This window comes from Hakea prostrata, chromosome 10, assembly GCF_041222555.1.
Source record: "Hakea prostrata isolate BN-2017 chromosome 10, UWA_Hpros_2, whole genome shotgun sequence".
In the NCBI taxonomy this organism is placed as follows: Eukaryota; Viridiplantae; Streptophyta; class Magnoliopsida; order Proteales; family Proteaceae; genus Hakea; species Hakea prostrata.
The window spans coordinates 13,682,325-13,754,413 of record NC_142609.1 but is presented as its reverse complement, the minus strand read 5'-3'; the positions used below and the strand labels follow the sequence as shown (position 1 = coordinate 13,754,413).

Genomic DNA, 72,089 nt, shown 5'->3' with positions numbered 1-72,089 from the left:
AGATCCAATAGCAGGAACAGTTGCCAACCATATTTTGCCCTCTTGATCAGTTAAGAAGACACGGTTAGATCCATCAGGATGACCAACCATGTTAAGGTAAGTTGAACTACTAACTTTCTCAAGGCATACACCACTGGGAGGATTTACATTTGAAGAAGGTTTTTCAAGTGAAACAGGCTCACCAGGAAAACATACTGAATCATAACCAGAAGTTCCACCATAGACCTTGCAGAATTCAGTTTTTGAACTCCGGAGATTATTTTGTTTAGTGGGTAGTGCTCCAAAAAGGCCTTGCAGTGAAGACTTGATAAGAGGATGATTAATGTATCCATCATAGCTTTTAATTCCTTCTTTGGGCACATTAAAGCATGTATCCCAGACCTTTCCACAATAGTCATTTGCTGCAATGGCCGACTGAGTTGAACATGTTGCAATAGTAGAATTGCATAGAACAGGAACTTGCCTTCCTGGCTGCCCAGAACCAGTTTTAAATAGCTGGGCTGAGAATGGATCACAAGTCTGCAAATAAAAAACATATGACTAATTAGGGATAATCCAGTACTTATTATTTATTTTTTTGGTAAGAAGTTAAAGACTTCATTCATAAAATTGAAAGGAAATACATACACATATAGAAAAAAGAAAGAAATACAAAAGATAGATGCATGAAAACTCAAGGTTCAGTCCGAACCAAGGAACGAAAATTGACCAAGCTGTCATACATGCAATAGACATGGATAATCCAATGCTTATCCACCCATAATCGAGTAAATCATAAAACAAAGAATAGTTTTAGTTGACAATTAGTGCATATTGCAAATCATAACTTATGTCTGGTTAAGAATAATCTTACCAATCCACTTGTAACGGAAAAATCACACTGTGGTCAGGAATGCCTTGGTCTCTGTCAAGCTTACCCAATATGACCGGGTTTTTACCAAGGATGGCTTGGCAAATTGGCAATGTGGCATGCCCGGAACCAAAACAAGGTTGGGAAAATTATGATCCATTATGGGAGTAACAGATTGAGAGCAGTATTCGCCTATGGCAAGATATTCGACATAAAATACGGTAATAAGAGGGGAACATCCCGATCAATAAGGGATACAAAGTTCCATAACAAAATTTCCTGTTTGAACCGGCACAAATCGACAGCCCCAAAGGAAAGCCCTAGGTCCGATGATCATAAAAAAAAAATGAGATGTATGCAAGATCGGACATCCTACGTATGGCCTACAAAACACATGTCACGCTATATAAACCACACACTCGCCAAGTTACAGGTATCTGGAACTCAATATTCTTAACCTTTGTGATGACTAAGTCCGAATCCTTAATTAGTATTGTGTTATTGATTGACTTGATCATCGGAGGTGGCTGCCCGACCTTGCCATGCAAGGTCGGACCCACTCACATCTTTGTATATGCAAGTAATTGGCGGAGCTTCAAGGGCGGTCAACCGTTTTCGATGCAAACACCACCCATGATCGAGTAAATCATAAAACAAAGAAGGGTTTGATCAGACTTGACGATTAGTAAAATTTGCCAAGTATGGCAGGCTTACCGCACAGAGAATTGATTTCACAATAGCAGCACAGGCAGGATCTGAGATTTTTAATGACTGAAACTGCTGCTTCAACTGCATATCTTTGGAAGAATCACAACAGGAGCTTCCATTATAAGGGCAAAAGGTAAGGGGCTTCTTTAGAGTAAGAGGTGCAGCTGTTACAATTTGAGAAAGTCAGGAATTCAGATTGAGAACTGGAAACAACACTTAAAGAAGATGTTTACATAAGGAAATACAGAAACATCGTTAAACAAGACAAATGAGAGAATGAGAGACTCACTCGAGTCAGTGCATAAGGGAAGTGACGAAGAAAAACCCAGAAGCAGCAGCCATAGCCCAAAGAGACAGTAGAGAATGTTAAGTTCACTAAACAATCTCATCTCTCTGATTCTACTGAGGGAAGTGTCCCTCTTGTGCCTTCTTCAAGAGGGATCAAAGAAACTCAGATAAGCATCACTGTCTGTCTTCAGATATATATATGCACCATTTGACTGACAAATGGAGAATAAGAGTAGTGGGAGGCCAAATGCTTCCTGGGTTCTGAAAGTCTTCTCTCTTTTGCCAAAAATAGCTTCCATTTCTGTAATGCGCAGGCATTTAGGGGACCACTGCAATTAAGTTCAGTGCTTGGAAACAAAATTAAACCTCCTAATTACTCATCACTTATAACCTACATGGTTGTCACTAATTCCAAATCTTTCTAAATTCGGTTATCATATACTATTCTACTTAACAACCAAATCTCCTTGATTTGGAGATTAAATAATAGAAGTATATTCTCTATGAAACTTATGTAAGTGATGACATAATCATCTAGGGAGCTAAGATCAAGTTGTCATATGAGAATCGTTCTTAGTGAATTAGTATCAGAATAATATTACCTTCATATTTTTCAACACAAGGTGGACATCTTCTTGAATGTGTGGTTGGAGACGTGAAGTAAAATTATCTCTTACGCTTCTTCCCTTAGGATTCCATATGGTTGGCGGGCATTCCAAAATGATTCTCATGCAGCAACCTGATCCTAGCTCAGGAGTGAGTGATTGAAGTTTCTTTTTTCCAGTTCAATTCTAGTTATTTCATCCTCCCTGGAGGTGCAAACAAGCAGATTTCCAAAGACAAAACTGAGTTATCTTTTCTATGATATAGTTGTAACCTTGGAGGGAAGAGAATTCAAATTAAGCTTAGTTATCTTTTTATCCATAACATATGTCAGTATAACAATCAAAATGAAATTTGAATGCAAAATGAATTTAACATCCTTGATAGGTAACCATTACAAAAGTTTTTAGTCTCCTCTTGTATAATCTTTGCAGCCAAAGTGGAACAAAATTAGGAATGACTAAAAACAAAACAAGTTGAATCTGAATTTTCTATGATTTCCCTCCCTTAGATTAGCTAGGGGTCAATGCATTTTACTGTTTCTGCATGCCCAATCATGTAGAGTTTACATAGGAAAAAAAAAAAAAAAACGTTTATGTTAAAAGAAAAAAAATAAAAAATAAAACAATGGAAAATTTTTGAGTTTTTAGGGTTTCAAGATAGGAAGTAATGTTTTGATGTCAAAAAAAACAAGAATGTCCGTATTGGAAGATGGTGTTTTTTTGTCTTTTCAAATCCTTTCCATTAGTGAGAAGAAAGTGGGTTCGAAAAGGTCCCTAGGTGCCAGTTTGTTTTAAAAGTGAAAAACAAAATTCAAGAAACAAACTAGATTGCAGATACATGTTTTTCAAAATACAAAAAACACAAAAAACAAAAAATAAGATCATCACCATAGATTCTCAATCAGGAACAAGAATCCTAAAGAAGATTTCTATAATATCAAAAAAGGAAAAAAAAAAAAAAAGATGTGGATATTCATTTCAAGTACTCAATGAACAAATCATGTTGAGTGGTGCAAGTATTATAACGGAGAAAAATAAAAATAAAAAGGAGAGGTGATAGTAGATAAAAACAGTTGCTTAGGACCACATATGTATTAGCTGCATTTGTTTTTCAAAATATTTTTTCTAGTCTAGTATATTGAAATATTCCTTCAGACGTGCCACATATTTGTTTGCAAATGGTTAATGCTTTTGTTTGTCTTGATTCAAGAGATGGTAGAATTGATAAAATAATATATTAAGGCTTTCAAAATTCAAGAAAAAAGGATTTTTATTTTTTATTTTTCAAAGAAAGGATAGTTACAAGTATTAAAAATTCACCCATACATGAGATTATCTATGGATAAATTCACACTTGATAGTTGACTAATAAAGTTAATCTCAAAAGTATATTCTTTAAATGTGATATGAAATTTATATAAGCGACAACAAAATCATTTGGGTGAGCTTGGATCAAGTTGTCATACGAGAACTGTTCTTGGTGAATTGGGATCCAAATAATACTATCCATACATTCTACAACACAAAGTAGGCTTGATCCTAAATGTATGATGGAAGGGAGCAAAGTAATGCTATCATCTATTCTTTTTTTTTTTTTGTTCTCCTCTCTTCTTTCCTTTAAAACATCTTATTCTCTACTAAGGCAAACAAGCCATATCCACATGCAGTTCACTTTTCTTTAGAATTCTAGATGATGGTTGGCAGTCATTCCAAAATAATTCTCATGCAACAACCTGATTCTAGTTCATAAGTGATTAAACTGTTTTTGCCAGTTTTATAGTCTAATTGTTCCATCTCTCCCCCAAATAGATAATACTTGCAAATTGAAAGGAAATTATAAATTGGACCAACAACGATGCAAGTTGAAGGTGGTGATTCACATTCTCATCGGCCCTTAATAAGATAGAAGATAATGCTTATCTCATAGGACACAAGTTGTCGATCAATATTGGGATTCATATTGACATTATTGATCTTGAGATGACAATCTATCCTTCCATATCAAGAACATATCTAACTGTGTAGGGTATAAGTTCAAGATAATCTCAATCCCTTACAGATCTAGATATGCCTTTATCAAAGGATATGTTAGTTCCAGGAGGGAAATATGTAATGAATAACTCAATAGAAAATTTTGTATTTCTTCTTTGTGCATTCCTAACATATCTTCATTTAAGAGTTTTATATTCTAACTTGATCTTTGGAGGTCCCTTTACTGCTGACCAATCCAGAAAAACAAACAAGAATGCTTGTAGGTACAGTTGTATCGACTTGGATGAAAGGGAAGCAGAAATTAAGTTTATGCTATAAATCATGAAAAACAAACAAGAATAGTTGGTAAAGTTATACCCTTGGATGAAGAGGAAGTGGGTTTGACTCTTAGTTGAGGTACATTAATATCCATACTATATGCTAAAAACAAAACAAACAAACTTTAGTAACTCCTACTAAGTATGATAATTACACAGTTAACAAAATAAATAATTATTTTTGGACTCCCCAAAATTTGAATGTAAAATGAATTTTAATTTAGTAACAACCTTGATAGATAACTGTTAGAAATCCATTTTAAGTCTCCCTACTTTTTAGAATCCTTGCAGCCAAGATAGTGGAGCCCAATAGGAATGACTAAAACAAGACAAGTTGAATTATGTTTTCCCATCCTTAATTATGAGGTTGTATCCCTTTTATGACGATGTTTCTATTATGTTTCCTTGTTTTTAGGTACCCAGAAACAAAAAATTAGAGGTTTTATAGGTTTTATGGCATTTTATTGTTTCCTGGTGTAGCTAAATGCATTGTTTCCCTATCTGTATAGATACATAGAATAAAAACATGTAAACAAAGAAAAAACTTTGAGTTTTTTAGAGTTCCAAAATAAGAAGTTATGTTTTGATGTCAAAATGACAAGAATGATTCTGTTGGAAGATGGTGTTTCTCTGCATTTTCAAGAGAAACAGTTTTTTCTTTGTTGTTGTTGTTCTTCTTCTTCTATTTTTTTTTTTGGGTCACAACAAACTGGGTTCAAAACTATGCCAAAGCGCATAAACTCGATCGCATATACATGATTTCAGAACTAGAATTACAAAAAAATAGGAACATTACCATACAATCTCATAGATTCTCGATTAGGAACAAGAATCTTTAAGAAGACTCTTATGATGCCCCCATTAAAAAACATAAACCAAAAAAACCCATATGGATATTCATTAAAAATACTCAGGAACAAATTATGATGTTCATTTAAAAGACTCAATGAGCAAATCATGTTCACTGGTGAAGGTTTTAAGTACAACATATTTTCACAGAGGGGGAAGGGAAGGTGAGAGAGTGGATTAAAACAATTATTGATTAAGGACCACATATGTATTGGCTGCAATCTTTTTTCAAAATATTTTTCTAGTCTAGTATGTATAGAAATATTCTTTAGACGTGCTACATATTCATCGCAAAATATTAATGTTTTTGCATGCCTTGATTACAGATTGTAGCATTGACTAAATGATAAATTTAAGGCTTTAATAAACAATAATAAATTAAAGTTTTCATAACTCAAGGAAAAAAATGAAATTCTTTTAAACAAAGGATAGTTTAAAAAAAAAAACAAATTCACCAATATAAGATGGTACATGGATAAATTCAAATTTGATATTTGACATGCAGCAAATTATTTTATCCTTCTCGTAAGCTAACAAAACCTTCTCCAATACAGAAGGGTGTACACTAAAATGAAAACAAACGACAAGTTCTCGATATATCATTGTTGTTTAATTTAACAACTCAAGTTGCATTACTTATTGTAGCTGAAGTTGCTAGGTGATTTGCTGCCTTGTTTGTCTCTCTGTAAGAGGTTTTTCATCCAATAAAATTCAGAAACGATTTTAGAGGATCTCAATTCAGTATTGCAATTTGCAAACCATTGATACTCTCTTTGTTGAAGAGACCACCGTTGCAACTGAGTCACTTTCCTCACCCATGCCTGATCGAGACTCAACTCTCAGACCGATTCCAAACAAGCCACAAGAGCACATATATCTACCTCATAATTTGTACAATTCCCTAGGATACATGTAATAGAGTTGAAATTCTCAGGGTTTATTTAAGAAGCCTTTTGATTTTGTTAACCTTTGATTGATTGTTTCATGGTGCACTTGTCAAGTATGTTCATCATGTATACTCAAACACTCTTTTTCTTTTGTGCAACAATAATGTTTTAATGCCTAATCTTCTTAAAATGAATATATTGTATTCCTCTAAGAAGATACAGACTGTACTCATAATTCATTGTATGTAACATATTATTTTCTAGATCTCACATTGTCTCATACATTCTTCATACTATTTCTCAAATGAGCAAAAGATTGCTATGTGTTGTTGCCAAATCCTGTCTTTTGAGCTTGAACATACAAACATGCAAAAACGTGCTCGACCGGTGTGGTTGAGTATTGTCTCCGACAATCAAGTTAGTTCACTCTAGTTAACGGGACGAATTTCCTCTCCCTCAATCTCCAAATTATGAGAATAACTTATGAATGCATACCTTCTATTGATCATGATATTCTTTTATATAGCTGATGGAAGTTGGTTATCTGTGTTATTCTTGTTTAGATTTGTACTAGGAACCTGTCTCCCTTAGGTTAGTTGAACTTTGCTCAAACAGTGTTGTTAGAGTTTGATATGGGCTCTTCCTCTTATCTTCATGATTTCTAATCCTTATCACAAGAGTTGGTTTGTCATGATGTGAGATCGGCTTGATCTAATTCCTTGGTTTGCCCATGTTTGGGTTGGGTCGTGGTGGTTTGGTCGGACCAGGTGTTCGATCATTGCATATCTTGGTTCGACCACAACACTATGGAATTTGGAAATGTACAATGTCCGGATTCGTTTTGCAAAATACAAGTAGTTTTGGGCTCCTAGGATAAAGGATACTGCTATCCAAATTCTCCGCCATCATATATTCAGTGGGTAGGAAATATTATATTTACTATTGGAGGAAAAGTCAAATCAGTGATTTCTTTATTAAAGAGTATTGATTATTATTAATTGAGCAACACTTTGATGTATAATACTTTAAATTATATTTACTATTATTTTTTCTCCTTATCAAATGCCTTAAAAGGAGTAGTTTCCATGTTAAAATTAAAAAATCTAAATAAGAAGAAAGTCAAATTAGGCATCCATGCAGTTAATCCTATTGGCCTCAAATAGAGCAGATTTCCTTATATATTTCATGGTCAATTTCCTTAATTACATTTTATTTTGACTTTTAATTATTTTCTTGTAGTCTTTCTTGTCAAACTCAGGTATATTAATTTTATGAATCGCCTGAGGTTGGTGATACCTAATTTTGTATAAGTCCGCTGTTTTTGCCAAAAGAAAGCATGATAATTGTTGCATTCTCACCCACCCTCCTAGCTTGGTTACTGGCCACAAGGTTGATCTACATAAAAACATGCCTAAAAAACACAAAGACTCAACATTTTCCTTAAACTGGATAATAATGTCCACACAGGGCTGGATCATAATGTGAGCAGGTGGTATGGAAACCAACACCTCTAGGCAGCCTAACTAATCATATATCCACTCAAAACCATGCTGCATTGCCTCTAGAGTGTCCCTGCAAGTATCGATGGCCTTGCCTTCCCAAAGATTGGTGAAGGTAGTCCTCTCTCAAAATTGCAAAGCATAGTGATCCAGAAGAGTCCTCATGATGAAGCCCAAACAGTCAAGAGCAGTTAATGTTCTAAACAGTTTAAAACCCACCCCTCTTCTCTCCCTCTCAAACGTCTACTTCTAGTCTTCATTCTATACATCCTTAATTCCATCATGGAAAGAGGTCATTATTTGGAATATATTTTTTGTTGGAATACTGTTCTTTGAGCATGTATGAATGAAAATGATTTATTAAAGATATTTTTGTGGAAATAAGTGCATGGAATAATTATGGACAATTGGGTGTTTCAAATCCCAAGTTTAGTTCATGCATAATAAGTTAATGAAAATTTGAGATTTTGATTTTCCAAGCATTGTTCATGAATGGAGGGTTATGTGACTTTCATTTCCTAAGGGACTTCTCATTCCCCTAGCTTGGTTATGAATGACTGAAGCTCTTCATTTCCCAAACTTGATTCATTAAGAACCGAAACTCTTCGTTTCCAACTTTGCTTGTAAATGACAAGGATTTTCCATTTGCCCAAGTTGGTTAATAAGACATCGATGATTATTTGATATGTTCATTGTACCAACCAGAAACCTCAACTCTCTTGATGATGATTATTAGTCTGTGAATCTGGCTAGTGGTCCCAGTTTGAACCAACTGACTTCCAATAAGAAATGGAAGGGAAAAGGAAAGCTGCATAGTGTCAAACCTTCCATGAAGAAGGACAATCTTAAATGTTTTTTCTGTAAGAAGAAGGGGCACATGATGAAGGATTGTCCTAAGAGGCAAGCATGGTAATCATCTTTCTCTTTTGTGTTTTAATTTGAATCTAATGTTTGTGTTTCACATAATGACTAGTGGATTGATTCTGGTTCCAAAATCCATGTGTTTAATACCTTCCACGGTTTTCTCAATCGAAGGAAATCGGTGAAAAGTGATTGCTGAATCTATTCTGGAAATCTAATGCCCTCAAAGAGTTGAATTTATTGGAACAATTAGATTAATATTAAATTCATGACATATATTTTTTTTTAGACCAAACCTTTTATATTCCTGATTTTTTCATGTATTTAATTTATGTATCTAAACTAGTACCTTTGGGTTCATTCTAGTTATTTAAGAATTATGAAGTTGTTGGTTGTAGTACTATGGTTGATGGTCTATTTAAAATTTGTTGAATGATGTTCCATGTAGTTTAACTGCTTCCCAGGATATAATAGGTATTAAACGTAGTATTGTGAGTGAAACATCTTCACTATTATGGCATAGGAGATTAGGTCATGTCTCCATTAATAGAATTAAAAGATTAGTAAACTTTGGAGTTCTTGAAACTCTTGATTTTACTAATTTTGAGACTTGCTTAGACTGCATCAAGGGAAAACATATTAACAAGTCTAAGAAGGGTGCCAATAGGAGTTCAGAAACATTAGAACTTATACACACTGATATTTGTTGCTCTAACATGAGCTCAAGTAGTCAGAAATATTTTACTACCTTTATTGATGATCAAACTAGATTTATGTATCTCTATCTGCTTCATAATAAGAACGAAGCATTGAACGCTTTTATGATAAATAAAGCAGAGGTAGAGAAACAATGTGGTAAACAAATCAAAATAGTGAGATCAGATAAGGGTGGTGAATCAGATAGGGGTGGTGAATATTATGGTAGATACACAGGTGATGGACAAGCACTTGGTCCTTTTGCTGAATTTCTCAAAAAGCAAGGTATAGTTGCATTAACACTTTGCCTGGCACACCATCCCAGAACAGTGTTGCAGAAAAGAGAAATAGGATATTGTTGGATATGGTGAGGAGTATGACGTGTAACTCCAAACTGCCTCCTTCTCTGTGGACGGAAGCTCTTAAAATAGCCGCGTATATTTTAAACAGAGTTCCAACCAAGGCGGTTCTTCAAACACCATTTGAGTTATGGAAGGGTTGGAAACTGAGTTTAAGACATTTACGAGTTTGGCGTTGTCTAGCTGAAGTAAGAGTATATAATCCACATGAGAAGAAGTTAGATCCAAGAACAATAAGTGCAATTTTTGTTGGATATGCTAAAAAGTCCAAAGGTTATAAGTTTTACTCTGAATCATTCAAGTAGGTTTGTTGATTCAACAAATGTGAAATTTCTTGAGAATGATGTGATTAGTGGAAGTGATCACCTCAGAAACTTGGGCTCTGATAAAAGAGACAATGCGGTTGGTGCTCCTTCATCAAGTGAAATGCTGGTTGTTCGCCCTAGTTGGATGGACATAGAGAGACCAGTGACTTGAGACCCACGTCCTATTGAAATTGCTATGGAGAATCAACCGATTTTGCAACAACCTCCTCTAGAGGTTGGGTGATATGGCAATTGAAGCGATTTTAGAAGATCATAGTGAAAATTCTCCACATCAGGAGCATCCTGTTGAAGAGCAACTTGTTGTTCCACAACCCCAAAAAGTGGCAGCTGAAACAACATAAAGGAGATCTACTAGGGTCAGAAAATCAGCAATACCTACTGATTATGTTATGTATCTGCAAGAGTCTGACTATGATATCACTATGAAATAGATCTTGAAACGTTTTCACAAGCAATGAATAGTGATAAATCTAGTTTGTGATATGAAACTATGAAGGATGAGATGTACTATATGGCACATAATGATGTTTGTGACCTTGTTGAGTTGCCTGAAGGAAATAAACTAATAGATTGTAAATAGGTCTTTAAAAGTAAGAAAGATTCATTAGGCAACATTGAGCGATAGAAGGCCTGACTAGTTGCCAAGGGATTCACATAAAGGGAATGCATTGACTATAAGGAGACATTGTCTCCCTTGTCAAAGAAGGATTCCTTCCGCATCATCATGGTGTTAGTTGCCCATTTTGATACAGATTTACATTAGATAGATGTGAAAATGACATTTCTCAATAGAGATTCGTATGATGAGGTATATATGAAACAATCTGATGGGTTTATTTTGAGTAGTGGTGAACAGTTGGTTTGTAAACTTAAGAGATCCAATTCTGCTACCACACACATGTTGTACAAAATATTCGATCTTAAGGAGTGTATCACCATTCCAAATTTCTTACCAAATCTCCTATTGGGTGCACTTTCACCTGCTAATACTTGATGAGGAGGGGCGTTGCTCTTTATCTTGATTATGCTTCTCTTTAAGAAGAAGATATGTCGATTTTGCTCCATTTTAGGCTGCCCCCAGCATAAAGAATCTTGTGAGGAAAGATTAGGAAGGTGAATGCTTAAGATTTCTTTAGCATCCTCAGGTGAGAAATGTCTTTGATGACCCTTCTATTCCACTAGTTAGTTCTTAGCTAGCTCTATTAAATCTGAGACCCATTGCAATTAGCAGCCCTACAGTTCCTCTTGTTGTATCTTAAAATCCTTAATTTATAGCCGCTACCTATTTATCCATCCAAGTTTTTTTGTTGTCTACTTGCACAGTAGGAGTCAAAAGCAGATTTGAGATTGTAAATTGGGTTAAGTCCAACCTCTAAGAAGAGAACGATGTCATCTGCAAACAGCAAATAGGAGATGCACCATAGTGTACTTGTAGTTTTTAGACCCTTGATTCCAAACTGATCTTCCTCTCTATATATGAGATAAATCAGTGCTTGGGAGCAAATAATGAAGATTGTAGGGGGATAAAAGGATCCCCCACCTGATTTCTCTAGTGGTGTAGGTGGGGGTGGGGGGGGGAAGTGGGGCTGGGTGCAGGGCTGAGATGGGAGTTGGATGTAGGGGTATGGGTGAGGGTGAAGGTGGTGGGACTGGTTGCAAGGCAGGGGTTATGAGGGTGGGGGGTGGTGAGTGTGTGGGGGGCTAGTTATGCAGAGAAACAGGGTGAGTGGCCAAGGTTGGGCAGTGGTAGGGTTGGGGGCTAGGCAAGGCCATAGGGAGGTGGGGGACTGGGCAAGGACAAGTTGGTGTGCTTGACAGGGGCAAGGATGGTGGGTGGGTGTGTCTATCAGTGTAGGGACAAGGGGGTGGATGTGTGGGTGCTCTGACAAGCATTGCGTGATGGTTGCAGTGCATGGATGACCACTGATGGCCCAAGGTGCGGGGTGACCCATGGGAGTGTGCAATAGTGTTTGGGGATGGGTTGACCTTCTATAGGCGTTAGGTTGGAGGAAAATGTCCAACAACGGCAGCTGTAGGCAGTTGACTATCGGTGATGGAGGTGTTAGGGGTTTTGATCGAATGAAAGAAGAATGGTTTTGGTTGGATTAATGTAAAAGTATGGGGGTATAATAGTAATTTAGTCATTTCATTTTTAATTAAAGTGTATAATGGTCATTCCCGCACAACCATTAATAGCTAAGAAATGGTATATTAACTTTTGCGGACTTATTAGTAATTTTTGCATTTTTTTTTTAGTCTAGATCCTCCACCCACATAGAGAGGAATTAATTTCAATCCAAATGGATGGATGTTTGACAAGTTTTTTTTTTTTTTTTTTTTTTTAAATCATGATCTCGTTTTTTAAAAAATTAACAAAAAAAAAAAAAAAAAAGAAAAATTATTACCTCATTAATAAAAATGAATGCTTTACTATGAAGTTACAATTCATTTTTATTAATTTTCTATAAAACATTATCATGTTTTACACTTGTCAAGCATTAATTCAAAAAATTACAAGCTATTTGATAAAAATGTCTTACAGATGTCATTTCTCCTAGTCTACATCCCTTTTGATTTCTTCTATTTTAAATGTGCTTACATCCCAAGAGGTTCTTATCTCTACAACAAAGAAGAAAGCTACGATAACATGTAAAGGGGTGACCTAAAACTCATAGTAAAATCAGTTGAGCAATGAGATTCGGGCGAATACATTTAGCAGATTCTTTTTTCTTTTTGGTAGATTACATTAGCAGATTCAATCCATAACTTCTCTTGGCTTTGAACGTACTAATTTGAGTCGTTACCAAATGGAAAGCAAAAAGAATATCAAGTAAGAGCCCGGAAAACAAGCCCCAGTAGAAGAATCAACAAATAGAGAGAATAAAATTAACCACCAAACAACAATGCTTTCCCAGATTAACGGCAACTTGAGGGACCAGAGCCTGCAGCAGAAGTAACATTCGAGCACGCATAGTTGCAGCGACTGGGTTGAACAATTCTATACATACCACTTGTAGTAGCATAGTAAACATCTTTATTATTATCCTCTCCAGATGAGTCGACGCAACCCAAATCAGGGCGAGTACTTCCTGCTATGAAGCTACATTGGATTGGAGAGTCACTGGCACAAGTGAAAGGAATCTGGTTGCTAGTAAAATTCCCACTGTTCTCTGGGTTTTCAGTCCCTGCCCACATAACTTCCCCAAAGAAATCGGTATATATGTACCTGAAACACAACTAATAGTTAAAATGAATGCACAAATATGGAAGTAGCCCCAAAGATGTTGTCCACCCCTTCTTCTCCTACCCTTTCTCCCCATCCTTGTGGGTTAAAGCCATTATCTCCATTTGACCCTGGTCCAAAAACTCTTTTGGATTGTCTGGGGACTGGATCTGATTATCGAGACACTTTGTTGACACTTCTATTTGTGATGTGGAAGTAAATTGGTATTCAATGCCTTGATCTCTCACTTATGGTCAGAGTGGAATCTTAGAAGATGGATTGTCAAATCTAGATCTTTTGATTTGATTTGGAAGAACTATTTGTTTGATGTTTCTACTAGACTTCAGACTCTCCCCACCCCCAATTTTGAGTACCCTAAAGGAATAGGGCTATTGGTGTCTCTTGGGACCTTGACTCTTCTCTTTTGCCGACTAATTGGTTGTAATTCATTCTTTTCACCCCCTCTTGTACATTCTCTTTTACCCTTTGGGTTTTTGTCTAATGATTACTTTCGTTCACCTAAAAAAGAAAAAGAGAGAGAGAAGAAGAAGAATACCCAACTCACCTTCCATACATGCATGGGTCAGTCATGGATCGATAGTAATAGCCACCGATTATTGCTGCCCCTTTGAATGTTAGATCCTGATTAATAGAAGCGTGGGTATATCCCATTACAGGGAAGATGGGATTTATTGAGCTTGCAGATGTACTACCACCAGGAGACTGAGAAGGATTGTAAAGGAAAGAACCTTCATAAACACGCCATCCATAGTTACCACCCTTTGTGATAAGATCCACTTCTTCATATGTATCCTGTAAGTTTATGAGTTAGACACAAAACAACGAAGAAATTAAAATGCTGATGAACTACTATGAGACTCTATTATGTGATACAAGAAAAGAACAGAAACAAAATTTAAGTTGTGTAGAAGAAATCGTATCTACATACAGCGCCGTCATCTGCACAGAGAAAATAGGAAGGCCTCTTTTGATCAAAAGCGCAACGCCAAGGATTTTTTAATCCCAAAGCCCAGATTTCCGGTCGCAGTTGGTAATCTTCATAGACTGGATTGTCTATGGGGATAGAATAATTTCCATATAGACCAAATTGTTTTGATTGTGTTGCAACTGAAAATCAAGAGTGACCTAAAAATTAATACAAGTGAATGATCCAAGTAGGTACTCCTTACTGTTCCTAGTTTCTGTAAATGGTAGGGGAAAAATCAATTAAACCTGTTGAATTGGGAATGAATGTAGAGATACTCACATGGAATGTTATCCACATCCAACCTTAGAATCTTTCCAAACAAAGATTTCTTGTTCTGGGCAAAATTATAAGGATCACCTTCACCTCCACCATCTCCCATCATAACATACAAGTATCCATCTGAAGGTCCAAAGAGAATCTGACCCCCTAGATCATTTTCAAATGGAAGACCAATGGAAAATATCCTTCTAACTTCTGTACCCATAATAGCCTGGAAAACAAAATTTTAATTGGAATCCACTAGATACTCATTAGCTAGCAGGAACTATAAGCATAACAAATACCCTCAAAGAAAAATGCAAGAAAGCATACCGATGAAGCTGATGTGCTGCCGTTCGCTGTGAATTCTGAGACAACAAGATAATAAGTGCATGGAGGAAACCCATAAGTAGCAGTGAAGATTGAAGGATCACAGTTCGCATCTGAATTGCAAGAACACTTCCCATAACATCCACTCCATTGAGTCTTATCACAGTTGAATGAAACAAAGAAGCGGCCATTTTGCAGAAAGTTGGGATGAAATGCAATACCCATTAACCCTAATAAGTAATCGGAGTAAACTTTGTCTGATAAATCAAGAAACAGACTAGGCACTAAAGTATTCCCAGATCCAATGGCAGGAACAGTTGATAACCAGATTCTACCCACTTGATCAGTTAAGAAGACCCGGTTAGATCCATCAGGATGACCAACCATGTTTAGGTAAGTTGAATTACTAACTTTCTCAAGACATATCCCACTGGGTGGATTCACAGTTGAAGTATTATTTAGTGAAACTGGCTCACCAGGGAAACATACTGAATCATAGCCAGAAGGTCCACCAAATGCTTTGCAGAAATCACTCTTTGAACTCCATTGATCAGTTAGTTTAGAGGATGAGTAAGTGGAATTACAACCTGGGGGAGTGAAAGGGGAGAAATTCATGGATACATTATAACATGTATCCCATACCTTTCCACAAAAGTTATTTGCTGCAATGTTAGACTGAGTTGAACATGCTGAAATGGTGGAGTTGCATAAAACCGGAACACTCGGAGGCCGGCTAGAACCAATTCCATATAACTGGGCTGAGAATTGATCACAAGTCTGCAATTCATAAATATATAAATCCTCAGGAATATATAAATGTGTACATTTAAAAGTATTGCACAGAAGAAATTATATGATTAATCAGGTATATACCGCGCATAGGATTGATTTCATAAGAGAAGCACAGGCAGGAGATGGGATGTTCATTGACTGAAACTGTTTCTGCAACTGATAATCTTTGGAGCAATCACAACAGACGCTTCCATTATAATGACAAAAGCTAAGAGTCTTGTTTGAAGTAAAAGGTGCAGCTGTAACAATTTGAGAAACTCAAAAGTTAAGATTGAGAACTGTAAAAAATACCTAAACAACAAAAATGTTAAAGAAGAACAAAGCAAAAGGAAAGAGAGACCCACTTGAGTCAGTGCATAAGGGATGTGAAGAAGAAAGTCCAAGAAGCAGCAGCAATGGCGCAAAGAGACAGAGAATGTTAAGTTCAGTAGATAATCCCATCTTTCTCTGATTGATCTTCTGAGGGAACAGGCTGAAACAACAGAAAAGGGTCCCTCTTGTGTCTTCTCCAAGAGTGACCAAGGAAACTCAGATAATCCATCATTGTCTCTCTTCAAATATATATACCCAACTGATAAACAAATGAAGAACGAGAGTAGTGGGAGGCCAAATGTTTTTTGGGTTCTGAAAGTCTTCTCCTTTTAGCAAATGACTTCCCACCCAGACATTCAAGAAACATATTTTTTTGTGATCTTCAGGCACTGGGGGACCACTGAGGCTGCTGCCAGTGCAAAGTACTTCTGTGTTTGGAGACCCAATTAAATTTGTCTAAATGGAAGGGAAGTGATATTAAATCAAATCTACAGAAATGTTTGTCCTTATTAGCTGCATCAGTGTTGAGTAGTTCCAGATTTTTCCAAAATTGGGTTATTATATATTGATTTTTTTTTAGAGAAAAATGATTTCAACAATAAATCATTCAGAAGTTACAGTTTCTGGAATGGTGTACAATCAGGGAGACTTAAAAGAGGAGGGCAAAAAGAAGGATGTTAATACATTGCGAATTGCTTCAGTGCTGTACATTTAGAGATATATTTATTAACATAGAAATAATCAAGTGCAATGGCCAAACGCAAACTGGTTTACGTAACATCTGATCTCAAAACGGGAGAACCACAAACACCGAAAAAGCAGTGTAAAGGGGGGAAAATATAGATACTCTCTAGACGTGCAAATATTCATTGCAAAATTCTCTTTTTGCATGTCATGACTTTAGAAGAGTGGAATTGGCCAAATAAATTATAGTTTTGACAATTCAAAAATATAAAATTCTTTTCAATAATAATTAAATAAAAAAAATCAACATATAAAAAATGTGGCTAATTTGGGCATTTCGTACTATAAATGAATTGTCAACCCTTTAGCCACAGTCAAAACCTCTCCCAATAGCAATCCTTTTGAATTAAAATAGACAATTATTTTAAGTTGTTAACTTAATATTAAGATAAATAAAAGAAAAAAAAATTAATATATAAAAAAGGTAAAAGAAGAAAAAAAAATCCCTCGATATAATTGGTTACATATTGTAGAAGCTTATTCATAGAGGTAAAAAAGAGCAAGAAACTTCTACAATGTGCATCTTTCAACTGTTGGTATTTGTGGAGAGCAAGAAACTTATTGGTGTTGAATGGCAAGGATTGAAAATTTGAGGAAGTCAATTTCATTGATAAGACATTTTTTGAGTTTAGGGAGCTCACAGTCAAGTTCTCAACCTCCAGTGGAGCATGTCTCTCATATAGGACTAAACGAGCTAATGCCCACAACCATTCCGTGATGGCAGCCTCCCCCCACAAAATATGTTAAGTTGAATTGTGATATAGAACTTCCAATGAGACATTCGATATTTAATTTTACTTACATATTGACACCTCATTGAAAAAAGTGATATATTTATAAAGGAAATGACACAAAATTAAGAAATTATACATACAAAATAACTATTTTAATTACAATAACCATTGCTTTTTTCCCTTATTATATACTTGAAAAGAAGTGGCATCCATGTCCATTTTGAAAGATTAATATCATCAAATGTCAAATTTGCTAGCTTTCATTTTGGTTTTTTTTGTTTTTTTCTTCTTGACTGCTGCTATCTTTCTCCATTTGTAAGCTCAAGATTTGACTGGAATTTTTTTGTGGAAGTTGGTGGTTGTATAAATGGGGTGTTGTGCCAAAACAAGCATAACAATTGGTTTTTTTTAGAAAGGAAAGGGAATTGCATTAAAAACAAAAACAGATAAGGATATAAGAATATATAAAAATTTTACATTGCTGTTACAAACATGAACCTGGTGCACCTCCAGTCATGGTCTTATCTTATCGAGACCTTGTTAAAAAGAGTAGCTTTGACGAAAAGCTTCTCAATACTTCTCTTATACAAATCCAAGCGGAATGTCTTAGAAAAAGAAGAATGTATGATGAGTTAGTTTAGTTTAACTTAGATGCCATTGGATCCACTACAATAAGACAATTAATTGTTGCATTATCACCTACAATCCCCAATAATTAATAGTATCACCTCAATCACATCTTTAATAGTACTTCTATTTTTGTATTTTGTTTTTAATGGAAATACAATTTTTTTTAAAGGGGGTGTATGTAGCAATGATAACATCATCATGACATATAGTTTCGAGTCTCCATCATGAAAATTGTGATCATTTCATACTTTTGTATTAGACATGAGAAGAGAGCCTACTAGCCTAAGAGTACTGATAATATAGATCAGAAATGAATCCCTTCCTAAATATGTGGTAAAGAGATATAATGAGAACATAGTCCTCATTTCATCAGAGTAGAAGATCCCAACTCCATGACATAAGCAATGAAACAAATAAGTGGATAAAGGTCAACTTATGAATATGATATATCTCCTACTCCTAGTGCATCCTAACTCTGTCCAACTTCATATAGTTTGGCATTGATTCCATCTTGGGCAGCCTTTTTAGGTAGAGGCCGCAAAGTAGGGTAGTTGCTTCGCCCAACGAGGTTGTAGGAATTGAAAAGACATTGAGTTGGAGAAGATCATCATCTCAAATTGACTATTATGTAAATAACATTATTTAAAGTATATGAAAATTTTCCATCCTTTCACTCAATATTCCTTACAGCCAAATGGAACATTCATAAATATCTTATGGCTTCCTCTCCAAATTAAGCCAACTTAAAAAGGATTCTGATCATCTGCTCCTATTTGGTCCAATGCACCATTGAATACTTAACATGTATCTTATTCTGATCTTAGGTTCAACATTTTTCCAACCTTGATCATTCTCCCTTATGTCTTCCGTCTAACCTGTCATGTCTCCTCTTATGATTTTGCCTCCTCCACCTTCTTCGTCTTCAACTATGACAGACTAAGCACCACCATTTGCATATTTAAGGAAGCAACAATACTTGTGTGGTGGTCTTCCTCCTCTTCTGGCTTTTTCAAAGAATCAAAACAAGACTTTAGGATAAAGGAAAGTGATTGCTTCAAAAAATCATAGAAGAGAAAAGTGAAAAGTAAGAGGGATAAGTCTAGCTTTGGAGTTACTGTAATTTTTTTCTTAGAAAAATGCCCTATTGATGAAGCACCATCTCTACAATTTTTTTTTTCCTTTCCTCTAATCTCTTTGCTTCTCTTGGAGATTAAAAGCAATCATTTGGATTAGTGTATTATTGAAACAGGAAATGACAAAATTATCAATTAATCCATCTTCTAACATTAATTATGTTATTCAGAAAAAACGAAAACAAAACAAAAGATCAGAATTTCTTCTATCTCATTTGGTTTCCTTAATTTTTCCCGCCGACTTTCAATCAATTTGGGTTTTCAGTTCTATTGCTCCATCAAACTCTCAAACCCTAGTTCCAGTAAGCTCTGATACCATGGAAGAAGAAATTTTCAGAAATAAAATAGGACTACAACAAGTCTTAGTAGAGATGGGATCTTGGAAGAAGGGTAACATGAAGAGTTTTTAAAAGTGTGATAAAGCCGGCTCTATCGGAGCCAAAGGTGGAGATGGTGAAGGAGACGAGAAAAAAATCGAGTGAGGAGGGAGAATAGGTTAAAGGGATCAAACCACGGTTAAGGATTGAAAGAATGTTGATTGCTGGATTGGAATGAGCCAGGTGTCAAAAATCTAATGGTAAACTGAATCAAACTGGAGTGTGTTAATACGAAACGGATAAAAATCCCAGAAGGCCTAGCTACCTTCAAGAAAGGTATAGAAAATACAATGTATACACAACAACCTCTTATTGTAAAAATATGAGTGATATAGCTTGAGAAATGAAAGAGTTTGGATCCTCTATCCATTAGACACCTCTCTACCAAGTCCACCTCCAAGTTTCAACAAAATGAATAAAAAAAAGATAATTCAAGTTAAGGGTGTCAATTAGTACGGTTTTAGTAATTTGGTACGGTACTGACTTTCAATATCGAAAACCAGAACTGTACCTTACCGAATTTACACAATATGGTACGGTTTCAGTATTTGCAAAAACGGTATGGTACTGTTTCAATATGAAATCAATGCAAGAAAACGGTTTTAACAAGGTATATAGTGTAGTCTAATTTCAAAATCAAAGAACCCATTCCATTTATATTGTTGGTTTATTAAGATCTTATGTTCTAAAGGAAAGTCCTTATTGTCCAAAGTGGCAATATATGTGCTTATGACCGTAGGAACATGAAAGATAATTCAATGCTTTTTATATGTATCATCAAATATCTGATAATTAAAAAAGACTATAATTCAAAATAAGATTTTTATTGGATCACTGTGAATATGATCTTTAATGTAACAACTTGTAGGTTGAATTGGAAGAGTGGTTTCACGGTAGGATTGGAGAATAGGAGTTTAGACACCAAAGAACCTCTAATAGCATGTACTTCAAAAATCAAGAGGCTATTTAGCTTACTTGACTTGAAACATCAAACAAAGAATACTTAATGTGGACTTTAAACACTAGATGATTTTCTCATATACTAGAATGCACTTTCTAATTGCATAATTATATATAATAGCCTCTATTTGATATGATATACGGTTTAATACGGTACATATTGTTTTATACAAATTCGATATAGTTTCATAACATACCACACGATACATATTATTTTATACAAATTCGATAGAGTTTTATAATATATTGTAGTATGTTCATCAAAACCGATACCATATTGAACCAAATTTTGAACAGTGTAGTTTTAGACGGTGCAGTTTAATACAGTTGACCGGTTTCAATACACAAACAACACCCTTATCCCAAGTAGACCCCATGTGGACCCATCTCTTCATGTGTGATGAAGAGGTGTGAAGAGATTGCAGGCGTATACTTCGATGGTCAGAATCTAGACTAGAAATGAACGGTATAGACAATCATTTCTAAAAGAAAGATTCCTATCGAACAACCTGATCTCTACCTGACGTTCATGAAGATGATTAGAATTCAGAGAGTCACAGTCTAAAACTTACACCCTGGGGTCCACCGTCCACACGGTTTTGTGGCTCACATTTTCTGGGTGTTCTAGAAGTCAAACTGTGACGCGTCACTTGCTAGCCACAAGCACCAAAGCCATGTGCATGAGTGCCACGTGTCATATAAAATATCTATTTACGACATCTATAAAGGGCCATCAGTCAAAAGACTAGGCGGCAAAGAAAACCCCGAAACTGAAAAACCAGTAGAGCTCCAGACCGTGACGTACGTACGACCAACCCTTCCTGTGTAAGACTAGAGAGACTCAACGAGAACCGCAAAATGGAAATGGGTCTGTTGAGATTAGCTGCTTGGGTGTGCGTGCACGGAGAGTAACTGTTGTACGTACACGGTAGTTAATCAACTTGTCTAGATGACAGCTCATGCATCTCTGTGCACGGAGACAAATCAAGTGCCGCAGTCACCTGATGATGCCCACGGGGAATAACTGAAAAACCCCAGGTGCATATTTGTCATTTTACAGGCCCACTCTGTGCCAGCCTTTTTCAGGACATATTTGCCACGTGTATGAATATGAGAAGAGATTCAGATGGAGGGCTCTGAGCCACGAACTCCAATTTCCAATTTGCTGTTGCTTCTCAGCCGCAAGCTTAGACGACACTTTCTACCAAAAATAAAAATAAAAAACTCAGAAGACACCATAAGACATTTCTTTTGCAACTTCCCTTCTCTGCCAAGACTCTGTTTTGTCACTCTTCTCTGTTGCAAAATACATTCAACAGCGAGCAGCGACGCCTCTTAGGATAATAGAAGCAATATAGCTTTATCTTCTCTGTGATTTGGGATTTCTTAGCTTCAATCAACCATATCCTTACTGGGAAAAGAACTGTATTCCCTTCATATGCAATGAATGTATCAGAGGTTTGTTCTTTATCTACTTCCTATCAGATTGGGTTCGCATTTAAGCTTGCGAAATGGGTCACAGAGCATTTTAACTTATGTTTGCTTGTTCTTGAAGAACTCTAGAGGACCTGACTTCCCATCTTTCTTTCATTTAAAGATTAAGGAGCTTTCTTTTGCCTATTTGTTCTTTCCCTTTACAGCTTTAATTTGAAATCTATGTTAGGTTGAAGTGATTCTTGGAGTTTGTTTGGGGCTACTGGCAATAAGTATGATACTGGAAATTCTGTTGCAGTGTTGTAGGAACATGAGGATAGTGTTCTGTGTGTAAATTTGGGTTTTTGGCATTGGAAAGGCACTGAAAGTTTGGTGTGTAGGGGTTCGAGCAGGGGGCTGAGGGATATTTGATCTGAATATAAGTTGTCTGCCATTAGCTTTCCTTGGTTTTATTGCTGAATGAGAGAGTTTATAATGATTTGGAACCATCTCTTTAATGGCTAATTTTGAAGGATGGGTTGTACCCCAAGTCCCTAATTAGTGGCAGTAAAGAAAGTTCTTTAAAGCCAGGGCATGAGAACCCGGTGTTGATGCTTTCGATTATGTTCATGTATTTGTTTCCTGTTTGTATTGTTAAGTTTTACATTGCACATCAGCACTACAAATTTCACATTTTTACATCTCTTGGCAACCGCTGAATGCAAGAACTCTGGCAGGGTATTTGCCCTGGTGAAAATCAAATTAGTATGGTAATGGTATTCCTTTGGTTATTTTCTTTTCAGATAGCTAACATGGATGACTATCTTGGAGTAGAAGCTGATAATTTTGCTGTTTCAAGACATCAAAGTTCATCAGTTAGATTTCCATCGCCAGACTATTTTTGTCAATGGGGAGTAGCTAATTCGGAGCATTTTGGGTCCCCCAATGAATTCTGCATTGGAGCAACAAATTTGATGAGCGATGAACTCAACTTTAATGGGAAAGACTCACCTGATGAAGTTGAGGCTGAAACCTCCATTCCTGGAGAATCATCCACTGCTTCAAGCTGGTGTGAAGGGTTTCCTTTCCTTTATTGCGGCCATATGCATTCAGAAGCTTCTCTAAATAGAACCAGAGATTTAACCAAGCTGCGAGATTACCAGCCTGATGGCACTGAAGAGAAAGATCAGACAGACGACATTTTCTTGTACAAGCGTTATCTCTGGAGTTCTTATGATACTTGATTTAATTCCTGTAGGATATTATGTAACTCACTGTGATGCTCTAACTTCTTATCTATGATAGCTTTACTAGTATATATCATTTTTTTTCCCTTCTTTTTCAATCTCAATAGAATGAATTATCTTGACTGTCAGTCTTCATATTGTTCTCTGGCTGCAGAAGATTTCTTGAAGAAACTTCACCTCATATGGAAGATCCATACAGATCTATCAGCTTGTATCCTGACATTGACTGCAGCACCATGCAATCGGAGTATCTGCTGAAAGACATGATAGTACATCCACAAAGTATGTCACTGGACACATCCACTATAAGCAGCTCAAAGGATCTTGATGGTAATGCAAACTGCCTTGCTTCTTCAGCAGATCAGCAGAGAGTGGAAAACATGCCAAATTTTATGCCTGCCAATTTGGGAAAAATGGAAGATTGCTCAACCACAAAGGTCAGATTTTCAGTTCATTGATAAGTTGGTGCAGCATTGTTATACTGACAAAGCACATAAATGATAAGTGTCTCAGAAGGTGTCATATAAGGGGCCTATTACCTCTCTTCAATCTTTGTTAAGGTGGCTCAGTTTTTCATAACGAGGCTAACATAAAACTAATTACTATTATGAGGATTATTGTGTGTTGGGTCCTTAGAAACTTTGGTGAATGATAGTAAAACATCTAACCTGAAAAAGAATCTGAACTGCCGCAGTACTGTAACGGTGGTCAGGATGCCTTTACTTACCTAGGCTATTTTGGAAGTCTCTACAAATGGTTTAAATTGTCCAGGCTTGGATGGAAATTTGGATCAAACTAATGCGGTTAAGGTTTTTAGTTAAACAGGAATCTAATTTTCTGAAGTTGTGGAATGTGATTTATTTGCATGCTCATCAAGATGATTATTGTTCCTTTCTTATGGAAAGAACAGCGCTATTTCTTCTTTTCTTTTCTTTTCTTTTTTTTTTTTTTTTTGGTGGGGGGGGGGGGGGGGGGAGGTGGATTCTTGACGATTCTAACTCTATTTTCGAATGTTCCATAAAATTTATCTTAGCACCATCTTTTAGACAACAAGGTCTTAATCTCAGTAATGGTTGTACCTATTAGGAACCAGCAGTTCCAAGATTGGTCTCAGCTGAACCAGACAGCCCTAACAATGGAGAGGGACATTTGAATGCCGGGAAATCTTTAGAGGAATCTGTGTTGCAGGAGCTTGAAGGTGCTATGGAACAGGTTAAGGTATGAATCCTGAAAAGCGAAGACTTCAACAATTCTGTTATTATTTGCATCTATACAGTAAATTGAATGATCCTTTGGTTTTTTTTGAGCAGTTGACCAAGGGAACACGCCTTTGCTTTCGAGATGCCCTTTACCGCCTTGCGAAAAGCTCAGAACAATCACAGCTACATGTAGGAAGTCGGCCTCAGAGTGGAGATATTTCTATTGAAAAACACTCTTCGCCACCAGTTCCTTGCAGAACTTCCAGGTACAGTTTATGACTTACTGTAGCCAGAAGATGTCCTTCAGTTTGTGACCAGCATATTTTATCAAGAAAGAGAATGACTTTAGATTTATGATAACAGGGTCTCAATTCGGAAGCTGTACTAGGACCCCCAAAAAAAAAATGCATGAGCAGAAGAAAGCTCTGACTAACCCAGAACTTGTTTATGAAGGATGACAGTCAGGCAGGTTCTGGGAGCATGTCATCAATAACATACTTGGTCCTCTTAGACATTTCTCAACCTTAAACTTAACCCGCACTATGAACATCCATGAGGCTCACCAGTCTTTGATGTTTATAGAGGCTGTTACCTGTTGGGTTAAGTGGGTAACCAGAGATTTCATGTAGAATACCTGACTTATTCTACAGGTTCATGTTATATCCCAACCACATAGTCCAAGGTTAGCATCTTTAACCCACTGCATGATCATCACTACTGATATCTCTGAAAGGAGAACACCTTGTGATAGAATTTTTGGCAAGAGAAAAACCTAGAATCCAGAACATATTCCTCTTTAGAGTGTAAAGGCATCCAAGGACATGTCACTTTATTTTTCCTATGTTCAATCATCTTTGTTCCTTGTACTCATGAGGTGAAAAGTTATTAACCAGTTACATCCTTGGAGCTTTATTCTATATTGAAGTTGATTGGCTTTGCTTGTTAGCATCCATAAAGACAAGTGGCTATTTCCTGATCCAGAGGGATTTGGACAAAATTATATCTACAGTCTACTTCAACAACCAGTCTAACCCTTCTATTATCTCAAGAACAACTTCTCCCTACATATTCTCAAGCAGTCATTAGTTATTTAATTGGGGGACAAGCAATATTTAGTTAAATTACTGTTTTGAGGTATACCTACGTGTCTTTTTCAACTTTTTTAACCTGAAAGATCTTCATATTACGTAGTTTCATTAGTTGAGTTGCCCAGTTGACTGTTCTCACATTGGTGTTTCTAAATGATCCTTGTAGACTATAAGAATCCTTCTAGGGACTTAGTTCCTGTTTCTACCTCTAACTGAGAGAACTATGAGGAAAAAGCATTTTGTTTCCACCTAGCTGAAATAATATGTGGATAGTTCTACTAAACTCTACTCATCATTTACTACCTGTTTAGCTTCAGTGTCTCTCTACAATACCAAAATGCTGACCTGTTAGGGAAATAGTAACCCAACTTGGTTATCATTAACTTCCCAATAAATTAAGTTCTTTCCATTGAAACCTTTGGTCCTTGTCTAAATTAATTTTGTTAGTAGAAATAATGACATTCTTTCTACTTGTCAATAAATAGGAAAAAAGAAAAGGAGAAAAATGCCCATGTTAGTCTTGAGGAACTTCTTAGTGGGACTTTCACCTGGTCTCCCTTTATCTTTTATATTTCTTCCTTGGAGCAAGGGTCAAAGATACTAACTGCAAGGGAAAATCCCCATGTTTGAGTTTCAAGGGCAGCCACTTTGTGCAAGTATGCCAAAGTTCATGACTGACTCCAACCTCATCCATCCCAGCACATACACAAGCTGGCCCAGAATGGGTAATAACCATTATATTTCAGGTCAGTTTGGATGGAACTGGAGGTCGGTGCATAACAACTTGATCCAAAAACATTCTCTGTTAGTTCTACAAGACTTCTTTTCCTATGAATTGATATTTGCTCCATAATTTATTTGAAATTAACTGTATGCAGAAAATCATGCAAATGGGGTTCAATCTCTGGCATTAAAATCCTGATTTTCTTTAAGTTTCTTGTCATTCTGCAGACATAAGCTTCGATTTTTAATGTGTTCGATCTTTTGGACTCATTTTCAGGTTCCCAAGGGAGAATGCTGGAGACTATCAAACCAACACCATTGATAGGACCATTGAGAAGCTCATGTTTGAAAAGCTAGACTGTAACAGAAATGATCTTTCTTTTGATGAATCAGTGACTTTAAGCGAGGAGAATGTCATGATGGAAAACTCCTCCACGACCTATGGTTTGAACTGCACTCCGATACCTCCATATCCTCGTTGCTCACTGCTTCCTCAAGATGCTGGCACTTTTGTGTTTGGTGATGAGAGCAATACAATGGTTGGTTTTTATTGACATTTAAAATAGAATTAGTATCAGGTTTGGAATGTGATTGAAATATGAGTAGCTGTAAACCGAGACCTAGTTTTTTATCAGGTCATCACCCTGATAATAGAGGGTGGATGTTGGACATGAGGAATCTCTCATTTGATAACTTGTAAATACTTTTGATGAACTATAAGTTGAATCTAATTTAGGTTTCTATCTCAACCCTATGTTCTATGTTTTATTAAATTTTCCCCATAAGTTAATCAAATTTCAGCTTCTAGCTATTGGAGCCTTTTGATCATCTCCCCTGCAACTCATTTTCCTGTTATCTCCTATGGTATGCATTGATTTGGAACAATTATCCTTTTTGTAACAGTTTTCTTATAAGATCTCTCCAGTCTCTGGATTCTAGTGAGGACTATTCATTCAACAAATATGAGAGCTTTGGGTTTTTAACATCCAACAGGGGAGCTTGCTGGTAATGAAATAAAATTATAATGGAATTAGAATTTTAATGATATGAATTGAACAAAAGTGATTTTTAGCACAATTTCAAACACTATCTCAGTATCTCTACAATGCACAAACTCAAACTGCTAGAACACGAAGCTTTCCAAAAATCTTTATTTGATATATTATCTCATATTGTTGGGGGGGGGGGGGGGGAGAGGGGCGCAAACGATATACTAATGTATATTAAAGCAACATGAAGAACAATATGGATCAAATATTCAACAATAAAATTAGACCCACAAGAATTTTTTAATGAAGAAGAAACTCACAAGGGAAAAAATCACGGGGTTATTATCGGAGTCCATCCAAACTTTCACTATCATAATGGATACATAAGCAATATCTTATCTCGAGATTACACTAGAGGGACACAAAGTTGCAAACACATAATTAAAATGGAAATCACGAGAGCATGGAGAAAAAATTAACGAAATGGCTTCCTGTGAACTGTAGTAGAATGAAATTCTAACATTGGATGTGAAGAGTTGGGTGTCACGACCATTTTCTTTAAATTTCATTCGATTTCAACGACGTTTCACAGTCGGATTCGTCAGAGAAAAACCAAAAAATCCCTCTTTCTTCTTCCCCTTTTTGCTCTCTCTCCTTTTTTCCCCCCTCTTTTTCTCTTCTGTTGTGTGGCATTCACATGTCAAACTGAAAAGTGAATCACTAGGAAACCCTATTTTCTTTTGTTTCTTTTTTTTTTAATAAAATTTGGGCCCACATGGGCCATAGGCCACGGACCCAACAAATCTCCACCTCCGTGCCCACGAGGGAGGAAACCATAACTTGACTATTTATTCAGAATCCATGCGTGCAAGCTCCTTGCACACCTCAAACTTTTCTCAAATAACAACCTTTTGTTAACACATCAAAGGCATTCTTATCAGTGTGAATTTTCAAAATCCTCAACATCTCACCTTCCACCACATCACGTAACTAATGGTATCTCACATCAATGTACTATATGTAAAGTTCTTGTTCAAGTTTTAGCACTCTGTCACAATAAACTATATACTTGTCTTGCTTCAAACCCAATTCTTATTTGCCAGCTTCCTCATTAGAAAAACTTTATTTTTGATTGTTTTCCTCTCATAGAGGCTCGCTTACTTCTTCAAGAGTTCCATCATTTGTAACACATTAATGTCCAACTACTGTCAATTCGTGCCAATAATTTTTCTATTCAATTTTGTCCACTCAACCTTTGACCTATAAGGTAATTGTTTAATAACACCTTCAATAAGTTCGTACGAGTCTTTACAAAAATAAGAGATCTTCCATTATAGGCTTCTAAATCAATCAATTTCACTCATTAAACTTAGAGCAAATTGCACTGGCACCCCAAAATGGAGGCTTTAAAACACTGACACCCCACTTTATGTTTAAAAAACACAGACACCCCATTCATTAAACACACTAGTTCATTCTGTTAGTGAAACCATTAATTCACTGTTTATTCTTTTGTAATTCCAAAAATACCCTTATCAAAATTGAAGGAAAAAAAAAAGGCCATTAGATGGTTGACACGTATTCTTTCTCTCCTCTGCTTTACTCTCTCCATCTTCGGCTCCCATTTTCTCTGCCGTCTCCACAGCACCGCTCTTCCTCTCCTCTTTCTTGCTCCGGTCGATAATGGCACCTCCTTTGGTCACCATCATATTACATCGGTAAGACTTTCTTTTCACTCTTTTTTCTTCCCTTTCTAACAATTTTTGCTTCATTTAGTTACCCCATTAATTAATTCCTTCTGCCCTGATTTTCTTTTGCCTTTTCTTTTGAGAGGGGTGCTAAAATGGGTTCCTTCTGCAACTCTCCACTCTCCACTCTCCACGAGACTCCTCAACCCCCTAAAAACCCTCATGGCACCACGCCAGAATTTATGTTGTTATATGCGGGATAATGGCGGCATTTGGTGGTTTAATGTTTGGCTATGACATTGGAATTGCAGGTATTACATACTCTGTTCATGAGATAAAAGAAGGATTTTCTTTTAATTGATTAATGGGTTTCTTTTCAATATGCCAAAAAACTGAAAGCACACGAAGACAATTACGGCAATCCATCCCAATTGATGGAGGATTTCTTTGTGCTGTGCAGCGGTGCCTGCAATTATGCTTGCGGTGGGATCCATGGTATCACTGAAACAGCAACCCTTGTTTTATTGGGCGCGGAAGTTGGAACAAGGGAGTTCAACCCTAAATGAAAATCAGAGATTCTGCAAAGATCGATGTCGAATTCGATCAGATCGTTCATGCCTGTGAGGTGGCTTGGCAAGTGGAGAACCCATATGGTAAACTCATGAGACGTTCCCGCCGTCCTGCATTGGTGAATACCATTGCGTTTGCAAATCCAGACTCTTAATGGTATCTTGCTAACTTAATCTATACAGTTGGCTGGACTAGCTTCTGTTCCTTTTTTAGTATCGAGGTTTGTTTGAATTGAAACCTCTATCGCTGATTAACTATGAAGTTGTTGAATATTTGATGTCCCATTGATTCTTCATCTGCACAGATGAAAACAAGGGTCATTAGTTGAGTCCCGTGGCTGTGATAAGGCCCTTTTGAGTTGGACCAAGCAACGGTAAGGAGGAGAGGAAGGGCGGTGCAAATGGTGGAGACGGAGGAGAAAATGGTAGCGGAAGGTGGAGAGAGTGAAAGCAGAGGAGAGAATAGAACACATGTAAACCATCTAATGGCCTATTTTTTTTTCTCCTCAATTTTGATAAGGGTATTTTTGGAATTAAAAAAAAATACAATGAATTAATGGTTTCACTAACAGAATGGACTAGTGTGTTTAATGAATGGGGGTGTCTGTGTTTTTTAAACATAAAGTGGGGTGTCAGTGTTTTAAAGCCTCCATTTTGGGGTGCCAGTGCAATTTGCTCTTAAACTTAATCATTGTCTTCAATATACCTTTCATTTTAATTTACGCAATGCTCACAACTCCCAATATTTGGCTTTGGTATCACTTTGTTGAAGGCCAAATGATATACCAATGTAAATTGAAGTAATATGAACAGCAATAATGGATCAAATATTCAACAATCAAACCTCATCAGCCGCAGAAGAATTTTTTAACGTAAAAAAATCCCTGAAAAAAAAACCACAAGACTACTATTAAAATCTACGCAAACTTTCATTATCACCAAATAATAACAATAATGAATATACTATCAATATCTCAACTCTAAATAACACTAAAGAAATACAAAGCCACAAATACATCATTAAAAACAGAAATCACAAGAGCGTAGAGAAAAATTTAACAAAATAACTACTCGTAAATTGTGATGAAATGAAAATTTGACCGTTACATATTAAGAGTTAAGTGCAACCACTACTCCTTCAAATTTCACCTGTCAGATTTGCCAAGATAAAAAACCAAGAAAACCACTTTTCTTTTTCTTCCTCCCTTTCTGATCTCTCTCTCTCTCCTCCTCCGTTTCTGATTTTCTTTTTCTTCCTCCCGTTTCTCATCTCTCTCCCCTCTTTTTCTGTTCAGTTGTGCGGCACTCGCATTTCAAATCGAAAATTGAACTACCAAGGCCAAGCAACCCTATTGAACAGTGATAAGGGAATGAGAGCTTCTAGCCAGAGATTTCAATTGCCTTCACCTCTGGCATCTTCACTTGTTCTTTGGGCACGGTGACAGTCAGAACTCCATTCTCCATGGCAGCTTTCACTTGATCAAGCTTTGCATTCTCAGGCAACCTGAACCTACGTAGGAACTTACCACTGCTACGCTCGACAGGGTGCCACTGGTCGTTCTTCTCTTCCTGCTCCTTGCTCCTCTCTCCACTGATCTGAAGGACTCTACCTTCTTCCACTTCCACTTTCACTTCTTCCTTCTTAATCCCCGGAAGATCAGCTTTGAAGATATGGGCTTCTGGGGTCTCCTTCCAATCGATTCTGGCATTGGCAAACGCAGCTGTTTCGTTAGAGAACTGCGATCGAGGAACAGATAGGGAAGTTGAAAAGGGGAAGTTGCCGAATGGATCCCAGATATCCATTGAGAGCGACATTGCCAGCTGAGACTTAGGTGGCGTTTGGTTCCGCAATTCTGTTGAATCGGGTTCAGAATCATGTTTCTAGGGAATCATGAGTCTGTGGAAGTAGGTTCTGTAGAGTCATATTCTTAAAAAAAACCGTGTTTGGTTACCTTGATTCTAAAAGTGAATCTGTCAGAATTAGCATTTGGTTACCCTAATTCTGAAAGTGAATCTGTCTGAATTAGCATTTGGTTACCCTGATTCTGAAAGTGAATCTGTTTGTTATTTTATTTGATTAACCAAATAACATAACAATAATTTGTCAAAATTCAATACATCAACCATGAAATTATTGAGACACATTTTTGGTCAAGATTAAATATCAGTAATTAAACATTAAATTATTAGAACCCAGTTATATGTTCCAACTTCCAACTCAGAACAGTTGTTAACGAGTTCATCCTAAGCTCTTTGAACCCATGGTTGTTAGTAAGTTTTGGTGAAAGTGATGTCACTAGTAAGGTATTTGATCCTCTGGCATTAAAATGGTTTTTTTCTTGGCTTTTAATCCACAAACTTAAGCAATTAATTCAATCCAATGCATCAATCTTATTTACTTATAATTTGAAAGAAATTTGATGGCTACTTCTTGTAATACCCAAACAGAGAAAACTTTGATTAAAAAAAGGAATGCATAAATCATGATAGTTAGAAAGCATGCATTTCTAAATTTAGGTCATACCCAGACATTTAAATCATAACACCTATATTTCAAGCAGTAACTTTGAATCAGAAAATGTTTATGTTTGTTATTATGATCTTGGATTATCTGGATCCCACCTACTATCACAACCTTCAAGAATGGAAATTTTTGAACCATAAACAAGATTTGCTACACATAATTTATAAACTCTTTAGTTGTAATGTATGCATATCCCAGATTAATCTTCCAAGGGAAAAACATTAGCTTGCACAATGTACATGGCAAAAGGAAAGGTGGGTTTCCTCATTAGCACAGGATTCAGTAACCCAGCCATCTTTTTTCTTGTATGTTATTCAATGAGTCTAGTTGGTTAACAAGGAGAATACAATGTTCATATCAAACTCAATGTTCATAACAAACATCAAATCCAGACATTCCCACCAACTGTGGGATGACGAACCAAGGTGTCAAAACTGCAGGAATTCCAACTGTAACCCTACATGTCAACCGCCAAAATCTACATCAAGACATCAGTGTTGTCCAACTCCCATAAACCATTCCAGCCACCAAGCAAGCAGAACAACTGAAATCTCCATAAGAAAAAAGGCCACACAAATTTAACAAACAACAACAACAGAACATGAAGTAACACAAGACATTGAGAAATGCTATCTTCAATGTCATCTTCAGCCTTCAAAATCTGTGCAATGATGAAACTGCTATCTCAAACCCAATCAACACTTTCTCATTTCAGGCATGAAGGCAATGTAGGTCCATGGCAAACAACTGCAACCACAATATAAATGACAACCAACAGGATGACTATCAATGCGACCCTGCAAAAAAAGTATATAAACAATCAAGCAAATTAATCGGAAGTTGGCCAATGTAGCGACGAAAAAAATTCATTTCTCTTTTCACTTATACAATCTTTTGTTTTCTTGTTTTTTTTTCTTTTTTTGGCAGGGGTGGGGGGGTTGTATGTCACACACACACACACAGATTGCATCAGAGCTGAAAATAACCATCCATTTCCCTGGCATGCTTAACCTAATCTTGCATACAAGTAGGTTTATATATCATCTAATTCGATGGATAGAGACCATAAACCAGTATTTTTGTTTATGATGTGTCAAAAATGGGGATCTATAAGATCTAATAAGACACTAGAGAGGGAATCGATCTGGAAGCCAGCCATGTGTTGAAAATCAAATTTGATAAAGGCCCATCCTCCTCAACACAACATGATGCTTGGGACCCAGCTACATCTTCATCTTCATCCTCTTCACATCAGTTTTGGATAAAGATTTGAAAGCTTCAACAGGTGAACCAAACACTCTTGATTTTCTAATATCATGATTCCCTAGAACGAAGACATGCACACACAAAACCATGTTAGCAGAACAATGCATGTATGAATTTCATACTTCTGCTTGCTTCTCTTGGAACATATACACATGCGTGCACACATGCACACACACCATGAAAAGACAAAAGTGAATTGAAAACCACTTAAGCATAACACTGCATGTATGATTTTCACACTTCTAGTTGTTTCTCTTTGGAACATACACGCACACACAAAAAAGAAAGTGAATTGAAAACCACACAAGCATAACTGAATGAATTTCACACTTCTACTTGCTTCTCTATGGAACATATCAACAGCTTTCAGTAATAGCATTAGACCAAAACTCATTGAGTTGGCCCCCCATATTCAGGGAGTTAAAACAGTGAACTAATTCATCTTAGTCTCATCTCTTCTCCTCTCTCTCTCACAAAACTCCTTCTCATCCCCCCAGGAGTCTCTTCTTCTATCTACATTTACAGCCTGCCTAGATATCTCCTTCTTTACATCTTCTTCAATCCATCTCCACCAAACCTGCAGCTCAAACTTGACCCTTCATCTTCCATTCCTTTTAGACAGCTTAACAGCACTTAAACTTAGCTCCTTTTATTCCTCATCTCCTCCACATCACACCAGCTCCCTCCCTTACGTATCCCTCAAAGCCTGGTCTATTTGAACTTGATAATTCACCTCCCAATAGCCTGCAATTTCTCTTCATCTAAGGTCATTATCTGATCTTGAAACCTTGCCTTCTCCCAATGTCCTATCTCTAGCCTCCCTATAAACTAGATCTGATCTTTCAATTACCGATCTGAACCTTCCACCTACACCATGGGGGTCGCTTCAGATTTTATTTATATCTTAAGATTTCTTTACTTTTGTTCCCCCTCTTCTAACAAAACAAGTTTTTCAATTTTAACATGGCAGACGCTTTTTAAGAGACCAACCTTTAAACCTTCAAACACATCAAAGAAAAGAATCACGCTTTAAACTCATCAAAATCAAACAGATCTGAACTCATTACAACCACAACGAAAATTATTCAAAAAACAAAAAATCAAACATCGATCAACAACTCAATTCGAGCGCTACTTGATTAAATAAGAGATAAATCCAACCTATCAAAAACGATAACCTTGAATATAGATCAGAATCGAAGAAAAAAGAACAAGATAACGAATCGAAGCAAGACTCACCGACATTGAAGCTGGATTTTGGAGATGTTGAAAAGGATTGAAACTGAAATTGAAATGAGTAAACAAACCCTGGATACGCTAAGGGATACACGAGATTTCCTTTGCGTTTGAATGGCCTTCTAACACGACGTGACAATAGGATTAAGTCCTCAAAGATATTTATAAGACAACGATGCAGTTCTAATAACGATTTTGTTAACTGTGTGTGGCGATTTGGTTGAAGCAAGACCAGCGCCGAACAAGAAGAAGATGCAGGACCAGCGCCGAGATGTTGCAGAAGAAGAAGCTCGACACTGAACTTGCAATTCACCTCAACGATGGAGCACAAGGATGAGTTCCGTGACAGATGTTGATTTTGCAGAAGAAGAAGAACCTGCAACTCGCGATACGGCAGCAAGAGCTCAACGATGGAGCTGAACCAAAAGTCCACCAAAACAGAGGCAACGTTTTGTAGAAATGGGAAGAAGAAGAAGATAAGATCCCAGAATGGAAGCCAAATCACTCTCGCGATGGAGTCAAGGATGAGGTTCGCGTGATAATGGAGCTCGGACGGAAGAAGACCCTGCGACAAAGAGAACCCTTGACAAAATTTCCCGAAAATAGTGATTCTGTTTGAGTCTCTCAAATTTATACCACGGTTCGATTTGGTGAGTCTGTTTGGAAACCACCTCTTGCAGTGGATTCTCATTTTTAGGCTAAAAAGTGGATTCCGGGTGATTTTGGGAATTAGCTTCATTCCGACTCAATATTAAACCAAACACGAATTTTTTGTTGTACTCATGATTCCCTGGAATCTGATTCCAGGGAATTGCGGAACCAAACGCCACCTTAAGCTTTGTTAAATGGATTGAAATGAACTAGAGAGGTTTCTTTGCAAATTACTTGAATCTCTGTGTTTGAATCTCTGGATGTTGTAGATGAACGACATCAGTCCTGTATTTATATAACAGAGGAAAGAGAATTCCGAGAATTCCGGTACTTTCTCGGGGTTTCCTTCTGTTTCTGAAACAGAATAGGGGCCTCGATTTTTTGGGCCAAGAGCCCTAACGACCCAAATTTTTTTTTTTTGGGATGTACATAGGGGCTTTATTAAGCCAAGGATGGGGATATTAATATACCTCAGCAAGACTTGAACCCACGACCTCTTCACTAAGAGGTGTTGGTTTCAACCACTAGAATAGCTTTGCGTTGGCTGATTTCTTTAATTATAACGAGGATTTCAATTCGTTTTTTTTGTTATTTTATTAATTGCGACTTTCGTTTCAAAGTAAATTCTATTTTTTAGAAGTTAAAAACTTTTTTAATTATAATTTTTATTGATGAAACTTTATGTTTAAACCAACATAATTTAAGTAATTAAGGTACATTCCAATTACATGCATTTCACTATGGAGGTAGTTTTATCATTATATCATACTATTATTTAAAAAGAAAACTTGAAATAGTTGTGGTATGTTGATCGAAATCCTCTCTCTTCACAAAATCCAATTATTTTTATTATATTATAATTATAATCATATCATATCATATAATCATATAACTATATAAAAGTAAAACTATAAAGTAGTTAACTAGTTATGGACAATATTTCATTAGTCCAAAATGCCCTTCTCTCAAGGGAACATACCTCCTTGCAAAGTATTTCACACCCCTCAAAAATTTGGCCAAAGTGCCCTTTTGTGTAACCAATGTAACATCTCCCAACGGAACACGTCCTTTGAAAATATCACACCTCTTAAAAGCGTACGATTCCACCTATCCACCTCCTCTCCCTTTCCATCGCTAGCTCAATAGTCCGTGTTTCATGTTTGAAGAGGAATCTTTTTCAAATCTTGGAACTTGATTTCTTGCAAAATTATTAAATGATAAAAGGAGAGGAAGCAATGGATGTGGCATCCTTTGCTCAAACACTCGTTCTTTAATTAGCTTCCTAATATTTTTCTTACAATGCCTGAGTAAGGTACCGGTAGTATCATTTGGGAGATCTTGTTAATTATGAGGAATACAACAGCTTCAGACCTTGACACCAAAAGAAGTTGGATCCTTCATGGGAAGGACCATATATGAATATCAAGCAAGTAGGATTGGGCGCCTACGGGCTAAAGAATTCAACAACAGATTTAGAGTTAGAACGATCGTGGAATGCAAGAAATCTAAAGAAGTTTTATCCTTAATTACTCTATCCTATGTAGTTTTATCCTTAATTACTCTATCCTATGTATTCATGGTCGAGATTTTGCAATGCGACTTGAGCCAAGTTTTCAATGGAGTTATGAATTTTAGACCCAAACCTCTTTTGAATAGGGAGCGTGCGTGTATAACAGGAATAAGAATTCAAAAGGCTTCGATTATGCCCAATTAAGACCTTTTAACACTTAGATAAATTTTAAAAAATTTTCTAAGGAAAAGCTTCGGTTATGCCCGATTGAGACATTCCAACACTTACAGAAATTTTCAGAAATTTTGTAAGGAAAAGCTTCGGTTACACCCGATTGAGATCTTCTAACACAAAGAGAAAATTTTCAGAAATTTTATAAGGAAAGGCTTCAGCAATGCCTGAATGAAACCTTCTAATACTTAGAAAAAATTTCAAGATTTTCTAAAAGAAAAGTTGTGGCAACGCTTGACTAAGACTTCCTAGTACTTAGGAAAACAAGGCATAGATGAACCCGATTAAGATTTGCAAGTGTCTATCTCAAGTGATTTTCTCAAACTCAGTTACATTAGTTCGGGAAGAGAAAACTCTTAATACAAAAAGAAATTTCATTCATACGCAAAGGCTAGAGGGGGCCAACCCTTACCCAAAAAAAAAAAAAAAAAAAAAAGAGAAAAAGAAAGAAAGAGAGAAGAAAGAAAGAAAGAAAGAAAGAAAGAAAGAAAGAAAGAAGATTATGTTTCTGGTGCGAGATTGGTTGAAGTGGGGACTTGATCTTGTTCGAGGAGATTTAGGGTTAGGGACTAGGTATTTTCTTGCACAACTTCGGCCTCAGGAGAAGCTGGAGGAGAGTCACTCAAATATCCTTCAATGGTAGAGCATGATTCACCTGGGTATAAGAATACAATAGATTCTAGGCAATTAGGAAACTTAGTTCGAAAAGAGGCGCTTGGCAAAAGAAATATCGATGGCGCCATCCCTTTTGATTAGAAGGGTAGGTATCCTCAGTGAGGATACTACTCGACCACCCCAACTCACTTTTGGGGCACTTCGAGAAGAAAACGCAACCAGGAGGGTTGGATTTACTTAGATAGTAGAAGTGTGAAAAAAGAGGGAGAGAGGGAGTAATTTCTAACTCAGAATAGAGGCTAAGAACGCCAACAATGTGAAGCCAGTTGTTCGGGAGGAGCATCCCTGGGTAAATTTCCCAATGGTTGAGAATCTCCAAAAATAGAGGAGAATAAAAGGGGAATCGAACACAACTTTTCAAGGTATCGATATAAAGGAGAATTCCCCAGGAGGGTTTGAATTAACCCTCTCGTTCGAATTGGGTACTCGAGGGAGATAAGCGAAAGGAAGGAAATAGAATCGAAAGCAAACTCTATCTCTTCACTATGAAGGTGAGAGACAAAGTAATTGGGACCCTAAAAGGGCCTCTTGGATAGTCGGGGGTGGTTGGTAGAAGCTTTAGAAGGGTTTTTTTTAAAATTTTTTTTTTTCTGGGGAGCGGGAGATGAGGTAACGGCCTCATCTTCAAGAGGGTTTCCTTGTGGGCCTCTACGAGAGGATTAAGCGGAAGGACCAAACCAATGGTTGGTCACCCTAATGTTTCTATCCCTAGGGAGCTCCACAGAAATAGTAGGGGTGGATTGATTAGCAGAGTCTTCCCTATCGATCATTTGATCAATCAAGTCATCATTGGTGGTTCTACCACTACCTATGATTGAAGAAAAAAAGCAAACGAAAGGTTGGACAAGTTTTTCAACAGTATGATCGAAGAGGATAGAATCGGTCTTAGAAGGCAAAGAAGAAAAGAAAAAAATGGCAAAGAGAAGTAGAGAAAATTTACTTGTGAAAAATATGAGAGAAAGCAAAGCTGGAATGAAGAGCTTGAAGGCAGCCGGATCCGCGTGTAGACTCACCGAAAGTTTTCAAACGCAAGAGGTTAGCAATTTTGACAAAGTAAAAGACAAATGAACTTGAGCTAAATAGATTTAGAAGAAAAAATTGGATGAACGAGATGCATCCAAATTGGTGGCCGAGTTCGAACGACAATTTAAGACATGATCCAACGAATAAGATTAACCCATAATCAACAATGGAATGAAGAAGACGGTTCAACAGTGCATGAAGGTATAAAACTTCTACTCAAATATTTTTTTCGATGGCCTTAACATTTAGCTTCTTCGCGACTACCCTGGGTATAGAGACGGTAAAAATGGATAATTTCTGATGCACGACGATGGAACTAAATTTTTTTAATTATATTAGATTAAACAAAACCATACATATATACATTCCAAGGATCAAATTCAATTACTACAGCACGAAAATTTTCGAAAAACGTTATTGGATATTTTCATATATAATTTTTCAAACCCACCAACATTTGGAACCACAGTGATAAGGGAATCAGAGCATCTTCCCGTCTACCTTTGGCATGGTGACTGACAAAGATAGAAGATTTCTGATGCACAACGACAGAAAATAGAAGATTTTAATTATACTAAATTCAACAAAACCATACACACACTACAAATACAACGCGGCTAGATAAAAATTACAACACGAAAACCGCTCGAAAACATTATTGGATATATATATTCATGTATAATTTTTCAAACCCACCAAATATTTGGAACCACAGTGATCAGGGAATGAGAACTTCTAGCCAGAGATTTCAATTGCCTTCACCTCTGGCTTCTTCACTTGTTCTTTGGGCACGGTGACAGTCAGAACTCCATTCTCCATGGCTGCTTTCACCTGATCAAGCTTGGCATTCTCAGGCAACCTGAACCTACGCAGAAACTTCCCACTGCTACGCTCGACACGGTGCCACTGGTCGTTCTTCTCTTCCTGCTCCTTGCTCCTCTCTCCACTGATCTGAAGGACTCTACCTTCTTCTACTTCCACTTTCACTTCTTCCTTCTTAATCCCCGGAAGATCAGCCTTGAAGATATGGGCTTCTGGGGTCTCCTTCCAATCGATTCGGGCATTCGCGAACGCAGCTGTTTCATTGGAGAATTGCGATCGAGGAACAGACAAGGAAGTTGAGAAGGGAAAGTTGCCGAATGGATCCCAGATATCCATTGAGAATGGATCACGGCCACCGAAGAAGCTTGGGACGAGCGACATTGCCAGCTGAGACTTAAAGCTTTGTTAATGGATTGCAACGGACCAGAGAGGTTTCTTCGCAACTCACTTGATTCTCCGCGTTTGAATTTCTTGACGATGTGGAAGGATGACATCGGTCCCGTATTTATAAAACAAGGAAAGAGAATTCCGGTACTTTCCCGGGCTTTCCTTCGTTTTCCATGATGCTTCGGGATTTCCTGAAAATTCTAGGGCTTTCTCAACAATTCCAAAGCTACCTTTGTTTTTATAATGAAGCCCTGGGTTGTTGGGCCTCGATTTGGGCCAAGAACCCTAACCACCGAAAATCCAAATTGGTTTCAGGTGTTTTTTTTTTTTTATTTATTTCTTTCTTTCGAATTTAGTGAATAGCATGATTTCTTTAGTTACAAGGAGGATCTCAATTCACTTTTGTTGATATTTATCAATTGCGATTTTTGTTTCGAAGTAAAATTATATTTTTAAAAGTTTAAAACCTTTTATTATAATTTTAAGATGAAACAGTTTTTATTTTTATTTTTTTTTTATTTTTAACAAAATGAGTTTTATATATTGGATGGGGTTATTACATACAGGGTATGTCATCAGCAAGGTTGAATCAGTGAAAACAAAATTAGATACGGTAAAGTATTACAGTTATAGATTTGAACTTTTAATCTCACATTTATGAGGCTTTGTTTTTTACAAATTGAGCCAACTCTTTGAGGTTCACCAAATCATCTTATTTTGCAGGTGCTACTAGGAACAAATTTTTTTTTTTTTTTGTTAAGTCGTCATATCATATGTTCAACAATCTACAATCTCATTTGACAATTTACCAAGAACACGAGCAGCTTGGAAAAGGATTTATGATGGTAAAATTTCCTAAAGTCAAAACATTGGTTTCGAGGACTACTATTAAGCCATCAGGTCAAGCATGCTTTTGGTGCACTGCAGTATTCCCATTGACCCAATGTTCAGTAGGTACAACGTTGTAACAGAGACTATGGATCACGTATTTGGATTGTTCATTTGCTAAAATAGTTTGATTCTTTCAAAATCTTCATTTCCCAATTATGAATGAGACTCTAAAGACACTGAGTCATTGATGGAAAACCCTTGTATGGATCCTAGAAAGTTCATAGTGCTCCCTCTCATGTTGGCTTAGCTTAATCCCCTTACAATGGTTAGCCCTTGATGAGGCTATAATGGACATCAATTGGGATGACTTCTCTATTGAATCAAGCAGTCAGGAGGGCTAGCTAGTACCACTGCCAAACATTGCATTATAAGAAGGCTTCCCATGTAAAGGCCCTGGAAGCAAAAGTGCTATCTACATAATGAAGACTCGAGGAGAGCCAACTTAGACTTTGGAAAAGCCAAGCCTATAAATTCCCACAACAATAAAATCAACAAGATAGCTTACAGACCTATGTAAAAACTGGAAAGAAAAGAACTCTAGGTTAGAGTCGAGAGAGAAATTTTCAAATGTAATTTTCTGAGAGGCCCAATTGCCAGAATGTGGAAGAAAATTCAGCAAATTTATTACTTGTCAACAGTCAAACAGTCAAAGTGCATGCAAATATGCTTCAGCTACAAAAAGCTATAGAGGAGAAGGGCGGGCCTGGTGCAATGGTGGAGTCTCTCCATTGTGCGCTGGAGGTCGCGGGTTCGAATCAGCCTCTCTGAAAAAAGCAGGGGTAAGGCTGCCTAGAAAGTCCCTTCCCCAGATTCCCACAGTGTGGGAGCTTCAGCACTGGGTACGCCCTTTTTACAAAAAGCTATAGAGGAGAATATTATCCCTTATAGCTTCAAGCTCAATTACCCTAGCTGAGAGGTTGCATCTTGTAGAGCATTTGGCCTCCAAGAAACTTTAACAGAGATCCCAAACAATGTAGTCTATAGCCCTTTTTGCTGAATTTGAAGACTAGTAATCGTCTATGTATATATTATAGCCTCCAACAGATCTAGGGGGTTAGTACAAGAAGGAAAGAAAGAAAAAAACTTAGATGTCTACCCGCAACTTAGATGTCCACCAACCCTATTCTTCATTCTCGAACATAACATATTGAGGTAGATTACCATCTTATGCGAGATCCAATACTTAACAACACATTCAAATGAACTTTGTCCAATCAAATGGCTACACAGCAGACATCTTCAACAAGGGCTCTCATCCAATGCCTTCCACCTGCACAGAACCAATCTATTGTGGTTGTCACCGGATAGGTTGAGGAGGGATGATAGACAAAGAGTCAAATGTGAATCTCATGTGTAACAACCGAAAGCTGTTGTAGTCAATCACTTGTAGAACTCCTCTACAATGTAAATCTCTCAAGTTACAAATTCGAACCAAATGCCTACGAATAGGTAGCAGGCAATCACCCAAGGCTGTTTAGGGGGGTCATTAGCGTCTGCAGAAGGTTACTGACGATTACAATGGATGTGAATTTTGGTGGACTGAGAGCCACAAAAATGGGTGAAGAGATTCCCTTGTCACCGACCTCTCTGTGTATGGTTAAATTTTGAAAATAAGGTTCAACTTAAGAGGCATTTGAAATATTGTAATATGTCAAGGGCATTTTGGTTGTAATAACAAAAAATATTTCAAATTTCAATTATTATGTGCAAACGGTCCTTAGTTAACGGTCTTCTAGGGACTAATCTATTACTTGACAGTTTGGTTCATGTTCTATTTGGTCCAATTCAGTCAGAATCTAGGGTTTAATTTGTCAATAGGTCTCTTTGCTTTGCTAGGGTTTTTTGAGAGGGTTATCATCTCCGCTGTTCTCTGTAATTTGAGGGTTGTAATCTTATGTTTTCTTAGGGTTTCAGAGTACGTCTTGTGGTCTGGGATTTATGTTTGTATCACTTGGTGTTGATGTCTTGTAAGATTGCTTCTTCTCGATGGTACGTACATTGGGCTTTAATGTGAGCTAGGCCGGGTGACGTAAGTTTCCTACCAAACTCCGTGATCAAATCCTTTGTGTGTTTTCTCTTGTTTCTTCTCTTGTATTGGTGTATTCTTGCAATGCAGAGTTCAATGGAACCTAAAAACTGTCAGAAGTAAGGGACCTATGTGTAAACTTCACCATCCTTGAGGGGCTTCACAAGTCTTGTTGTAAAACCAAGAGGATGCATGTCAAGAGCCCTTTTCTAAGTCTATGATCCATTTTACCACAAGCAACCTTCAGAACATAACATTATTTTCACATCTAAATATTGATAGTTGACAATAGAAAGCTCATCGATCATACAATCCTTAGTAACTGATCCCCATCTCAATGACCCTTCTGATGATTGTCCAATTGTCCAGGACATTCATGGAATACTGTCTTGGGTAAGAAATTTAAAATTTTCTCATGTACCTAATGAAGCCAATTGTGTGGTTGATGCTCTAAATAAGAAGGCTGTGCCGTTTATACCCAATTGAATGCTCAGTCTCCGTAGCCTAGCTCAATGAATTATGTGTAGAGGATGCCATGGATCTTGCACATGAATGCGGAATAGATTTGAACCTTTCCCCAAAAAAATCACACAACCCTAATAAGAACAATGTAGCCAATGCACAAAGACGAAAATTACAATGTTTCAATGATGTCAAAGTCAATAAAACTTAGTTTTTGAATACAAACTGTTATTCCTAGGTTGATACCGAGATGGGGTGAATCAGTGTCTTTTTTAAAGTTCTCTTCAATATGGCTCTTTTTTTAATCTCAAGATCGACAAGATTGGTGACGATCCTATGTTATCAACATACACAGACACGTCCACCACACATCACAATGTGGCTGGGTCTGCCAGACAATGTCCCACCACTCTGAAATCAAAACACTTCAATATATGCAATACAAAAATAAACTAGAGACTCATAACACCAAATTGCTTAAATTCACATATAAATGTTGTACATAGGGCTTCGTATTTACTCAATATTTTCTAACTAAAATTTTGATCAATACAATGATCAGAGAGCATCCACTCTCAATCTACTCAATGCATGAAGCACCCACTCTAGTACGAACTCTTGCACCCACAACAAAATGAGGCTACAACTTCAAAAAAATCATATCAAATAAACAACTACTTGAAAGGTAAAAGTATTCATCTACTTTCTTAAAAAAAACCCCTGTCTATTTCGCCCCAAATTCAAGCTTTTGAAGAGAAAGAGCATGAATGTTCAAGGACCATCACAAGATCCTCTAGGTAATGTAAGATTACAATACCCTTCACAAGATTATTTCAAATAAAATATTTTTTTAATTCTATCTTTAATCTGCAACACACAAGATCATTTAAACCATCATGCTTTACAACACACAAGTTATAAAAGCTTTAGACCAACCTAAATCCATGCAATGAAATCTTTACCATCTTGATTACAAAAATTTCAAGCGCATCAATCTTGGCCCTTAAAATCATATATTTATTCTTAGCCTTTTCATAATTGTTGGAGTTGCACCATTCAAGCTTTCATATTACACATTCCTCCTTGAGACATAATTTTTATTTCAAAAGAACCCAAGAATTTTAAAAATTACATTTTAATTCCTAATGAAAGATAGCATCACAGATTGCAATTTTAAAATTTTTTTTTTTTATCTCCACACTATCTAGATTTGCTTCAATATCGCACACTTTCACAAGAATCTATAATTTCTTCATTTGATATTGGAATCACAATCCAAAAAGTGCACCAGAAAGAAGACTTCACGGACCATATTAAACCCATAAAACAATTGCATGACTACATAAAAATTTATCCAAAATGAAACATGTGGAGTAACTTGTGAAATCCACTATCCTAAGGAATCTTCGCTTCATCTACAACTCTCAAATCTTCTCATGAGAACTCAAAACCATTTTAATAGTGCTAGTCACCTTCTAAAAACATAGTAAATACCCAAAATCTTCTATGGGACATTCACTTCAATACAAGACACACACTCTTAGTGTGAAATCCCTTGGATTTTTGATCCTTTAACCCATGGTTTCAAGACCGCAAGCTCGGAACTTGAGTAGGCGAAAACTGTGGGGGGTTTGGAAATGGACCCCATGATAGTGGATGACCCTATAGATGACTCGGCCACTCTCTTAGAATTCAAGAAGAGAGAGAAGGTCAGTCATGAAGGCTTTAAGAGGAGATTTTGGAACATCCGGAAACTGATGGAAGAAGACTCAAATTTCAAGGTGAGTATACCAAAGTATAGGCCCTAGAAAGACCTTTCTAACCAATTGGGAATCCCCGGATTCAGACTCCGGATGAGGGGCATTCAAGGACCGGTTGACCGAGGCAGGTTGACCGGGCAAGGCCGACTGCCCCTTGCACAGTCAGGGGTGAAATTGGAAAAACAGGTTTTAAAAACCCTATTTTATGTTTTCACTCCTCATAAACGTAATATTTATGCCAGAGAGGTGTTGTAGACCTTGGAGAGTAGAAACCCAATAAAGTTCGGTGATCCCTTCACGTGTGGTGACTCATTGAAGCTCAGATCGTCACTATAACGCTTAGAAAGGTGAGTGTTCTTGAAGACCCTCTTCTCTAACATAGTTTTGATGGTATTTATTATCAATGAATGATAGGTTTTAGTTGTTGGAGTTGTTAGGTTGTATTAAATACTCCCCCTCGTTCCTCTTTGTGTCTCCAACGTTTTTAAGAGTAGGTTATGAAAATCCTTGCATCCAAAACCGATTTAAATCTCTCTGAGACGCCTGCAAGGACACACAGAGAGCCGAAATTGGTACTTTTCATTTGAGGCCTAATTGGGATGATTGGATGGAAGTTTGGGGACCCTAGTACTATTAATTTGAAGACTCAAAGTCCTTCTTTGTAGTGATTTGAATCGGAGCCAAAATCTGAAAATTTTGCTCATTACCAGTCTAGCGGGAGGTTGACCGGCCATTCAACCAGCCCTACAAGCCTATGCAACAGGCCCTATCAACCTATTTAACTAGCCATATTCGGTATGTGTGTTTTGGCCCCTCTTCTGAACCCCGAGTGATTCCCAATTGTTACTCACTCATTTTCTTATGTAACTAGGGATACTTTGGGCCTAATTGCACACTCTGGTGAATTTTTTGGGATTTTGAAGAGCTTTATTAACTTGAAAAGGAAAGGAAAACACTTAACCATTTCTAGGTGGATAAGGATATCGGCCCAACAGATACCTCCCGTTGAGGAATGATATCCGGATCATATGTAGTACTGACCATGCATTAGGCCTAAAGTTGTCCTTAACACACACCAATTCTCAAGCCAAATGGTGATGTAAGAGAGTGGTGACCTATATCCCCAACCATGGATTGATGTGACTTGACCCAATAACCACAGAGAACCCAATAGATGTCTCTTGTTGAGGGAGAGTGATTAAGACTGCCCAGAGGAGGTTGGTGTATAGCTTAATGCATGTCTACCATAGAGACTTTATGAGCGAGTTAGAAGCATGATCTTATATTCATTAACTATTCATATTATTATTATAAATCACATATGTTTGGTGCGGGAAATTGTGAATGGATGCTTGATATGTAGTTGAGTTGACCTCACTAAGTTCTGTCGAACTCATTCATTTTATGTGTATGTTCTTTTAGATCTTGCTAAAGGTTATGAGGATTCCATTCAAATGGAGGATCCGTCATTGACAAAATATTTTGAGGGAGAGACTTGCGAGGAGGTGTACTCGCATGAAGCTTTATGCCCATGCCCGGATTGCTCCTATGGAGTTGGGTACTAGTGGAGATCTTGCAATGTCTTTGGATACGATAGTGTCCCTCGTAGCTTTATGTTATATCTTCACCTTTAATCTTATAAAGAGGGTCTGAGTCACTTTCTATCGGAGAACATATAAATTCACTACAAACAATTCATTCTTTTAAACTCTGATGATTAGATTTGATTAATTTTAGATAATGATTTTGACCTATGTTAATGGATGACTATAACTTCATTTGATAATTTAGCTTTTATAACTTCAAATATTGATCTTTGATTTATTCTTGTCATTTGATTATGCTATGTCATATGATTGTATGGATTTGGCACTGAACCATGGTCCTGTAGTGCATCACCACCACGGGTATTCGGATATGACCAGATCCTGTTAGGTGGGGTATGACACTTAGGATGACACACTATATGTTGGTTTCCAACAATGACAACACATGCAATCTCAACCAATGGATCAACACAAACTCTACCATGCGTGAACTCAAAATTACAACAGGGACATTTCTAAAAATCCAAACACCATATTTGAAACCACAGGTGTAAAGGAACGAGAGCATATAGGCAAAGATTTCAATTTTCTTCACCCCTAATTTCTTCACTTCTTCTTTCGGCACCGTGACAGTCAAAACTACATTCTCCATGGAAGGCTTCACGTGATCAAGCTTCGCATTTGCAAGCAACCTGAACCTACGTAGGAGTTAACCACTGCTATGCTAAACACGGTGCCACTGCTCATTCTTCTCTTCCTACTCCTTGCTCCTCTCTCCATTGATCTAAAGAACCGTACATTTTTCCACTTCAACCTTCACTTCTTCCTTCTTGATCCCAAGTAGGTCAGCCTTGAGACATGGGTTTCTAGGGTCTCCTTCCAATCAATTCAAGCTTTGGCAACGCACCTGTTTCGTTGGAGTATTGAGACGAGGAACCGATGGGGAAGTTGAGAAGGAAAAGTTGCTGAATGGATCCAAGATATCCATTGAAAATGGATTTGAGAAAGTTCACCGGCCACCAAAGATGCTTGGGATGAGCAACGTCGCTATCTAAGACTTAAGCTTTGGTAATGGGTTGAAATGAATAAGAGAGATTTCTTCGCAAATTGCTTGATTCTTTGCATTTGAATTCTAGACGTTGTGTGGATGGACGACATCAGTCCTGCATTTATAAAATAGAGGAAGGATAACTTTGAACTTTCCAGAGTTTTCCAGGTTCACATCCTCTGCAGCCATTAATATAGCGGCCATCCAACAACCTTGGATGTGAGCACGAATCTTGTCTCAAGAATCACTTAGCTGTTGGATGACTCAAACCTATATTAATGGGCGAAGAGGATGTGAACCCTAATTTTCCTTTTGCTTCTATGATGCTTTTCCAGATTTCTCAAACATTCTAGCACTTAAAATTTTTAAGCCTTTCTTCATTTTTTTTTTCTCATATTGAAAGATTGTTGGAGCTCGTTCCTCTTTTTTTCCTTTTTCTTTTTTGGGTAACCATTGGGCCTCGTTCCTGGGCCAGGAACCCTAACCACCCAAATGGATTTCAAGTGCATTTTCATGATTTTTTTCTTTTTCAGATGCTTCAATTTCAATTTATTTTACAATCATTTGTTATAGCCTTTAACAAATAAATAAAAATCATATTATATTTAATATATTACTACTGGATATGGTATCAGATTTATTTAGGGTCTATTTGGTTACATGAGTCTGGAGATTTCACAAATCTATAGATTTCAGATTTATGGAATCATGGTTCATAAAACTTATTGTTTGGTTAGCCTGAATCTTTGAAATGAAATCTATAGATTCATTGTGAAAAAATATCTATAAAGTCAGGGTTCAAATGTTTAGTTATTTTATAATAGGGGTGAAATCAAGAGATTTCATCTCATACCCATAAATCTACAGATTCACGTTTTTAGTGTAAAAAAGTGATTCAATAGATTTCAAGAATCTAGGGATTCACACAACCAAATAGGTATAAATCTCCCATTTGTGAATCTAGAGATTTCAAATATCTAGATTCATGTAACCAAATAGGCCCTTGAAAATTTTTGCCTTTTGGTTACAAGTCATCTAATAGTAAGGACCTATGTAATATTACTTTGGGGTTAAGGATCGAACCCTATGTGACGCGAACCAAGTTTAAACTCTGTTGTGACTCGGCCATGGTTGTATAGATATATATTAATTAATATTAATAATTCTATATGACTTGGGACTTGGGTCGTGGGTCATAGGCCTTGATCTGAAAGGCCCATTTTATTGTGGGTCCTAATCCGGAAAGCCCACTGGGTGAAAACGTGGAGATACCATTAAAGATGCATTTTCCTTTAGGGAGGTCAGTTAGATAGGTACCTTCCCATAGGGAGTTGAGCTTAATAGGTACCCTTTCACCCACAACCTTTGGAGCTCTATATAAACCTATTTTTGAGTTCATTCTTTACACTAAATTTCCTCCTCCTCTTTCTTTCTCTCTATCCTTGTTGTTATTCTGTTAAGTAGTGAACATAACCTGATTACACCTTGTGAACATAACCTGATTACACCTTAAGTAACCTTTCTGGGGTGCAACCTTAGAAGTTTGTGATGACTCTTGGGGTGAAGACACAATTAGAACCCATATTGCATGATTTGGGGTGTCTAAATACCTTAAAGAAAGTACCTCTGGTACATCTAAGCTCTAAAGAAGTATTGTGTTTACAACAACCGTTCAAGTGTTTTTATAGATTCCTCAACAAGTTTCAACATACGTGCGTAGCCAATCTAATTAAATTACAATGGTTGTTAAATAACAACCAAAAGACGGACGGGGGACAACCGTTAGAAATTGAGTTAAAAATAAGGAGTTGACAACTTGGGCATGACCGGGCTTCCTATTTACAACCATCCGCTAGGATATCTCAAAACCTACCTAGCTTAGTGGGACCCCACCTCCCTTAAAACCCTCCCCATTGAGCATTACCAACTGTCATTCTCCATGTGATCGAAGACACTATTATATAAGCTTCATGGTCTTGTTCTTGGCCATATGATCTCCTTGGCAAGCAGCTAGCAATCATTGATCAATCATATATTATTCCTAGCTATGGCAGGTTTCAACTCAAAAGGCTTAGCTCTTTCCTCAATGCTTGTCTTGGCAATGCTGCTTGCACTTTATCTCGACAGCACCAATGCAACCAGCACCACCGGAGATATTAAGCCCAACTGGTCCTCTAATAAAATACAAGTTTCTAAGTGCATCAATGGAGGATGGGCAAGGTTCGAATGCATAAAATATTGTTGGTGTTGTATGCCTGAGAATAAAAAATGTTGGGAAAAAAAGGAGGATTGCGTGGCAAATTGCCAATAGGTTCCCCCCTTGGCAACTTCGGAAACCCATCTGCAAGTGACTCACCATTGCTGATGGTAGGCAATAGCAATGGTGATGACAATAAAGCTTAAGTATCACACCCATTATTTTGATCTCGAGTATTTTTGTGTAACCATGCACAATTATTATTATGTTATTTTCAATTACTTCTCATAAGAGATGTGTTTCTTGTTTTTGCGATAACTACACATATGATATTATGAACTTCCACTAAGGAATACCGGCATCATATCCCCATCAGGGTTTTTGGAATCAGTTATCATTCTCAAATTTTCCTATTGAAAATAAATGAATACAAGAATTCATTTTTAGTCAAAAATGAAATTAGTTTGGTAACTTTTGTCTAGAATAAATTGTGGAATGAAAAATAAGTTTGGTATGTCAGAATGAAAAATTGATTTGGACAAAAAGATTAAAATTTTTAAAAAGAATGACAATGAAAATTGAGAACAAATTGATAGGGTTTTTGAGTTGGAAAAAAAAAAGGCACTAAGAAATCGGATTTTGATTCTCTTTTGCTTAGATGCCTCGCTGGCTAGCTATGTCAAAAAGAAGGGGGGGGGGGAAAGAAGGGACTGGGGGGAGGGGGTGTAGATGTGGTTCCAAGAAAGAAATGGTAGAGGATGAGGTGTTTCCAGAAGGGAGCCAGAGGAGTTGGTCACAATGGGGGGGGGGGGATGGTGGGGGTGGAAGAAGGAGCCAAGTGAAATATACCTCCGGAGGTAAGGGGGAGGGAGGGGTTCAAGATCTGGGATAAATAAAGCAAGAAAGAGGGCATCGTTTGGTATCCCTAATGTATTAATTTCCTTGGCTCCGACGCCGAGGGGGTGCCAAGCTTGAGATGTTGGAGCCGTCTGCTATTCTAAAAAGGACATAGTGGAGAGGGTAAGGAGAGCACAGTACGAGTTGCAACTTAAATTTTCGATTGATGGATAGGGAGTTGGCTAATCTAACGGATGTGACTGCTGTAACCCCGTGTTTCAGCAAGCAAGCTTCCACTCACTTGTAAGCCTCGAGCCAAAGTGGCCCAATTTCCTCCAGCCCAAGATTTATGCAAGCAAATCCAATTCCACTCGATAGTGGGTTCCATTTTTGGCGATTTAGAGAAGGCCCAAGTGAAGTGGGTCTTTGAAAACCAATAAAATCAAGAAGTAATTCAAATGGTTCTAAAAAATGTAATCGTATCGATTACAATTCTAATTCGATTAGTTTTTTTCTACTTCGAGAAAGAACACTTCCACTCACTTTTGTTGTTGTTTGTTGTGCTACTATGGCAAGAAAGACAAATCTCATCCCCTTATCCTCGCTCTCCAAAGAATGGGTTCCCACCTCTAGCATCTCTCTGCCCTTGTAGGGTTTGGACTAGGCTTGGTGAACCATATTGGGGAGAGGGGCCAGTGCTCCTTCTTGGGGAGTGATCCGCCAACCTATTGTGCCTCTTCATTAAGAAACATCTGATCGGACAGTCTTTGGTTATGGCCTGGGCTTCCCTCCTGTCACGCAAGCAATGGTGTTGGGTAGTGTTACTGAATTGAGGAAGGATTTTTGTCTCTCTTCTGTAATTGGTGTGGGACGTGATAATGTGAGGGTGGTTTTTGTTGGCCAAAATTGATAAATAGACCAGGAGAAACAGATATTATGAGGAGAAACTAGAAGATTATAATCAAAGAATATATCAAAAACTAATTAACACGAAAATCGAAATACACTCAAATGGAACATGAATTGTAAGCAAGAAGAGTAAGGAATTAGAATCGTCGAGGCACGTCAGACGTTTTCCTTAAAGCAGATTCGCCCCCTTCACAGTGTGCGTGAGGAATCAACAGACGTCTGTCTACCAGGATACAACGACGAACAACGATGTACTTAGCACAAAGTATATCGCAACGACGAACTTGACATATGCATTCCTTCTATCACCGCACGATTCAAAACATGATAACAAGTTCAAAACCAAACTCAAACCATTGACAAAACTCACAAATCGTTTTAAGAAGACTCTTAAATCACACTCAACACTCTTCTTTGAAAACACACCACACCAACCATTTTCACCATGGGGGAATCCCTATTTATAGAGGAAGTCAATGTCTCTTAACTAGCTTGATAGTTGAAAAGCCATAGTGACATATTCCCAAACTTAATGAATTAAGTTATGTAAATGATAAGCTTTAAACATTAATAACCAAGCTAGAAACGAGAAGTTTCTTGGGAAATCAAGAGTCTCCAAAACCCTCCATAAATATCCTAGGGAAATGAGAAGTTTGTTGTTAGGAAATAGAAGGTCTCATAACCTCCATTCATGAATTCACCTTGGGAGATGAAACACCCAAAAATCCATAAATATTCCATACATTTATTTCCACAAATGCATTTATTTCCACAAACTCTCCATATGAATGATTTTCATTCACATTCACTCATGCTCAAAGAGCATAGTCCAACAATCCCCCACATGAATGACAATGAAGACCAAAAAACAATATAAAGAACGACCGACAAGATGATAGAATTCTACGGTGAAAGCCTGCATAGGAAATGTAGGTTTTGCCTTTGAACCTTCCCTTGTAAAAGTATATTTACTTTATTGGTTGATCGAGAGACGCGATGTCCTTAAATTGTTCTCGCCATCTCGTGTAAATGATGATATACTCCACACAGACATTCCCCTGAGTTATGTCCATTTTGGCCATGGACATCGTCCTGGTTCTGCGAGAGTTTCTAGAGAATTGAGCCTTCAATATTCTCTAGAGAATTGAGCCTTCACAATTCTCCTTTCAAGCGGCCCCTCTTCTCTCTCACATAGGTGATTTCTTACTTAAGAGTAACCCGTATTACTCTGCTTGGAACCATCGTTTGTCAAACGCATAAGAATCATTAATAGGATAAGCTTAACCTATTCCTTACGGGTATCATTGTTTTCATCATAGGAATGGGTAGAGGATTAACCCCCACGGTGATTTCACCTGGTCGTTTCTGAGTTTAGTTGTCCTATTGAACCTAAATCTTGGGATCCCCAGTCAACTAGGTTAGGTTTCCACTGTAATGAATCGATGCATTCATGGGGTTAAGTACCATTCCCTTTGATGATTGTTCAACTTGATATCTATTCAACCCTTTGGTTAGCGGATCCGCAAGATTTTCTTTTAACCTTACATAATCAATTGTTATGACTCCAGTCGAGATCAAGTGTCTAATGGTATTATGTCGACGATGTATGTGTCTTGACTTACCATTATACATCACATTTAGTGCTCTTCCAATAGCTGCTTGGCTATCACAATGTATACATATAGCAGGCATAGGCTTTGGCCATTCTAGAATATCCTCTAAGAAGTTCCGTAGCCATTCGGCCACTTCTCCACATTTATCTAAGGCTACAAACTCAGATTCCATTGTGGATCTGGTTATTACTGTTTATTTAGAGGATTTCCACGAGACAACTGGTCCTCCTATAGTGAATACATACCCGCTAGTAGCTTTAGATTCTTGTATATCACATATCCAACTTGCATCTGAGTATCCTTCTAATACTGCAGGCTCTCTAATATAGTGCAATCCATAATTATGAGTATGCCTTAAGTATTTTTGTACCCTAACAATAGCTTTCCAATGACTAGCTCCTGGTTTACTAGTGAATCTACCTAATCTGCTCACAACATAGGCAATATCAGGCCGTGTACAACTCATTAGGTACATCAGGCTACCTATTATTCTAGCGTATTCAACTTGAGATACAACGTCTCCTCGATTCTTGGTCAAATATTGATTCAAATCAATTGGAGTTCTGGACACACCAGAATCGCCCTTATTAAACTTTTCAAGCATCTTGTCCACATAGTGTGACTGACTCAATAGGAGACCATCAAATGTTTGATGAATTTTTATTCCCAAAATTACATCAGCCAATCCCATCTCTTTCATGTCAAATCTTGAATTTAACATGTTTTTGGTAGAATTGATCATTTGTGCATTGCTACCAACAATTAATATGTCATGTACATATAGACAAAGAATGACATATCCATTATCCATGGTCTTAATATAGACACACTTGTCACACTCATTGATCTTAAAGCCATTTGACATCATAAGATTGTCAAATTTTGTGTGCCACTGTTTTGGTGCTTGTTTGAGTCCATACAAGGACTTCACCAACTTACACACTTTCTTTTCTTGTTTGGGAGAAATACAACCCTCGGGTTTTCCATGTATATTTCTTCCTCAAGATCTCCATTGAGAAAGGCCGTCTTCACGTCCATTTGATGGATTTCTAGACCTCGCAAGGCAGCAATTGCTAATGTCATCCTTATAGATGTTATCCTTGTCACAGGAGAATAAGTATCAAACTAGTCATGACCTTCGCGTTGCTTGTAACCCTTTATTACAAGTCTAGCCTTATACTTATCAATGGTTCCATCAGTCTTCATTTTCCTTTTGAAGATCCACTTAGAGTTTAAGCTCTGAAGAAGTATTGTGTTTACAACAACCGTTCAAGTGTTTTTATAGATTCCTCAACAAGTTTCAACATACGTGCGTAGCCAATCTAATTAAATTACAATGGTTGTTAAATAACAACCAAAAGACGGACGGGGGACAACCGTTAGAAATTGAGTTAAAAATAAGGAGTTGACAACTTGGGCATGACCGGGCTACCCTATTTACAACCATCCGCTAGGATATCTCAAAAGCTACCTAGCTTAGTGGGACCCCACCTCCCTTAAAACCCTCCCCATTGAGCATTGCCAACTGTCATTCTCCATGTGATCGAAGACACTATTATATAAGCTTCATGGTCTTGTTCTTGGCCATATGATCTCCTTGGCAAGCAGCTAGCAATCATTGATCAATCATATATTATTCCTAGCTATGGCAGGTTTCAACTCAAAAGGCTTAGCTCTTTCCTCAATGCTTGTCTTGGCAATGCTGCTTGCACTTTATCTCGACAGCACCAATGCAACCAGCACCACCGGAGATATTAAGCCCAATTGGTCCTCTAATAAAATACAAGTTTCTAAGTGCATCAATGGAGGATGGGCAAGGTTCGAATGCATAAAATATTGTTGGTGTTGTATGCCTGAGAATAAAAAATGTTGGGAAAAAAAGGAGGATTGCGTGGCAAATTGCCAATAGGTTCCTCCCTTGGCAACTTCTGGAAACCCATCTGCAAGTGACTCACCATTGCTGATGGTAGGCAATAGCAATGGTGATGACAATAAAGCTTAAGTATCACACCCATTATCTTGATCTGAGTATTTTTGTGTAACCATGCACAATTATTATTATGTTATTTTCAATTACTTCTCATAAGAGATGTGTTTCTTGTTTTTGCGATAACTACACATATGATATTATGAACTTCCACTAAGGAATACCGGCATCATATCCCCATCAGGGTTTTTGGAATCAGTTATCATTCTCAAATTTTCCTATTGAAAATAAATGAATACAAGAATTCATTTTTAGTCAAAAATGAAATTAGTTTGGTAACTTTTGTCTAGAATAAATTGTGGAATGAAAAATAAGTTTGGTATGTCAGAATGAAAAATTGATTTGGACAAAAAGATTAAAATTGTTAAAAAGAATGACAATGAAAATTGAGAACAAATTGATAGGGTTTTTGAGTTGGAAAAAAAAAAAGGCACTAAGAAATCGGATTTTGATTCTCTTTTGCTTAGATGCCTCGCTGGCTAGCTATGTCAAAAAGAAGAGGGGGGGGGGAAAGAAGGGACTGGGGGGGAGGGGGTGTAGATGTGGTTCCAAGAAAGAAATGGTAGAGGATGAGGTTTTCCTTGAAGGGAGCCAGAGGAGTTGGTCACAATGGGGGGGGGGATGGTGGGGGTTGGAAGAAGGAGCCAAGTGAAATATACCTCCGGAGGTAAGGGGGAGGGAGGGGTTCAAGATCTGGGATAAATAAAGCAAGAAAGAGGGCATCGTTTGGTATCCCTAATGTATTAATTTCCTTGGCTCCGACGCCGAGGGGGTGCCAAGCTTGAGATGTTGGAGCCGTCTGCTATTCTAAAAAGGACATAGTGGAGAGGGTAAGGAGAGCACAGTACGAGTTGCAACTTAAATTTTCGATTGATGGATAGGGAGTTGGCTAATCTAACGGATGTGACTGCTGTAACCCCGTGTTTCAGCAAGCAAGCTTCCACTCACTTGTAAGCCTCGAGCCAAAGTGGCCCAATTTCCTCCAGCCCAAGATTTATGCAAGCAAATCCAATTCCACTCGATAGTGGGTTCCATTTTTGGCGATTTAGAGAAGGCCCAAGTGAAGTGGGTCTTTGAAAACCAATAAAATCAAGAAGTAATTCAAATGGTTCTAAAAAATGTAATCGTATCTGATTACAATTCTAATTCAGTTAGGTTTTTTTCTACTTCGAGAAAGAACACTTCCACTCACTTTTGTTGTTGTTTGTTGTGCTACTATGGCAAGAAAGACAAATCTCATCCCCTTATCCTCGCTCTCCAGAGAATGGGTTCCCACCTCTAGCATCTCTGCCCTTGTAGGGTTTGGACTAGGCTTGGTGAACCATATTGGGGAGAGGGGCCAGGCTCCTTCTTGGGGAGTGATCCGCCAACCTATTGTGCCTCTTCATTAAGAAACATCTGATCGGACAGTCTTTGGTTATGGCCTGGGCTTCCCTCCTGTCACGCAAGCAATGGTGTTGGGTAGTGTTACTGAATTGAGGAAGGATTTTTGTCTCTCTTCTGTAATTGGTGTGGGACGTGATAATGTGAGGGTGGTTTTTGTTGGCCAAAATTGATAAATAGACCCGGGAGAAACAGATATTATGAGGAGAAACTAGAAGATTATAATCAAAGAATATATCAAAAACTAATTAACACGAAAATCGAAATACACTCAAATGGAACATGAATTGTAAGCAAGAAGAGTAAGGAATTAGAATCGTCGAGGCACGTCAGACGTTTTCCTTAAAGCAGATTCGCCCCCTTCACAGTGTGCGTGAGGAATCAACAGACGTCTGTCTACCAGGATACAACGACGAACAACGATGTACTTAGCACAAAGTATATCGCAACGACGAACTTGACATATGCATTCCTTCTATCACCGCACGATTCAAAACATGATAACAAGTTCAAAACCAAACTCAAACCATTGACAAAACTCACAAATCGTTTTAAGAAGACTCTTAAATCACACTCAACACTCTTCTTTGAAAACACACCACACCAACCATTTTCACCATGGGGGAATCCCTATTTATAGAGGAAGTCAATGTCTCTTAACTAGCTTGATAGTTGAAAAGCCATAGTGACATATTCCCAAACTTAATGAATTAAGTTATGTAAATGATAAGCTTTAAACATTAATAACCAAGCTAGAAACGAGAAGTTTCTTGGGAAATCAAGAGTCTCCAAAACCCTCCATAAATATCCTAGGGAAATGAGAAGTTTGTTGTTAGGAAATAGAAGGTCTCATAACCTCCATTCATGAATTCACCTTGGGAGATGAAACACCCAAAAATCCATAAATATTCCATACATTTATTTCCACAAATGCATTTATTTCCACAAACTCTCCATATGAATGATTTTCATTCACATTCACTCATGCTCAAAGAGCATAGTCCAACAATCCCCCACATGAATGACAATGAAGACCAAAAAACAATATAAAGAACGACCGACAAGATGATAGAATTCTACGGTGAAAGCCTGCATAGGAAATGTAGGTTTTGCCTTTGAACCTTCCCTTGTAAAAGTATATTTACTTTACTGGTTGATCAGTAGACGCGATGTCCTTAAATTGTTCTGCCATCTGTGTAAATGATGATATACTCCACACGGACATTCCCCGAGTTATGTCCATTTTGGCCATGGACATCGTCCCGGTCTCCATGAGAGTTTCTAGAGAATTGAGCCTTCAATATTCTCTAGAGAATTGAGCCTTCACAATTCTCCTTTCAAGCGGCCCCTCTTCTCTCTCACATAGGTGATTTCTTACTTAAGAGTAACCCGTATTACTCTGCTTGGAACCATCGTTTGTCAAACGCATAAGAATCATTAATAGGATAAGCTTAACCTATTCCTTACGGGTATCATTGTTTTCATCATAGGAATGGGTAGAGGATTAACCCCCACAGTGATTTCACCTGGTCGTTACAGTTTAGTTGTCCTATTGAACCTAAATCTTGGGATCCCCAGTCAACTAGGTTAGGTTTCCACTGTAATGAATCGATGCATTCATGGGGTTAAGTACCATTCCCTTTGATGATTGTTCAACTTGATATCTATTCAACCCTTTGGTTAGCGGATCCGCAAGATTTTCTTTTAACCTTACATAATCAATTGTTATGACTCCAGTCGAGATCAAGTGTCTAATGGTATTATGTCGACGATGTATGTGTCTTGACTTACCATTATACATCACATTTAGTGCTCTTCCAATAGCTGCTTGGCTATCACAATGTATACATATAGCAGGCATAGGCTTTGGCCATTCTAGAATATCCTCTAAGAAGTTCCGTAGCCATTCGGCCACTTCTCCACATTTATCTAAGGCTACAAACTCAGATTCCATTGTGGATCTGGTTATTACTGTTTATTTAGAGGATTTCCACGAGACAACTGGTCCTCCTATAGTGAATACATACCCGCTAGTAGCTTTAGATTCTTGTATATCACATATCCAACTTGCATCTGAGTATCCTTCTAATACTGCAGGCTCTCTAATATAGTGCAATCCATAATTATGAGTATGCCTTAAGTATTTTTGTACCCTAACAATAGCTTTCCAATGACTAGCTCCTGGTTTACTAGTGAATCTACCTAATCTGCTCACAACATAGGCAATATCAGGCCGTGTACAACTCATTAGGTACATCAGGCTACCTATTATTCTAGCGTATTCAACTTGAGATACAACGTCTCCTCGATTCTTGGTCAAATATTGATTCAAATCAATTGGAGTTCTGGACACACCAGAATCGCCCTTATTAAACTTTTCAAGCATCTTGTCCACATAGTGTGACTGACTCAATAGGAGACCATCAAATGTTTGATGAATTTTTATTCCCAAAATTACATCAGCCAATCCCATCTCTTTCATGTCAAATCTTGAATTTAACATGTTTTTGGTAGAATTGATCATTTGTGCATTGCTACCAACAATTAATATGTCATGTACATATAGACAAAGAATGACATATCCATTATCCATGGTCTTAATATAGACACACTTGTCACACTCATTGATCTTAAAGCCATTTGACATCATAAGATTGTCAAATTTTGTGTGCCACTTGTTTTGGTGCTTGTTTGAGTCCATACAAGGACTTCACCAACTTACACACTTTCTTTTCTTGTTTGGGAGAAATACAACCCTCGGGTTTTCCATGTATATTTCTTCCTCAAGATCTCCATTGAGAAAGGCCGTCTTCACGTCCATTTGATGGATTTCTAGACCTCGCAAGGCAGCAATTGCTAATGTCATCCTTATAGATGTTATCCTTGTCACAGGAGAATAAGTATCAAACTAGTCATGACCTTCGCGTTGCTTGTAACCCTTTATTACAAGTCTAGCCTTATACTTATCAATGGTTCCATCAGTCTTCATTTTCCTTTTGAAGATCCACTTAGAGTTTAAGCTCTGAAGAAGTATTGTGTTTACAACAACCGTTCAAGTGTTTTTATAGATTCCTCAACAAGTTTCAACATACGTGCGTAGCCAATCTAATTAAATTACAATGGTTGTTAAATAACAACCAAAAGACGGACGGGGGACAACCGTTAGAAATTGAGTTAAAAATAAGGAGTTGACAACTTGGGCATGACCGGGCTTCCCTATTTACAACCATCCGCTAGGATATCTCAAAAGCTACCTAGCTTAGTGGGACCCCACCTCCCTTAAAACCCTCCCCATTGAGCATTGCCAACTGTCATTCTCCATGTGATCGAAGACACTATTATATAAGCTTCATGGTCTTGTTCTTGGCCATATGATCTCCTTGGCAAGCAGCTAGCAATCATTGATCAATCATATATTATTCCTAGCTATGGCAGGTTTCAACTCAAAAGGCTTAGCTCTTTCCTCAATGCTTGTCTTGGCAATGCTGCTTGCACTTTATCTCGACAGCACCAATGCAACCAGCACCACCGGAGATATTAAGCCCAATTGGTCCTCTAATAAAATACAAGTTTCTAAGTGCATCAATGGAGGATGGGCAAGGTTCGAATGCATAAAATATTGTTGGTGTTGTATGCCTGAGAATAAAAAATGTTGGGAAAAAAAGGAGGATTGCGTGGCAAATTGCCAATAGGTTCCTCCCTTGGCAACTTCTGGAAACCCATCTGCAAGTGACTCACCATTGCTGATGGTAGGCAATAGCAATGGTGATGACAATAAAGCTTAAGTATCACACCCATTATCTTGATCTGAGTATTTTTGTGTAACCATGCACAATTATTATTATGTTATTTTCAATTACTTCTCATAAGAGATGTGTTTCTTGTTTTTGCGATAACTACACATATGATATTATGAACTTCCACTAAGGAATACCGGCATCATATCCCCATCAGGGTTTTTGGAATCAGTTATCATTCTCAAATTTTCCTATTGAAAATAAATGAATACAAGAATTCATTTTTAGTCAAAAATGAAATTAGTTTGGTAACTTTTGTCTAGAATAAATTGTGGAATGAAAAATAAGTTTGGTATGTCAGAATGAAAAATTGATTTGGACAAAAAGATTAAAATTGTTAAAAAGAATGACAATGAAAATTGAGAACAAATTGATAGGGTTTTTGAGTTGAAAAAAAAAAATGCCCTAAGAAATCGGATTTTGATTCTCTTTTGCTTAGATGCCTCGCTGGCTAGCTATGTCAAAAAGAAGAGTGGGGGGGGGGGGAAAGAAGGGACTGGGGGGAGGGGGTGTAGATGTGGTTCCAAGAAAGAAATGGTAGAGGATGAGGTGTTTCCTTGAAGGGAGCCAGAGGAGTTGGTCACAATGGGGGGGGATGGTGGGGGTTGGAAGAAGGAGCCAAGTGAAATATACCTCCGGAGGTAAGGGGGAGGGAGGGGTTCAAGATCTGGGATAAATAAAGCAAGAAAGAGGGCATCGTTTGGTATCCCAAATGTATTAATTTCCTTGGCTCCGACGCCGAGGGGGTGCCAAGCTTGAGATGTTGGAGCCGTCTGCTATTCTAAAAAGGACATAGTGGAGAGGGTAAGGAGAGCACAGTACGAGTTGCAACTTAAAATTTCGATTGATGGATAGGGAGTTGGCTAATCTAACGGATGTGACTGCTGTAACCCCGTGTTTCAGCAAGCAAGCTTCCACTCACTTGTAAGCCTCGAGCCAAAGTGGCCCAATTTCCTCCAGCCCAAGATTTATGCAAGCAAATCCAATTCCACTCGATAGTGGGTTCCATTTTTGGCGATTTAGAGAAGGCCCAAGTGAAGTGGGTCTTTGAAAACCAATAAAATCAAGAAGTAATTCAAATGGTTCTAAAAAATGTAATCGTATCTGATTACAATTCTAATTCAGTTAGTTTTTTTCTACTTCGAGAAAGAACACTTCCACTCACTTTTGTTGTTGTTTGTTGTGCTACTATGGCAAGAAAGACAAATCTCATCCCCTTATCCTCGCTCTCCAGAGAATGGGTTCCCACCTCTAGCATCTCTGCCCTTGTAGGGTTTGGACTAGGCTTGGTGAACCATATTGGGGAGAGGGGCCAGGCTCCTTCTTGGGGAGTGATCCGCCAACCTATTGTGCCTCTTCATTAAGAAACATCTGATCGGACAGTCTTTGGTTATGGCCTGGGCTTCCCTCCTGTCACGCAAGCAATGGTGTTGGGTAGTGTTACTGAATTGAGGAAGGATTTTTGTCTCTCTTCTGTAATTGGTGTGGGACGTGATAATGTGAGGGTGGTTTTTGTTGGCCAAAATTGATAAATAGACCAGGAGAAACAGATATTATGAGGAGAAACTAGAAGATTATAATCAAAGAATATATCAAAAACTAATTAACACGAAAATCGAAATACACTCAAATGGAACATGAATTGTAAGCAAGAAGAGTAAGGAATTAGAATCGTCGAGGCACGTCAGACGTTTTCCTTAAAGCGCATTCGCCCCCTTCACAGTGTGCGTGAGGAATCAACAGACGTCTGTCTACCAGGATACAACGACGAACAACGATGTACTTAGCACAAAGTATATCGCAACGACGAACTTGACATATGCATTCCTTCTATCACCGCACGATTCAAAACATGATAACAAGTTCAAAACCAAACTCAAACCATTGACAAAACTCACAAATCGTTTTAAGAAGACTCTTAAATCACACTCAACACTCTTCTTTGAAAACACACCACACCAACCATTTTCACCATGGGGGAATCCCTATTTATAGAGGAAGTCAATGTCTCTTAACTAGCTTGATAGTTGAAAAGCCATAGTGACATATTCCCAAACTTAATGAATTAAGTTATGTAAATGATAAGCTTTAAACATTAATAACCAAGCTAGAAACGAGAAGTTTCTTGGGAAATCAAGAGTCTCCAAAACCCTCCATAAATATCCTAGGGAAATGAGAAGTTTGTTGTTAGGAAATAGAAGGTCTCATAACCTCCATTCATGAATTCACCTTGGGAGATGAAACACCCAAAAATCCATAAATATTCCATACATTTATTTCCACAAATGCATTTATTTCCACAAACTCTCCATATGAATGATTTTCATTCACATTCACTCATGCTCAAAGAGCATAGTCCAACAATCCCCCACATGAATGACAATGAAGACCAAAAAACAATATAAAGAACGACCGACAAGATGATAGAATTCTACGGTGAAAGCCTGCATAGGAAATGTAGGTTTTGCCTTTGAACCTTCCCTTGTAAAAGTATATTTACTTTACTGGTTGATCAGTAGACGCGATGTCCTTAAATTGTTCTGCCATCTGTGTAAATGATGATATACTCCACACAGACATTCCCCTGAGTTATGTCCATTTTGGCCATGGACATCGTCCTGGTTCTGCGAGAGTTTCTAGAGAATTGAGCCTTCAACATTCTCTAGAGAATTGAGCCTTCACAATTTTCCTTTCAAGCGGCCCCTCTTCTCTCTCACATAGGTGATTTCTTACTTAAGAGTAACCCGTATTACTCTGCTTGGAACCATCGTTTGTCAAACGCATAAGAATCATTAATAGGATAAGCTTAACCTATTCCTTACGGGTATCATTGTTTTCATCATAGGAATGGGTAGAGGATTAACCCCCACAGTGATTTCACCTGGTCGTTACAGTTTAGTTGTCCTATTGAACCTAAATCTTGGGATCCCCAGTCAACTAGGTTAGGTTTCCACTGTAATGAATCGATGCATTCATGGGGTTAAGTACCATTCCCTTTGATGATTGTTCAACTTGATATCTATTCAACCCTTTGGTTAGCGGATCCGCAAGATTTTCTTTTAACCTTACATAATCAATTGTTATGACTCCAGTCGAGATCAAGTGTCTAATGGTATTATGTCGACGATGTATGTGTCTTGACTTACCATTATACATCACATTTAGTGCTCTTCCAATAGCTGCTTGGCTATCACAATGTATACATATAGCGAGGCATAGGCTTTGGCCATTCTAGAATATCCTCTAAGAAGTTCCGTAGCCATTCGGCCACTTCTCCACATTTATCTAAGGCTACAAACTCAGATTCCATTGTGGATCTGGTTATTACTGTTTATTTAGAGGATTTCCACGAGACAACTGGTCCTCCTATAGTGAATACATACCCGCTAGTAGCTTTAGATTCTTGTATATCACATATCCAACTTGCATCTGAGTATCCTTCTAATACTGCAGGCTCTCTAATATAGTGCAATCCATAATTATGAGTATGCCTTAAGTATTTTTGTACCCTAACAATAGCTTTCCAATGACTAGCTCCTGGTTTACTAGTGAATCTACCTAATCTGCTCACAACATAGGCAATATCAGGCCGTGTACAACTCATTAGGTACATCAGGCTACCTATTATTCTAGCGTATTCAACTTGAGATACAACGTCTCCTCGATTCTTGGTCAAATATTGATTCAAATCAATTGGAGTTCTGGACACACCAGAATCGCCCTTATTAAACTTTTCAAGCATCTTGTCCACATAGTGTGACTGACTCAATAGGAGACCATCAAATGTTTGATGAATTTTTATTCCCAAAATTACATCAGCCAATCCCATCTCTTTCATGTCAAATCTTGAATTTAACATGTTTTTGGTAGAATTGATCATTTGTGCATTGCTACCAACAATTAATATGTCATGTACATATAGACAAAGAATGACATATCCATTATCCATGGTCTTAATATAGACACACTTGTCACACTCATTGATCTTAAAGCCATTTGACATCATAAGATTGTCAAATTTTGTGTGCCACTGTTTTGGTGCTTGTTTGAGTCCATACAAGGACTTCACCAACTTACACACTTTCTTTTCTTGTTTGGGAGAAATACAACCCTCGGGTTTTCCATGTATATTTCTTCCTCAAGATCTCCATTGAGAAAGGCCGTCTTCACGTCCATTTGATGGATTTCTAGACCTCGCAAGGCAGCAATTGCTAATGTCATCCTTATAGATGTTATCCTTGTCACAGGAGAATAAGTATCAAACTAGTCATGACCTTCGCGTTGCTTGTAACCCTTTATTACAAGTCTAGCCTTATACTTATCAATGGTTCCATCAGTCTTCATTTTCCTTTTGAAGATCCACTTAGAGTTTAAGCTCTGAAGAAGTATTGTGTTTACAACAACCGTTCAAGTGTTTTTATAGATTCCTCAACAAGTTTCAACATACGTGCGTAGCCAATCTAATTAAATTACAATGGTTGTTAAATAACAACCAAAAGACGGACGGGGGACAACCGTTAGAAATTGAGTTAAAAATAAGGAGTTGACAACTTGGGCATGACCGGGCTACCCTATTTACAACCATCCTCTAGGATATCTCAAAAGCTACCTAGCTTAGTGGGACCCCACCTCCCTTAAAACCCTCCCCATTGAGCATTGCCAACTGTCATTCTCCATGTGATCGAAGACACTATTATATAAGCTTCATGGTCTTGTTCTTGGCCATATGATCTCCTTGGCAAGCAGCTAGCAATCATTGATCAATCATATATTATTCCTAGCTATGGCAGGTTTCAACTCAAAAGGCTTAGCTCTTTCCTCAATGCTTGTCTTGGCAATGCTGCTTGCACTTTATCTCGACAGCACCAATGCAACCAGCACCACCGGAGATATTAAGCCCAATTGGTCCTCTAATAAAATACAAGTTTCTAAGTGCATCAATGGAGGATGGGCAAGGTTCGAATGCATAAAATATTGTTGGTGTTGTATGCCTGAGAATAAAAAATGTTGGGAAAAAAAGGAGGATTGCGTGGCAAATTGCCAATAGGTTCCTCCCTTGGCAACTTCACGGAAACCCATCTGCAAGTGACTCACCATTGCTGATGGTAGGCAATAGCAATGGTGATGACAATAAAGCTTAAGTATCACACCCATTATCTTGATCTGAGTATTTTTGTGTAACCATGCACAATTATTATTATGTTATTTTCAATTACTTCTCATAAGAGATGTGTTTCTTGTTTTTGCGATAACTACACATATGATATTATGAACTTCCACTAAGGAATACCGGCATCATATCCCCATCAGGGTTTTTGGAATCAGTTATCATTCTCAAATTTTCCTATTGAAAATAAATGAATACAAGAATTCATTTTTAGTCAAAAATGAAATTAGTTTGGTAACTTTTGTCTAGAATAAATTGTGGAATGAAAAATAAGTTTGGTATGTCAGAATGAAAAATTGATTTGGACAAAAAGATTAAAATTGTTAAAAAGAATGACAATGAAAATTGAGAACAAATTGATAGGGTTTTTGAGTTGAAAAAAAAAATGCCCTAAGAAATCGGATTTTGATTCTCTTTTGCTTAGATGCCTCGCTGGCTAGCTATGTCAAAAAGAAGAGGGGGGGGGGGGGGGGGGGAAGAAGGGACTGGGGGAGGGGGTGTAGATGTGGTTCCAAGAAAGAAATGGTAGAGGATAAGGTTTTCCTTGAAGGGAGCTAGACGAGTTGGTCACAATGGGGGGGGGGGTCGAAGAAGGAGCCAATGAAATCTAACTCCGGAGGTAAGGGGGAGGGAGGGGTTCAAGATCTGGGATCAATAAAGCAAGAAAGAGGGCATCGTTTGGTATCCCAAATGTCTAAATTTCCTTGGCTCCGACTACATGGTATAGGATGCCGAGGGGGTGCCAAGCTTGAGATGTTGGAGCCGTCCGCTATTCTAAAGGACATAGTGGAGAGGGTAAGGATAGCACAATACGTGTTGCAACTTAAATCGTCGATTGATGGATAGGGAGTAGGCTGATCTAACGGATGTGACTGCTGTAACTCCATGTTTCAGCAAGCAAGCTTCCACTCACTTGTTCGATAGTGGGTTCCACTTTTGGCGATTTAGAGAAGGTTTTTAAAAATCATTTTAATCAAGAAGTAATTCAAATGGTTCTCAAAAATGTAATTCTGTTAGTTTTTTTCTACTTTGAAAAAGAATTTTTTTTTTTTGGGTTCTATTACATTTAAAAATGCCAATATTTTTTCAGTGTCCCTCTGGCTTGGTGGGTGGAACTGGCCACATGGCCCTTCGATGTAAGTACCCCTAGATGTGGAGCCCTTGCTCTTGTGATAAGGTATGCCGCCATGGTGCTACTTTGTCGCCTCGGTGAATCTAATAGGTGTCTCTAGTAGTGGAACTGCCATACGCTCTGGAAGTTCTCCACCACCCTTACCATCATCATCATCATCATCATCATCATCATCATCATCATCATCATCATCATCATCATCGTCATCATCATCACCACCACCACCATCATCATCCCTGTGTTGAGTTTTACCAGAAGCTAAGGGCTCATTTATATCCTTTGCGCATGTGGAAGGCACAACAACAATGTCACGCGGGGCCATCATCCGATCTTTGTTAAGATATTAGCTGCTTCCTGTGCATGTACCCGAGCTATCAATTATGAATGTGTTCATATCAATGCCTGCATGACGAGTAGTCTCTAGGTAGGCGCCTCCCTCCAAGCTAGTACAACACTGGTTCACCACTATCCCTCACCCAATCAATGAGATGGTCCTCATCATCTATGTACACTTGGAAGATATCTGTGAGGTTGATGGTCTCCTGCTTCCTATCGCTCTCCACTTGGCTCTTTGCGTGTTGCATCTTAAATCTCAGGTTATAGTGGATTAACACAAAATCATTTAGGTATTGAGATCCCAAGCTGTTCTGCCTCATTGAGTGGATTAAGTTAGAGGTTCTCTGGTTCCTTTCACATCTAGAGGCAGAGCAAGCCATCCAAAGGACCTTAATCGCCACTCTCTTGAGGTTCTCTCCACTCACGCAATAGACAACCCATCACTCAGCTGCATTATGAGAAAAACATTAAGTTATTAGTTATTATTTAATAATGATCTAATAATTTGTAAAATATAATAGTTCTATATGGGTAATTAATCTAACCTAATCTATGTTATCTTGTCCCTTCACAACGACAACTAGTCCAAAGGACCTGAAGCTATCTTTGAAAACCTTGATCTACAATCATTTGTGATATTGGTTAGCTAAATTCTTTCAAAATTCAAATGCAAGTCCTAAGTCCTAATTCCGTACTATCTCACCTTATTGTTACATAGGGACTAGAGTGTCAAGTCTAGCTCACCACGGCCATCATGACATCATGAGCTCTGTATAACCCCAAACGGTTGTTGTACATGTATTTAGGGTTAAGGTAGTAGGCTGCACAATTTGAGAACGCAGATATAAGATATTCATTAATATCGAATGGATGAAGTGCCAACCTTATGCAGTGGATGCATAAGACGTATAGTCCATTAATCATTGACGATGTCGAGAAAGTGCTTGTACCCTCTTGAATTTGCGTGACGTACGACCTCCCACATAGCCTCAAAGGCTATACAAGTGGGGCATAGTGGGCCCCTTCATGGAGGAGTCCACCATACGAGGACCTTTATAAAAGGCTCTCTGGTTTTAGACACTATCATCACCCATTTCAAGAACTCAATTGATGAAACTAAACCTTGTGCTTTGCGCTTGTTTGGGGTCATGGATCCTGTCCAATCAAACCAAGCCTGAGATGCAAACATAAATCTCAATCCCGTTCTCTTGTCATTGATACTACTTAAGGCAATGTAGTTTGTGGCAAACCTCGTGACACTAGGTCACATTATGTCATCCCCATATGCCTGCTTCATCATTTGGAGAGCGTAATCATGATTATATATAAAGTTCATGACCTGTCTAGCCCTCTCCATTATGCTTTCCACATATATGATCTTCACAACATCCTTGAGCATAAGGTCGATTTAGTGGGTCGTATAGTATGTCCAATTTAAATTGTACTCTATAGGCCGCATCATCATTTCCCGAGCCCTTTTGAAATTGGAGTCATTATCTGTCATGATCTATACCACATTCCTTCGCCCCACCTCCTCCACTACATCATAAAGAAGCCCAAAGATGTACCCATGGTCTCTCACTTTCCTAGATGCATCCATAGATCTTAAGAAGATGGTTGTCCTATTGCAATACACCATAAAGTTGGTAGTCTTTTTTGTTGGTCCAGTCCGTCCATCAGACATAATGGTGACTCCATACGTCTCCCAAAAGGTCCCCATCCTTGCGATGTAAGCCTTTAACTCCTCCTATTGTTGTGTGAGGTACTTGTTCATCACCTTATGAGGGGTGGGTCCATGGTAATAGGACCTGCCACAACAGTTGTGTTAACCATGGACTGATAATAGGGCCCCTATGTTGTGTTGGTTGGAATGACATTATAAAGAATCCATTTTTCCACTGCTTCCTTCCAAGGTTGTCAAAACGGAAAGGCGACCAAAGCGATTTGGGCTCCGCCTAGGCGGCAATAAGGCGACCAAAGTGGTTGGGTAAAAAATTTTCAATACACTACTTTTCAATACAACTAACTTCTATAATAATTAAGCTAAACAAATATTCAACAGTCATATTCATCCCAAAAAGACAAGCATTCAAGAATCATAATTATGAAAATTTATTAAAAAAAAAGAACAAAAACATAGGTTTATCCTATCAAAACATGGTTGTCAAAGCGTCCGACTAGGCATTTACTGATTCATTGATTCTTGATATTGAGTATGACTCATGCTTCACATTCTTTTGCCAACAGGCATGGGGGTCCACCTAGGCACTTCAAGTTAGGGCTTCAATTAAGTGGTTCAAAACAAGGCAGTTGAAAATTTGCCTTGCCACCTAGGCGGACGCTTTGACAACCATGCTTCCTTCACCTTCACTTTCATGTTCATCCATGCACTTGATATCTTGGGCTACTTTGCTCCCTTCTCCTCAAAAACATCAGAACCATGCTCTAGGTTGGATTTTGTCATAGTGGAAAACCTGTTGAGGGAGAAGGAGCACCCCTTTGACTTTGTGACCTCCTGAGCATGTTAAAAGCACCACTTGACCGAGATGGTCCAGCCCTTGTAGCTCTAGAGGGACCAACTCCTGCAACTTTAGATCTGGTCCGCTCCTGCTCTTAATGGGGTGATGCTTGCTCTTTGTCATCACCCACCTTAGATCCTTGGCCTAATTAGCTGAGGCCACTAAAAAATGAAGTGTATTTTTTTTTAAATAAAAAACAAATTTTATAATCAAGAATTCATGATCTAAGGGAATTTGTGATCAACCATCTTCATTAAGGTTTTGGCCATCCGACTAGTTTTAGTAAAAGAATTATGTACAATAAAACTCACATACCAACTAGAGGATTATGTCGACTATGCGGTAGTGGTCGGTCGTTACTTGAAATATATTTCTATTTCCTTATTGAAAAGAAATATCGTTCTTAGTCCTAGATTTTAGTCTCATAAACTTTTGGAAAAGGGGGCTTTTATTAGATAAAGAAAACATGCAAGATAATAGTTATATATATATATAATATGCAAGATAATTTATGTTCTAAAATATTTCTTTCATTTAGCATCATCCCAAATTAGAGAGGATACTTCTGATGGAACAACATCAATCGCAAGGTTTTGATTCCATAAATATTTTATTATATTCTTAAAGAAACTATTGGAATTAATCATGTAGGAAAGGAAAATTGCTTTTGAAGAATTTGCAAGAATTGATTGACTCTCTTTGTCTCTACCTTTTGCACTATGTCTGTTTGTGTTTCCGTGTTGGTGTTGGTGAACCTTGTTGGTTGCGGGTGACTAATTGTGTTATTGTCTGCTTTTTTGGAGTTTACTTTTGTTGTTGTTTGTTGTGCTACTATGCAAGGAAGACACATCTCATCCCCTTCTCTCGCTCTCCAGAGAATGGGTTCCCACCTCTAGCATCTCTGCCCCTGTTGGGTTTGGACTAGGCTTGGTGAACCATATTGGGGAGAGGGGCCAGGCTCCTTCTTGGCGAGTGATCCGCCAACCTATTGTGCCTCTTCATTAAGAAACCTTTGATCGAACAGCCTTTGGTTATGGCCGGGCTTTCCGCCCCCTTGTCACGCAAGCAATGGTGTTGGGTAGTGTTATTGAATTGTGGACAGTCAAACTGAGTACCATGGTCAGTGACGATAATTTTTGGAATCCCAAAGCGATATATGATTGATTCAAGCACAAATTTCTCCACTTTTTTCTCAGTAATTGCCGCCAGTGCACTGGCTTCTACCCATTTTGTGAAGTAATCAATTGCTACTATCAGATATTCCCGTCCGCCTGATGCCTTGGTGAATTTGCCCATGATATCAATTCCCCACATCGCAAAGGGAATGGGATTTAGAATTGAAGTCATAGTTTCCGCCGGGCGCTTCGATACTGTAGCATGAATTTGACAGTTACCACATCGACGAACGTATTCCATAGCAGCCTCTTGGACCTTAGGCCAATATAACCCAAGTCTCAGAATTTTGTGAGCCAGGGCTCGTCCACCCATGTGAGCTCCACAAATTCCTTCATGAACCTCAGCCAAAGCTGATTTTGCTCCTTCGGGGCCTATACATCTCATAAGGGGTCCAGCATAAGATCTTTTGTATAGCCTCTCATTCTGAATGACAAATCTAGCTGATCGAATCTTGATCAACCTTGCCTCTATTGGATCCTCAGGTAATTTGTCATCCCTTAGATACTCGATTATCGGATCCATCCAAAGAACGTTCTGCTTCAATATAAGAAATTTCTTTCTCATGATAACTTGGAAAAATTATCTCTTCAATGTAGACCGAAGGGTCTAGATTCTTTTCCTTGGCATTGGCTAGTCGGGATAGCTCATCTGCCACTGAATTTTCATTCCTCGAAATCTGAGATATCTTCAAATTCCGAAATTGGTTTTGAAATGCCTGCACTATCTCTTGATATTTCTGCAAGCGTAGTTCTTTAATACCATACTCCCCCTGGACTTGGTTGACTATAAGTTGAGAGTCACTATAAATAGTAACATCTGCAATAGATAATGCTTTTGACAACCGAAGTCCTGCTATCAGAGCCTCATATTCTGCTTCGTTATTACTTGCTTCAAATGCAAATCTCAAAGCATATCGAATAATAAATCCTGCTGGACTTTTTAATAGAATTCCAGCTCCTGCTCCATCTTTATTACTCGAACCATCCACATATACCTCCCAAGTGGTTGGTATAATGGGATCCTCAATGGTGGTTTCCACCGGTGCAGTAGTTTCTACTACAAAGTCAGCTAATGCCTGAGCCTTGATTGCAGTTCTGGGCTTAAAGCTCACTTGGAACTCGCTGAGTTCAACCGACCAGGACACCATCCTTCCAGACAAATTAGGTTTGTTAAGAACTTTACTAAGAGGAAAAGTTGTAAATACCTCAATTGGATGAGCCTAAAAATATGGCCTTAGCTTCCTGCCGGCCATCATGAGAGCCAGAGCCTGCTTCTCAATCTGTGAATATCTTATCTCAAGCATCTAGCAACACGTGGCTTACATAGTAAATCGGCCACTTGTT

General features: G+C 37.9%; 5 protein-coding genes and 4 pseudogenes across 6 annotated transcripts in view; 1 reads left to right on the top strand and 8 right to left on the bottom strand.

The window, feature by feature from the left end:
- LOC149002019 (HIPL1 protein-like) overlaps positions 1-1,716 on the bottom strand; it is a 3,734-nt gene extending 2,018 nt beyond the window's left edge. Inside the window, exons 1-2 of the mRNA XM_089137536.1 lie at positions 1,565-1,716; positions 1-519 (exon numbers count right to left, since the gene is read on the bottom strand). The exon at positions 1-519 is cut by the window's left edge and continues 279 nt beyond it. Coding sequence (XP_088993662.1) covers positions 1-519; positions 1,565-1,645 — 600 coding nt within the window. The 5' untranslated portion in view covers positions 1,646-1,716. The remainder of the gene's footprint in view (positions 520-1,564) is intronic.
- Positions 1,717-12,748: 11,032 nt separating this feature from the next.
- On the bottom strand, positions 12,749-16,346 carry LOC149002018 (HIPL1 protein-like). The gene is made up of 7 exons (XM_089137482.1): positions 16,173-16,346; positions 15,910-16,067; positions 15,040-15,813; positions 14,728-14,938; positions 14,410-14,588; positions 14,026-14,273; positions 12,749-13,463 (listed from the first exon to the last, which is right to left on the bottom strand). Exons 1-7 carry the CDS (start codon positions 16,267-16,269, stop codon positions 13,154-13,156), a joined length of 1,977 nt encoding a protein of 658 aa, XP_088993608.1. The 5' UTR covers positions 16,270-16,346; the 3' UTR covers positions 12,749-13,153.
- Positions 16,347-21,958: 5,612 nt separating this feature from the next.
- On the top strand, positions 21,959-27,359 carry LOC149002017 (uncharacterized). 2 transcript variants are annotated; one of them, XM_089137049.1, is made up of 6 exons: positions 21,959-22,176; positions 22,935-23,338; positions 23,536-23,815; positions 24,465-24,596; positions 24,689-24,843; positions 26,666-27,359. In XM_089137049.1, exons 1-6 carry the CDS (start codon positions 22,162-22,164, stop codon positions 26,940-26,942), a joined length of 1,263 nt encoding a protein of 420 aa, XP_088993175.1. In that variant the 5' UTR covers positions 21,959-22,161; the 3' UTR covers positions 26,943-27,359. The 2 variants fall into 2 exon arrangements, with proteins under 2 accessions (XP_088993175.1, XP_088993174.1); XM_089137048.1 differs by having other exon boundaries at positions 23,533-23,815; positions 26,666-27,355.
- A 3,511-nt stretch (positions 27,360-30,870) lies between these two features.
- LOC149002016 (18.1 kDa class I heat shock protein-like) lies at positions 30,871-35,565 on the bottom strand. Its single transcript, XM_089137050.1, has 2 exons — positions 35,491-35,565; positions 30,871-31,461 (listed from the first exon to the last, which is right to left on the bottom strand). Exon 2 carries the CDS (start codon positions 31,447-31,449, stop codon positions 31,015-31,017), a length of 435 nt encoding a protein of 144 aa, XP_088993176.1. The 5' UTR covers positions 31,450-31,461; positions 35,491-35,565; the 3' UTR covers positions 30,871-31,014.
- Positions 35,566-39,369: 3,804 nt separating this feature from the next.
- On the bottom strand, positions 39,370-39,968 carry LOC149002015 (18.1 kDa class I heat shock protein-like). The gene has a single exon (XM_089136823.1). The coding sequence runs from the start codon at positions 39,951-39,953 to the stop codon at positions 39,486-39,488; it is 468 nt and encodes a 155-aa protein (XP_088992949.1). The 5' UTR covers positions 39,954-39,968; the 3' UTR covers positions 39,370-39,485.
- A 7,092-nt stretch (positions 39,969-47,060) lies between these two features.
- Positions 47,061-53,421, bottom strand: LOC149002014 (18.1 kDa class I heat shock protein pseudogene; annotated as a pseudogene).
- Positions 53,422-53,442: 21 nt separating this feature from the next.
- LOC149002013 (secreted RxLR effector protein 161 pseudogene) lies at positions 53,443-54,060 on the bottom strand (annotated as a pseudogene).
- A 4,534-nt stretch (positions 54,061-58,594) lies between these two features.
- On the bottom strand, positions 58,595-59,212 carry LOC149002012 (secreted RxLR effector protein 161 pseudogene; annotated as a pseudogene).
- A 4,535-nt stretch (positions 59,213-63,747) lies between these two features.
- LOC149002011 (secreted RxLR effector protein 161 pseudogene) lies at positions 63,748-64,365 on the bottom strand (annotated as a pseudogene).
- Between the last annotated feature and the right edge of the window lie 7,724 nt (positions 64,366-72,089).

Excerpts from the sequence above, each read along its gene's own strand:
- LOC149002018 (XM_089137482.1), bottom strand. The coding sequence starts at position 16,269 with ATGGGATTATCTACTGAACTTAACATTCTCTGTCTCTTTGCGCCATTG. Across the intron at positions 16,068-16,172 it reads TCCCTTATGCACTGACTCAA|CTGCACCTTTTACTTCAAAC; the intron begins GTGGGTCTCTCT and ends AAATTGTTACAG. Across the intron at positions 14,589-14,727 it reads GGATGTGGATAACATTCCAT|TTGCAACACAATCAAAACAA; the intron begins GTGAGTATCTCT and ends CTTGATTTTCAG.
- LOC149002017 (XM_089137048.1), top strand. Across the intron at positions 23,816-24,464 it reads AAGATTGCTCAACCACAAAG|GAACCAGCAGTTCCAAGATT; the intron begins GTCAGATTTTCA and ends TGTACCTATTAG. Across the intron at positions 24,844-26,665 it reads GTTCCTTGCAGAACTTCCAG|GTTCCCAAGGGAGAATGCTG; the intron begins GTACAGTTTATG and ends ACTCATTTTCAG.
- LOC149002016 (XM_089137050.1), bottom strand. The coding sequence starts at position 31,449 with ATGTCGCTCTCAATGGATATCTGGGATCCATTCGGCAACTTCCCCTTT.
- LOC149002015 (XM_089136823.1), bottom strand. The coding sequence starts at position 39,953 with ATGTCGCTCGTCCCAAGCTTCTTCGGTGGCCGTGATCCATTCTCAATG.